The sequence below is a fragment of the Aethalodelphis obliquidens genome, unplaced genomic scaffold (assembly GCF_003676395.1).
Source record: "Aethalodelphis obliquidens isolate GAN/ISIS:26980383/991018 unplaced genomic scaffold, ASM367639v1 scaffold5, whole genome shotgun sequence".
NCBI lineage: Eukaryota > Metazoa > Chordata > Mammalia > Artiodactyla > Delphinidae > Aethalodelphis > Aethalodelphis obliquidens.
The window spans coordinates 23,271,495-23,342,818 of record NW_020837949.1 but is presented as its reverse complement, the minus strand read 5'-3'; the positions used below and the strand labels follow the sequence as shown (position 1 = coordinate 23,342,818).

Sequence of the window (71,324 nt, the reverse complement as noted above, 5' to 3'; positions counted from 1 at the left end):
CCCTGAAACACCCACATGAGAAATCCAGTCCTGTTGTATCTCTTCGTGGAGGCACAGTGAGGACAGCAGGCTGGTGGAGCTTGGCGGTACTCACCTCCGAGATGCCCCACCAGCTCCCCCAGCTCTGATTCTACTGCCCCGAGCTACCATCTGTCATGTTTTGGATCCCCAAATGGACTTTTGTACAGAGGAAAGAAAGCACTCCTCACTGTGATTTAATAAATGGAAATCAATCAATAAGTATTTTAATGTCAATTTCATGTGAGTTTTACTAATATTGAGTTATAATAACTAACTTTATATTTTAAGTTAATGTTCCAAAATTTTATTAATGATATAAGTGAGCTATATATAAATTTAAGTGATAAACCTTAAAGAAAATCAGAGCCTTATCAACTAAAAGTATGCCTATACTATTAAACTTCTAGATCTATAAGTTGAATAACTGGGGTAGGAGGGAGGTAGAGTCCTAAAGGCAAGTAGTTTAGTCTCCAAAATGCTTCACCCAATGCTTATTCGTAGTGACATTTAATAAATAGTTGTTGAATAAATGTGTGTAAAAAGGAGGAAATAATCATAAAATTAAAAGCAAATAGATGGGGAAATATTTTCATAAATACAATAAGAAAGGGCTCAATATATGAAGAAGGGCTCAAATATATCAAGAACTTGGAAAACTGATACAAAAAATATGAAATCTTTAATAGAAAAATGAAAACACCAAATAAATGAAGAATGAACGAATGGTTGGCTTGGAGCTACCGGAGAGATGCCTCTCCTGGAAGTCAGCACCTTAATTTTGCAAGAGAGCATTGGGGACCATATGACGACAAGCGGACTTCAGGAATGTGAGAAGAGGGAAGTAATCAGAAAATGCATGGAGTTTAGCAGGGGAGCTGGGTTAGACCTCTTTCAGACAAGCCAGAGAGAGCAGGAGAGGGGTTGCTCTGCGGACTGACTGGGTGATCAGATGTCCCAAGTTGGAGAAAGCAGCCAGAAAAATCAGAGATATTTGGAAGCAGGAATGTGGCTTTACTGGGAAGAGGTTGGAGGGTGAGCTCACCCTCTGGGGACGAAATTCAACTCTAGCAGGTGGACAGCAGTCTTTGGGAGAGTGCTTGGGGAGGGGCAGGGCCAGCTCTGTCCTGCCCTGACAGGTCACAGGAGCCCAGCCTTGGGAGCAGGGTGAGTCGGAACCTGGGCTCTGATGATAGTAGCAACATGTCTGGCATGTGAAAATGTCTTTTCCTTGTGAGAAACCGGGTGAAGCGATGTGACTCAGGGGCTTACCAAGTGCAGGACTGGTTACTGGGCTTGCTTCCAGGCCCTAGTCTTGTCCCCAGATCCTGGAATGACTTTGACTTCATGCCCTTCCCATTAGGGGTCTCATAACTGAGAACTCATCCCCAGGAGATAAGGGTGACTTTCACAGTGCACACCCTTTGTGGGAAAGGGGCTGTTCAGGTGTGCTGGCCTCTGGAGCTTGGGGGACTTCCCTCCTTTCCTGGCTTGGAAGAAGTAAGGGAGCTTCAGGCAGCCCATGTCCACTATTTATCAGGTGATTCACTAATCCAACTAAAGAACCTCAACTTCCTGCAGTGATGAGCCCAGCACATAGTTTCAGGTACACAGATCACCAATAGTCACATGTCCCTTGACTAAGTGACCTGCACAAGGAGGCTGTGAAAGCTACATGCCCAGGCACTCCGGGCATCAGGAGTCACACCGACAATGAGAACATCCACAGGCTTCGAGCCACTGACAGTGCAAAGGTTCCTAGTGTGCACATGCTTGCCCTGAAGCACACACACCCATCTTGGCGTGCACACTCAGAGCCCCCTGAGCTCTACATCCCGCTACACACCAAGCTCATTCTTTTGTGTAGCCCCCACTTTGAGGAAGTGCCAAAGCTGCTTGGTTCTTTTGCTGTGAAAGGAGATTCTCCACAACCCTCTGCTCTTCTTTCTTCTTGACTTCTCCCTGTTTAGCAGAGAGAGAAGAGGCAGGGGACAGCTATGAATTCATTCCAGAAGGCTGAGAATGGGAGGCTGCCAGGACCTCATAAAAGCACTGAGTTATAGAATCTAATCAGCTGGAAGGAACATTACAGAGCTCGGTCCATTTGTTTTACTGGTGAGGACCCTGAGGCTGAAAGGAGAAAGAGACTGGCCCATTGCTCTGGGCTGGGAAGGGCTGAGCCTGAGTTTGGTGACGTGCGTGCGTGGGATGGGCAGAGAGGGTACAGATTCAGTCTAGCTAAAGGTCTTGGTGAGCTCAGGGGGCTTACTGATCTTCAGTGCTTGCACGTGATAGGAGATTGATCAACAGATAACCACTGAGCATCTGGTTTGCACAAGGCGTAGACTAAGGAGATAATACATCTTTAAGTCTTAAAATAACTCTTCCTCTCAAAGTGATTACAATCTAACAGTGGAGAGAAGTGAATAAGCAAAATGTTTGTGATAATTTTTAGGAACAGTACAAGAGGTTCTCTAGACAGAACATGCTTATCAATTGAGAGGCATAAACAGTGAATGCTATGACATCAGGAAGCAATACTTGAATATGCAAAAGAACCACTGGTGGTGGTCTGGGGAGGTTTCCAGGGCCAAAGAAGAGAGCTGGGAGCCTAAGATACTGAGTAGTTTTAGTTGCCTTTCCGGATCTGTCAGGCCAGTGGGTTGATGGGGGCAGGCTCAGGAGGGACCGGGCCATCCTGGTTGAGGGGAATGGAGGGGCAGATTCTGGCTGGACAGTGTTTCCCCACGGCAGCTTCTGCCCTTCTTGGCTGGGATAAGAGGCGGCAGGGCAGCCTGCATCTTCACTAGCCGACTTGGAACAGAGCCAAGGAGTTAGTCAGCTGGCAGCAGAAATGGCTGGGCATCTGTGTCTGGGGGAAAGGTGCTAGCCAGCCAGGAAGAGGAAGAATGTGCCCATGTGTGCACATATATGTCAATACAGGGCATGTGTGTGTAGCCACACCCAGAAGAGGGGGAAGTGTTATTGTAACTATGAATGAAAACAGCACAGAAATCAGGAGAACCCCATTGCCTCCCAAGTTCTCTATCCCAACGGCCAGCTCCCTGATAAGATGGCAGGACACCTGCCACCCCCTGTGGCTCCCGCTGCCACTTGCCAGGTGGCATGAAGCTCACTCCATGCCTGGCTTGGTCACAGCTGGCCTGGGCTCCCCTGCTCTCAGAGAGCCCACCTTGATCGCAAGACAAGAGGACAGGAGGGGGAAAGACTTCGTCTTAACGCTTAATAATTTTATGATTCCATGAAGGAAGGAGAGAGCAGAGTGTCAACACACAGATTTATCCCAAACTCTTGGATGGACATAATTTGGTAGATAGCACAGAAAGAGAAAACACTTTTAAATACATGTTTTGAGTGAGTTTCCCCTTTGATGCTTACTACCTACAGAAGAGAAGACTAGACCGTCCACAAGCTTTTACTGAGATGAGGAAACAGGGTTTCTTCACCCCAAATCCTTCCTAAGCTTTTTCATTAACATTTTTTCAAAACATTCATTGATTTTTTTCTTATTATTATACAATATATGCTTATAGTAGAAAATTGGAAACTATAGGAAACTATGAAATGAATCCATAATCTACCATCCACCCACTTTAAGAACTTCCACAGGCCCTCAACATGCCTATCATATGATGCCCCCATCACATTAAAATACACCCACATCCCACATTGATGGTTATCGAGATGAGTTGAAATTGTCTAGTTGAGATAATGTCATATTTTGGAGACTTTTGATTAAATGTTTTTTCATTTTAATTTTGCCTTTTCTTAATTTTTTTTTTTTTTTTTTTCGGTACGTGGGCCTCTCACCACTGTGGCCTCTCCCATTGTGGAGCACAGGCTCCGGACGCGTAGGCCCAGTGGCCATGGCTCACGGGCCCAGCCGCTCCGCGGCACGTGGGATCTTCCCGGACTGGGGCATGAACCCGCGTCCCCTGCATCGGCAGGCAGACTCCCAACCACTGCGCCACCAGGGAAGCCCCTCTGGAGAGTTTTTATCATAAATGGGTGTTGAATTTTGTCAAAGGCTTTTTCTGCATCTATTGAGATGATCATATGGTTTTTATTCTTCATTTTGTTAATATGGTGTATCACATTGATTGATTTGCGTATATTGAAGAATTCTTGCATCCCTGGGATAAATCCCACTTGATCATGGTGTATGATCCTTTTAATGTGCTGTTGGATTCTGTTTGCTAGCATTTTGTTGAGGATTTTTGCATCTATGTTCATCAGTGATATTGGTCTGTAATTTTCTTTTTTTGTAGTATCTTTGTCTGGTTTTGGTATCAGGGTGATGGTGGCCTCGTAGAATGAGTTTGGGAGCGTTCTCTCCTCTGCAATTTTTTGGAAGAGTTTAAGAAGGATGGGTGTTAGCTCTTCTCTAAATGTTTGATAGAATTCACCTGTGAAGCCATCTGGTCCTGCACTTTTGTTTGTTGGAAGATTTTTAATCACAGTTTCAATTTCATTACTTGTGATTGGTCTGTTCATATTTTCTATTTCTTCCTGGTTCAGTCTTGGAAGGTTATACCTTTCTAAGAATTTGTCCATTTCTTCCAAGTTGTCCATTTTATTGGCATAGAGTTGCTTGTAGTAGTCTTTTATGATGCTTTGTATTTCTGCAGTGTCCATTGTACCTTCTCCGTTTTCATTTCTAATTTTGTTGATTTGAGTCCTCTCCCTCTTTTCAGTTATTTATTTATTTATTTATTGGCTACATTGGATCTTCGTTGCTGTGTGCGGGCTTTCTCTCGTTGTGGCGAGCGTGGGCTACTCCTTGTTGCGGTGTGCAGGCTTCTCATTACGGTGGCTTCTCTTTGCTGTGGAGCACAGGCTCTAGGCACACAGGCTGCAGTAGTTGTGGCTCGCGGGCTCTAGAGCACAGGCTCAGTAGTTGTGGTGCACAGGCTTAGCTGCTCTGTGGCATGTGGGATCTTCCTGGACCAGGGATCAAACCCATGTCCCCTGCATCGGCAGGCGGATTCTTAACCACTGCGCCACCAGGGAAGTCCCTAAAGTCTATTTTACCTGATATGAATATTGCTACTCCAGTTTTCCTTTGATTTTCATTTGCATGGAATATCTTTTTCCATCCCCTCACTTTCAGTGTGTATGTGTCCCTAGGTATGAAGTGGGTCTCTTGTAGACAGCATATATATTGGTCTTGTTTTTGTATTCATTCAGCAAGCCTGTGTCTTTTGGTTGGAGCATTTAATCCATTCACATTTAAGGTAATTATTGATATGTATGTTCCTATTACCATTTTCTTAATTGTTTTGGGTTTGTATTTTTAGGTCCTTTTCTTCTCTTGTGTTTCCCACTTAGAGAAGTTCCTTTAGCATTTGTTGTAGAGCTGGTTTGGTGGTGCTGAATTCTCTTAGCTTTCACTTATCTGTAAAGCTTTTGATTTCTCCATCAAATCTGAATGAGGGGCTTCCCTGTTGGCGCAGTGGTTGAGTCTGCCTGCCGATGCAGGGGACACGGGTTCATGCCCCAGTCCGGGAAGATCCCACATGCCACAGAGCAGCTGGGCCTGTAAGCCATGGCTGCTGGGCCTGCGCATCTGGAGCCTGTGCTCCGCAACGGGAGAGGCCACAACAGTGAGAGGCCCGCGTACCGCAAAAAAAAAATCTGAATGAGATCCTTGCCAGGTAGAGTAATCTTGGTTGTAGGTTCTTTCCTTTCATCACCTTAAATATATCGTGCCACTCCCTTCTGGCTTGAAGAGTTTCTGCTGAGAAATCAGCTGTTAAGCTTATGGGAGTTCCCTTGTATGTTATTTGTCGTTTTTCCCTTGTTGCTTTTAATAATTTTTCTTTGTCTTTAATTTTTGTCAACTTGATTACTATGTATCTCGGCATGTTTCTCCTCGGTTTTATCCTGCCTGGGACTCTTGGCGCTTCCTGGACTTGAGTGGCTATTTCCTTTCCCATGTTAGGGAAGTTTTTGACTATAATCTCTTCAAATATTTTCTCAGGTCCTTTCCCTCTCTTCTGCTTCTGGGACCCCTATAATGCGAAAGTTTTTGCGTTTAGTGTTGTTCTAGAGGTCTCTTAGGCTGTCTTCATTTCTTTCATTCTTTTTTCTTTATTCTGCTCCGCAGCAGTGAATTCCACCATTCTGTGTTCCAGGTCACTTATCCATTCTTCTGCCTCAGTTATTCTGCTGTTGATTCTTTCTAGTGTATTTTTCATTTCAGTTATTGTATTGTTCATCTCTGTTTGTTTGTTCTTTAATTCCTCTAGTTCTTTTTTAAACATTTCTTGCATCTTCTCGATCTTTGCCTCCATTCTTTTTCTGAGGTCCTGGATCATCTTCACTATCATTATTCTGAATTCTTTTTCTGGAAGGTTGCCTATCTCCACTTCATTTAGTTGTTTTTCTGGGGTTTTATCATGTTCCTTCATCTGGTAAATAGTTCTCTGCCTTTTCATTTTGTCTATCTTTCTGTGAATGTGGTTTTCGTTCCACAGGCTGCAGGACTGTAGTTCTTCTTGCTTCTGCTGTCTGCCCTCTGGTAGATGAGGCTACCTAAGAGCTTGTGCAAGCTTCCTTGCACAAGGAAGGGAGGGACTGGTGGTGGGTAGAGCTGGGTGTTGCTCTGGTGGGCAGAGTTCAGTAAAACTTTAATCTGCTTGTCTGCTGATGGGTGGGGCTGAGTTCCCTCCCTGTTGGTTGTTTGGCTTGAGGCGATCTGACACTGGAGGCTACAGACTCTTTGGTGGGGCTAATAGCAGACTCCAGGAGGGCTCACGCCAAGGAGTACTTCTGTGAAGTTCTGCTCCCAGTGTCCTTGCCCCACAGTGAGCCACAGCCACCCCCCAGCCTCTGCAGGAGGCCCTCCAACACTAGCTGGTAGGTCTGGTTCAGTCTCCAATGGGGTCACTGCTCCTTCCCCCTGGGTCCTGATGCACACACCACTTTGTGTGTGCCCTCCAAGAATGGAGTCTCTGTTTCCCCTAGCCCTGTCAAAGTCTTGCAATCAAATCCCACTAGCCTTCAAAGTCTGATTCTCTGGGAATTCCTCCTCCCGTTGCCGGACCCCCAGGTTGGGAAGCCTGATGTGGGGCTCAGAACCTTCACTCCAGTGTGTGGACTTCTGTGGTATAATTGTTCTCCAGTTTGTGAGTCACCCATCCAGTGGTTATGGCATTTGATTTTATTGTGATTGCACCCCTCCTACTGTCTCATCGTGGCTTCTCCTTTGTCTTTGGATGTGGGGTATCTTTTTTGGTGAGTTCCAGTGTCTTCCTGTCAATGATTGTTCAGCAGTTAGTTGTGATTCTGGTGCTCTCACAAGAGGGAGTGAGCTCATGTCCTTCTACTCCACCATCTTGAACCAATTTTCACATCTGAAATATTTTTGAGAGTTGTTGTAAAGTCTATAGGCCGCAGGCACTGTGCCTGTTGTGACTAATGGATACAAGGCCCTGCTTAGTGAAAAATACTGTTAGTGTTAATATTTAAGAGTATATCCTATCAGTCTCTCAATATATATAAATTTTTCACTGTTAACTTATATGGCCCATATAGTTTTACTTATTTGTTTGTTTGTTTATTTATTTATTTTTTGGGCAGCGTTGGGTCTTCATTGTTCTGTGCAGGCTTTCTCTAGTTGGGGCAAGCAGGGGCTACTCTACCTTGCAGTGTGCAGGCTTCTCACTGCAGTGGCTTCTCTTGTTGCGAAGCATGGGCTCTAGGTGCGCAGGCTTAAGTAGTTGTGGCACGTGGGCTCAGTAGTTGTGGCGCACAGGCTTAGCTGCTCCGCGGTATGTGGGATCTTGCCACACCAGGGATTGAACCAGCATCCCTGCATTGCCAGGCAGATTCTCAACCACTGCACCACCAGGGAAGTCCTATAGTTTTATTCATTTATTTATTTAATAAATTCTATTTATTATTTATTTATTTATTTTTGGCTGCATTGGGTCTTCATTGCTGTGCGTGGGCTTTCTCCAGTTGTGGCAAGTGGGGGCTACTCTTCGTTGTAGTGCGCAGGCTTCTCACTGTGGTGGCTTCTCTTGTTGCGGAGCATGGGCTCTAGGCATGCGGGCTTCAGTAGTTGTGGCTCACGGGCTCAGTAGTTGCGGCTCATGGGCTTCAGAGTGCAGGCTCAGTAGTTGTGCGCTTGGGCTTAGTTGCTCCGTGGCATGTGGGATCTTCCCAGACCAGGGCTTGAACTCGCATCCCCTGCATTGACAGGTGGATTCTTAACCACTGCACCACCAGGGAAGTCCTGTAGTTTTAAATACAATTTTTCCTACTGTGAATGGTTCATCCAGCATTTCCCAAATGGAGATTGGGGACAGAGGTCTATTGTGCCTTCAGGACTCTCTCTTTCTCTCTCTCTCTCTAACACACACACATACAGACACACTATGCAGGCTGCAGCCTCTGAGTGCAGGTTCTAGAACCACAAACCTGTGAGGCAGAAAGACGTAGAGATAGCTCATTTCCCTTAGTCCTGAATTTCACAGAAGAGGAAACCGAGGCCTGGTGAAGTGACTTGCCCCAGGTCAGTGGGTAGTTAGTGCCAGAAGCAGACTCAGAATTGAGATCCCTGGCCTAGATAGGGGTGAAGAAGCCACTGTTTGCCTCGGGTGCCCTCTGCCCATGCTTTAGGGCTGGCTCTCCCCTCCATGGGCACCCTGCTCTGGTGCTCTGCACTGCCATAGCCCTCCCATGTCCTCCCACTTCCCACAGCTCCCGGGGCTCTTGCCCTGATTTCCCCATCCAAACTCACTCGGCTATTTTCCCCTCATTGCGTATGTGTCATTGTCACAATGCTGCATAAGCAATTAATTTACAAAATGTTAGAAAGTTAAAATTTTTCTTCTAATGGTGTAAATAACAGTCGCATATGGGAGAAAATTTGAGGAAAAAAAGAAATAAGAAGCCCATAACCATATCACCCAGAAATGATCATTGTTAAAATGTTGTTGCACAATAAATACAAATAAATAGAACCAATCATTGAGCAGCCGTTCTTTTTTTTAAAATGTCAAATATCTGATATACAAAAATTATTATTCATTCATTCATTCAATATTTATTGAACACCTACTATATGCCAGACACTGCTCTGGGTTTAGGTATATATTAACTGACAAAATAGTCCAAGTCCTTGACCTCAAGGAGCTACCTTCTAGTGAGGGAAAATAGACAATTAACTAGGAAATATAAAATAGGTTTGGTGGTGTTGAGTACTATGAAGAATAAATGAAGCAGAGTCAGGGAGATGGAGAGGGTGAGGAGTGTTGTTTTGTGTAGGATGATTAAGAAGCCCTCTCTGAGAAATGACATTTGACGGAGTCCAGAAGGGAGGGAGAGAGTGAGTCCATGCATTCAACAGATATACATCAAATGATGTTTTAGACACTGAGTATACAGCAGAAAATAAGACAGACTTTCCACCCTGGGCCATGGTCCTTCTCTTTACTTCAAGACACCTGCTCTATTCTACCCAATGGCTTGAAGACTGTATTGTTCAGGAAGAGAAGGTTGAAGAAAAGCCACGCTTAACATTTTAATACAGACTTCAAAGGTCTAAAATTAATCAGTATCTACCTTCCTCTTACAGAAGACATGCTCAACTTTCTCTGCTCACCAGTTCTATCTTAAACCTTTACCATTTTTTTTTGTTAGTTCATCTTGCTGGTTTTATTTTGCCAAAGTAATCATTATCATTAAAAATGGTTTTAGGGGGCTTCCCTGGTGGCACAGTGGTTGAGAGTCCACCTGCCGATGCAGGGGATGCGGGTTCGTGCCCCGGTCCGGGAGGATCCCACAAGCCGCGGAGCGTCTAGGCCCGTGAGCCATGGCCGCTGAGCCTGTGTGTCCAGAGCCTGTGCTCTGCAACGGGAGAGGCCACAACAGTGAGAGGCCCGCGTACCGCAAAAAAAAAAAAAAAAAAGGTTTTAAATAGTCATTATTTGTTTAGATTTATTCATATGTTTTCTAAATGACTATTCACATTTTCTTGCATCTATTTCCTTCTAATGTTCAGTTTTCTTCTTACATACATGCTTCAAAAGTTTCCCTAATAAGGGTCTATAGCAAATTCCCTGGTGGTCCAGTGGTTAGGACTCTGCGTTTCCCTGTGAAGGCACGAACTAAGATTCCACAAGATGTGCGGCGTGCCCAAAATAAATAAATAAATAAAAAAAATTTACAGGCTCTATAATGGTTAATTCTGTTTTTGTTTGTCATCTGAAGATATCTTTTTTTTTTTTTTTTTGAGGTGTGGGCCTCTCACTGTTGTGTCCTCTCCCGTTGCGGAGCACAGGCTCCGGACGCGCAGGCTTAGCGGCCATGGCTCACGGGCCCAGCCACTCCGCGGCATGTGGGATCTTCCCGGACCGGGGCGGGAACCCGCGTCCCCTGCATCGACAGGCGGACTCTCAATCACTGCGCCACCAGGGAAGCCCTGAAGATATCTTTTTAAATATTTTATACAATTTAAAAGTTACTTTCTGAGAATAGATACATGCATATGTATGGCTGAGTCCCTTTGCCTGTGCACCTGAAACTATCACAACATTGTTAATAGGCTATACTCCAATATAAAATAAAAAGCTAAAAAAAAAGGTACTTTCCATTTACAGTTATTGCAAAATATTGACTATATTCCCCGTATTGTACAATACGTCCTTGAGCCTGTCTAACACCCAGCAGTTTGTACCTCCCACTCCCCCACCCCTATACTGCACACACACCCCCACCACTGGTAACCACTAGTTTGTTCTCTGTATCTGAGTCTGTGAAGATGTCTTTAATTTGTCCTTCTTTTTAAAGAATAACACCTATTATTCAGATATAATTCACATGCCAAAATTCACCATTTTAAAGTGTGCAATTCAGTGGTTTACAGAGTTGTGCAACCATCACCACTGTCTAATTTTAGAACATTTTCATCATCCCCAAAAAGCTGTCACTCCCCATTCCCCTCTCCCTCCAGTCCCTGGCAACCACTAACCTACTTTCTGTTTCTATGGACTTGCCTATTCTGGACATTTCCTGTATATGGAATCATGCAATACGTGCCCTTTTGTGTCTGACTTCTTCACGTAGCATAACATTTTCAAGGTTCCTCCATATTGTAGCATGTATTAATACTTCATTTTTTATGGCTAAGTAATATTCCATTGTACTCCATTTTATTTACCCATTCATCAGTTGATGTACATTTGGGTTACTTCCATTTTTTAACTATTATGAATAATGCTGCTATGGACACTTGTGTACAGGTTTTTGTGTAAACCCATGTCTTCAGTTCTCTTGGGTATATACTTAGCAGTGGAATTGATGGCTCATACGGTAACTCCATGTTTAACTTTTTGAGGATCCGTCAAATTGTTTTCAGCAGCCGCTGCACCATTTTACATTCCCAAGAGCAACGTATAAGCGTCCCATTTTCTCCACATCCTCATCAACACTTGTAATTTTATTTTCTGCCATCCTAGTGGGTAGGAGGTGGTATCTCATTTTGTACATCCTACCTTGTGAGTTTGTTTTAACACAAACTGTAGCATATACACTTGCTTTATCCATTGAATTTTGTGGAAATCATTTTCATATGTGCAAAACTACTTATTCTTTTTTGCTGGCTTCATGGTAACCCATTGTATGAATATGCAATTCTGCTACTGGTCATAGACTTAACCAGTCCCCTACTGATAAGCTCGCTGTTCTATTTTTTTCCCCCAATCTTTTGTTATTACAGAAAGTTCTGCAATGGCTGCCTCATATTCTATTCTTCACATGCAGGAGTTGCCTGTAATGATCATTCCTAGAAGTGGAATTCTAGATTAAAGGGCATGTGCATTCTTTTATTTTTGTAGGTATTGCAAAATTGATTTCCATAGAGAGTGTACCAATTTATACTCATCAGCAATGTGGACACATGTTCTTTAAATGGACCCAGGAGCATAAGATCAAATTTCTGAAGCTAATGTATTCTTAGTATGTACTCCTGTGTTAGCCAACTATTGAATCACTTCTTTTGAGGGGCTTGGGGATAAGGATACACCTCACATGGAGCTTTCCTTGGTTAGCAGTTTCCAAGGAGGAGGTAGACCCTGAAGCGGGTTTGCCTTGGAGCTCTATCCACCCTTCTTTGGTGGAACAGTGGGGACTCCCTGAAGATGCTGGGCAAGATAATCATTTGTTCATTTATTCCTTTTATCAACAAATATTTATTGAAAGTCTCCAACATGGTGCTAGGTGCTAGGATGGAATGAAAACAAAATCAGACCAGATACTCCTTGCAGTGACTCAGGTTCTGGAAGGGTAGCAGACATTAACACAACTAAGAGTAAGGTAACAAACAGTGAGTGAAATGTATATCATGCTACTTGAGCCTGTAGCAAGGGTCTGAGGGTCAGCAAAGTGTTCCCAGAGGAAACATGTTTGAATTGAGATATGAAGGATGAATAAGAGACTAGCTAGAGGGAAGTCTCTTTTTCTTTTGGTGGAAAAAGCATGGTTAACACATAAAGAAAGGAGGTAATAATACCTACCTCATAGGGTTGTTATAAAAATTAACTTAAATAATTTATGTGCTGTATTTAGCAAAATGCTTAGCATGTCTGTTACTAGGAGAATGTTTATTTTGTTTCCACTGTTCCATTCAGTCACGAGGAATAGTAAAATTCCAGATCCCCAAGCAAAGCACTGCCACCCTAACTATGTTCTTACTTCATTTTTCTCAACCAGCCAGTTCTCTCTCTTCCTCCATTTTTGGGCTCCCAAGCACTGCAGTACATCTATAACAGTCCACCTTAGAAGCTAATGAGATTAATAACTACCACTTATCTTGTCCTAATCTACACTAAGTACTTTACATCCATTATTTAAGCTAATCTTCATAACAATCTTAGTAGGTAAGAACTATTACTACTCCCATTTTATAAATGAAGAAACCGAGGCAAGAAGAGCCCAAGGACAATACTTAGCAAATTGCAGAGCAGGGTTCAAACTCAAGTCTGACTAATTTCTAACCACTACCCTACCATGACTTGGGTTGCTAGTTATCTTTCTTAGGTCTTGTTTACCCAACAGGTGACAAGCGTATTTTAGGATAAGAACCCGCCTTTATACATTTTAGTAAAGCAAGAGCTAATATTTATTAATCATCTACTATGTGACACATACTTTACATGCATTATTTCAAATCCTCACAACAACTCTGTTTTATATATTATTTCCCCCATTTTACAGATTAGGAGACTAAGGCTCAAAGGGATTAATTAACTTGGCCAAGGTGGTGGAGACAGGACAAGAATCTTGATATAGGTACCTACCCAGAGATGATGGTCAGTAGCATTTGTAGTTCATAGATGAGAAAGCACTGGGCTATATTCATCCAAACTCTGGTTGTTTCCATCTGGCGTGATGTTTAGACCATGGCAGTGAATATGGGGTAGGGAATTGCTGGAGAGGTGCCCATCTCTTCCTTTGAGTTATGTGAAAATAAAATTTTAGAGCTCCCAATAAGTAGAGCCCAAAGGGTTACTGTGGAATTCCTGTTTTCACTCACTGAACATAGTCTACTGTGAGCAAAGTCCCTCACTGGGAGTTTTGCAGTAGAGGATACAGATAATTTTAACACATACACAATGTTTTCTATGTGCCAGGCACCATTCTCAGTGCTTTATGTCGATTAATTCATTTAATTTCCAGGTGAGGACGGTTATTATCCCATATAACAACTGAAGAAACTAAAGTACCTAAAGGTTAAAGGTTTCGCCCAAGGCCTCTAACTAGCAAGGGTGGGGGACACCGGGTAATGTGATTTCAGAGCTGGAGCCTCTCCTAAATAACAGTGCAAGAGGAGAGCCACTGAGTCCAGCGAAAAAAGGAGACGAAACTCTAGTACAATGAAGAGCCAAAAATTCCTTTGGGCTGAGTAGAAAAGTTAATTTCAAAGTGCCTGCCTGCCTGCACGTCTCCATCTGCAACGTTCTCCCTTCCTGGCAGCCTTTCCAGCCCCTCCTCCTCTGACAGCGGACTGAGCCAGGAAAGTAGGTTAAAGGTCGCAGCTGGGATTTGGCTCTTCCTGACTCGTTTAGTCCCTTTTCCGCAGAGCACGCGGAGCCCGCAGAGACGAGGGAGCTCCTGGATTGTCACTCGTCCAGTCCAGGCACGCGGAACCGACAGTCCTAGCACTCAGTGGACCTGCTAGAGTCACCAGCCCCCGAGCTTTGGCCCTCTCCCCTCCTCCTCCCCAGGAGGAAGGCAATGAAACCACCGACAGCCTTCCGCGTGGACGTTCCTCCCCAGGGGCCTCCCCACTCCCAGCGTGTCCCCAGCACTCTATTTCCCGAGATCCGCCATTGGGTGCTCTCACGACAGAACATCGACATTTCTTGGGCTGGGAGGGTGGTGCTTAATATGACTTCCCAGCACCCAAATGGGCATAAAGTTGGACTGTGACCTCCTAGCTCTTTGGTTCAATCGCAAAGCATCCTCAAACTTCATTTAGTGGCAACATTTTAGACGAGGAAACTGAGACTCTGCGTGCAAAGGGACTCACTCAGCCACATGCAATTAAGCGCAGACACCAGGGCCAGGTGAGTGTTTCACATTTTCTTAATGTGACAAACTCATAGAAAACGGAATTTATGTTGTAAAAAGTTCTCACCATTCCAGAGATATCAATGGCAAATTAAACCTCAGGACTTGGAGGCTGAGGGGGTGGCGTCTGGAATCCTGGTACCTCTAGGAAATGAAACAAAGTCAGCTTTTCAGTCCCTGGAATGGAGAAAACTGGGAGCAGAGTGTAGGGTGGGGGTCTGAGGCCCTCTGACAATCTGTGCTTTGTTGAAATCTCTGGTGAAGAACCCATCCCCCCGCCGCCCGGACTTCATCCCATGCAATATGCGGGCCCTTGGATTGGGGCGTCTCAGGTGTATTTTCCACCGACTTGGTATGAGGGAAAAATGAGCTTTCTGATTCCTTCAAAAGTTTCCTGCAGCACGAAAAGGCAGTCGAAGTTAACCCACACGCCTTGTCCCATTGCCCACCTCAATGACTCAGAGCCGCAGGACGTGCGTTTCTCGAAACAGCCCAGACCACAAGCGCAAAGAACCGCCCCGGACCCCAGACCGCCCTCGCCTAGGGGCGGGGCGACGGTCTTGCGTGAGTCAGGGCTCCAGTGCGCGTGCGCGAGCTTTGGGCCGCACCGCGGCTATAAGTGCGTGGTGTGCATCCTGTTCCGCGCTTTGCTGCGGGCTGAGCTTTTGTCTTCGGAGAGGCTTTTGGGTTGTCATCTCGCGCTGCTGGTTGGCCGACTTTCCTTCCGACTCCGCACTACCAGATATTACAGCGAGCGGGCCACTCACGGCCCTTCCTCCTGGAGGTGAGCGGCCCTGTGGGCTTCCCGGCTGCCCGCCCCCATCCCCTAGGCTGCTTGCGCCGCGCGCCTCCTGGCAATCCCCGCCTGGGACTACGCTGCCGGGAGCGTCCCCCATCGCTTCGCCGCCACCCAGGGCCCCACTCAGCCGCCCAGCCCTGCTTTCTCGCTAGCGTTGGGTTAGGCCCCCATGCCGTGCTCTCCCAGAGCACCCTTAGCATCTCCTTACTGTCACAGCCCTTGGCGGGTTGTTGTAGTAACTGCCTGTTTTCTTGCCTGTCGCCCCTGGACTGTAAGGCGCCTGAGGGCCGGGTTCGTGTCTGCAGGGCCTCCTCCGGTAGCCTTAGTACCTTCCAAGGTGCCTCACACGTTGTGGATATTCAAGGTGTACTTGTTAAGTAGGTGAACTTGATAGATCTGACTCCCTTAGAATTATTTTGACTTTCAAAAAGTTTATGGTTGGGCTTCCCTGGTGGCGCAGTGGTTGAGAGTCTGCCTGCTGATGCAGGGGACACGGGTTCGTGCCCCGGTCCTTGAGGATCCCACGTAATGCCGAGCGGCTGGGCCCGTGAGCCATGGCCGCTGAGTCTGCGCGTCCGGAGCCTGTGCTCCGCAACGGGAGAAGCCACAACAGTGAGAGGCCCGCTACCGCAAAAAAAAAAAAAAAGTTTATGGTTAACTCGAACCTGACTGAGGTGTGAGGGAGACTTCAAGGCAGGTTGCTTTTGCTTTCTCAAGGGCGTCTTCTTATATTCCCACCTCCGCCCACCCTCACCAAAACCTTGCTTCAGGAAGGTTTCTGGTCCGTGGACTGTGGAACAGGGGTTGTGCATACCCGACAGGAAAAGTAAAAGTTTTTTACTTTAAGGGAAGTAAAAGTCTTAAGGAATGCTCTTGAATTAGTCCAAGAGGCTAGACTAGTTCCCCAGCCATGGAGTTTACGGTGTAAATATACTTGGAGATTCTGCTTTGGTCCTTGTCCCCCTGGCTGGCTGGGCCTCCTGCTTAGCTCCAGGGTCAAGGTCAGAGGCACGCATATCCCAAAAGGCTGGAGATTAACGTCGCTCTCTTTCCTCAGGATCCAGAGGCCTTCCAGAAGCAGAAGGCAGCTCTACTGCTCTACAGAGGAGTGGGATCCTTTGAGCCATGAAGCATATGTTGAACCTCTATCTCCTAGGTGTGGTGCTGACCCTGCTCTCCATCTTCGTTAGACTGATGGAGTCCCTGGGGGTCTTACTGGAGAGCCCATCTCCTGGGAGCTCCTGGACCGCCAGAGGTCAACTAGCCAACACAGAGTCCCCAGCAGCCTTCCAGACCATCCATCCAGAGGGGTGTGATAAGACCTCCCTCCACCAGCTGTAACCTTGGAACACTGGCCTAAATAGGTCCAGCTGTACCAGTTCCTGGGTGGGCAAGCTCAGCATCAGTGTTATCAGGGAACTAACTCTTACTAGGCCCTTGAAGAGCCTCTCCACCTGCATACTCGTTGCTCTGGATAAAGCCTATTTAATACACAGATGTGAGTGGGTCGCCTGTGGCTGTGGAATGGAGTGATCTCACTCTTCTCCCCAGTCCGCCATATGCTTTGCTGTCCTTGGCAGCATGGCTCTGTCTTCTCTTCGATGGGGACTTGTGCTGCAACTTCAGCTGTTGGGAGATCGTGTTATTTTCAACCCTACTTTCTAAGCATCTGCTAAGAGTTCCTTTGGGCTTGGGTGTCTTATGGTCAGTTTATTTGGTGTTCAGTTTCTCTTCCATGAGAGCTCCTCTCTGTGTGGATAACAGTTGAAGAGGTGTGTGGGTTGGCTATAGGAAGGGGGAAGGGGGAGTATTCTATGTCCCGTTCTCACTGTTTTACATTTTTAAGTCATTCCTCCAACATAGCGTATATGTATGTGTGTACTGGTCTGAAGAGGGCAGTGGGATGACAGCGCCTGCTCAGGACGTGGGCATTTTGGCCACCGCGTGGCTTAAATAAATTTTTCTAATGAAATAAAGTTGAATGTATATTTCTACAATGTGTCTTGTTGACTTCTGCCCTTGAAATTAGTGGTAGGGCAGGGTCTTAATTCGCAGATCTGAGGTTTCACATCTTAAAACTTTGGAGCAGGAAAGTACATAAAACGCTTTGTTTAAAATATAAAGTTGGGATTTCCCTGGTGGTCCAGTGGTTAAGGCTGTGTACTCCCAGTGCAGGGATCGTGGGTTCGATCCCTGGTCGGGGAACTAAGGTCCCACATGCCGCATGGTGTGGCCAAAAAAACCAAAAAACCAAACCAAACCAAAAAAATACAGGGTAAATAAACCTCTGAACTTGGAGGCCAGCGTGCTTGGGTCTGCCCTGTATTAACCAGTTTTCTGAGCCTAGGCCAAGGCCATTATAGTTCTCTTGACTCTGTCCATATCTAAAGAAAAAGAAAAATGATCATTTCTTCCAGCCCCTCACCTTCAGTCTCTGGAGAAAAGAAGACTACCAGTCCAGCAGGCCATGGCTTTTTTGTCTACGTTCTTATCCACCAGACTGACTACTCAGTTCCGATTGTTCTCCAGGTCAGCTGGTAAAATGTGTGGACCTCACAGATGATTGTTGCTGCTCTCCCAGACCTAGCAACTTGGCCTTTCCATAAAAATAGAGGTCTTTTTTTTTTTCCTTCAATTCACCCCTCCTCCATCCCCACCCCATGTTGAAGCACATTCCCTCCTCTGCCTGTGGTAATTTACACACTCGTGTTGGTGTACACATCATTTTGTTTACGGTGAGTTTGATTTACTTTTGCCAAAGGGTAAGAATGGTGCATGGTGTCCTCTGCTAAGTCAGTTTTACTTCCTGAGTGTTCTTAAGCTTAAGTGCCACTACCCTAGAAACCAGTGGTTTGGGCATCATTTATTGCACTATGGTAGTCATTAGAGCTGTTTACAAATATTTCCAGCTTCCCACATTCTGGGCACATGATAAGATTGTACTCCCTGGTCTTTTGTGGTTGGCTGGGCTTATGTGCCTTGTGTTGTAACAGAGTACTCTCAAAAATATAGTTGGCTTTTTATCTCTGATTTCAGGCAGTGTCATGTGACAGTAGCTGCCCTTTTCTAGACATATTTCTTAAATTTGATGTCTTTTCTCATTCTCGTGCCTCCCCAATTACTTTGGGGCATTTTGATCTTTTCAGTTGGAGAGCTGCACCTGAAGTCTCTTCCCCAAGCAGTTTAGCTTAATTGAAATGGTTTACTGGGTGCCACAGCCTTAATGAGGTCTTGGCTCTAAAACAATTTAAACTGCTCAGAGGTTTTAAAAATGATATGATGGCCATACCGTTGTTTTGATCTTTCTTATGAGTAGGGTAAGCAACTGTCCCTGTGCCTGGCAGGGTTGCAGTACTTTCAGTGTTAAAACTCGGACAGTTGTGGGCAAACCCAGACGGTTGGTCACCCTCCCTACAAAGCTGAGTTTGAATTGTCACTAGAGTTTGAATTGTCATAGGAGTGACTTTTGTCACTCCAAACATTTCTCCATTTTATCTATTCCCACTTAGGGTTGAGAAGCAGTTGCTTCTGTGAACCAGTATGATTTCCATAGTCTCTCTGGATCCCTATGGCTACTTGTAAGCTGGCCAGTTCTCTTCTGAACTCATCCTGCAGTGCTTTGTCAATGCAACCGATTGTATACAATTCCTGCTGCTAAAATTCTGTTATCTGATGCTTTCTCCTAGTTTATTAGGTAGATTATTAAAGTATGACTTCTAAGTTACTGCAGGCAACAGTTTTACCAAATACTTTGCTACTATATGACATGGGTTGCCATCCTTCCAGCCTCCAATAAGATTTCTCTGCTGCCCTCCACATGTTATTGTCATACATATTAGGGTTTTTGTTTTTGTTTTTTTTGTAGTGTGCAACACCCCCCTCTAGATTCCAATCTCCGCATCAGTCAGGACAAATTAGGTTATGCTGCAACAACAACCCTGAAATCTTCGCAGCTTCAAACAGAACAATTGCCTAAGGATGCCCTACCTGGGGGCTAGTCAAGAAATATTCCCTTCCCTCAGGGTAAGGGGCTTTCATCACATCTGCAGAGTGGAACATCACAATCGCTAGGCTGCTGTGTCTCCCACTTGTCCCCTCTCTCCTTACTGCATTTATCCTGTCCCTGTTCCACCAATGTACATTAGATGTGTAGCACATGGCTTGTCTTTTTAGTTTATAGTTCTCTAGCTCACGCCACATCTGAAACTGGTATAGGAACTACTGTGCATCACTCAGATTCTTTAATTTGAACTTGACGTTGTGACTATAGGGAACTCTTGGGTTGTTTCCTTTGGTGGGGGGGAACATATAGTGAATATATTCCACCTGCCGAGGAATAGTGAGCTGGGAGATAATACTGACTAGCAGGGTCATTAGTAGTCCTCATTAATGTTCCCCCAATATTTCTGCCCTTGTCTTCCAAGCACATGATAGAATCGTACTTCCTGACATCCTTGTGGTTGGATGGGGCCATGTAATTAGTTCCAGCCAATGAGCTGTGAGTAGAAGTGACTTGTGTCATTTCTAGGTTGGAGCGTTTAAGCACAGGTTCAAAAACCTCCAAAGCCCTCTTTTTCCTTCTGCCACAGTGACCAGCAATGCTCCAAATGGAACTGTTCATTAGTGTAGGTCCTGGAGTGAGGATGCCACGGAGTAGAGCTCTCAACTGGTTCCTGATGACCATGTAGTGTACATGAGAAAAAAACCTTTGTTGTCTTAAGCTACTGTGACGTAGGGTTTTTTGCTAACTTTGCCTATCCTGACTGATACATTGCTTACAGCCCCTACTGGGTGCCAGGCATTGACTAAGATCTCATCACTACCTACCTCAGATAACATACACAAGATGAAAGGGGGGATGCATATAAACAAATAATATTTCATGGTTTTATTATAGAATAATGTGTATAGGACAGTGGCTATGTAAAGTTATTTACGGCAGGAGATGGATGTTAAGGAAAAGCTTCTTAGAGGATCTGAATTTTATTTTATTTAATTTTTAATCTTTTTATTTTGGCCAAACCATGTGGCTTGCAGGATTTTAGTTCCCTGACCAGGGACTGAATCTGGCCCACGGCAGTGAAAGCGCCGAGTCCCAGCCACTGGACTGCCAGGGAATTCCCAGAGGATCTGAATTTTTAAAAATGAATAGGCTATCAAGTTAGGAAAAAGATTCCCAGTAGAGCAAACAGTGTGAGGAAGGGCATGGAGATGAAACTAAGCACAACATATTTAGAAAACTGCATGTATTTAAATATTTTAAAATATATATTAATTATTAGCTTGAAACCTTAACTCTAGTGCTATCTCGTGGAATGGAAGGAAAGGAAGGAAATACTTCAAGTGTATGCTGTGTGATGCTTTCTGGGTTTGAAGGGCTGCACTGCTAAAGCTTAAGGTAGGTATCAGAAGATTAAGGACTGGAAGATATGATCTAGTTTAGCACTGTCCAGTAAAGATATAACGCAAGCCACATATATTATTTAAAATTGTCTAGTGGTCGTCACATTGAAAAGAAAAATAGGAAAAGGTATTTTAAACAAATTTTAGTTAACCCAATATATTAAAAATATTTCAATATGTAATCAACATAAAAAGTTATTAATGAGATGTCTTACATTCTTTTATTTTTGTACTAAGTGTGTATTTGTACTGGTGAGTATTTTATACTTACAACACTTCTGCATTTCAATTAGCCACATTTCAAGTGCTCAGTAATCACATGTGGCTAGTGGCTAGTGTATTGGACGGCGTCTTTTCATTTTACTACAGAGGAAACAGAAGGAAACTAAATGACTTAGACAATATCACTGAATTAATTGGTGGTCCATATTTCCAGTATGCAGCTCTTTTGTCTATAGCACGATTTTTTTTTCTTTTTCAAGGATTCCTCAAAATTCAGTACAGCAAAATAGGTCAACAGTGAGCTTTTTCACCCCTGAGGTAATTCTTATGTGGGCACGTGTGAGATTTTGTTTCTAAGCAAACTTCCTGTAACAAAATTAAAATTATAAAATGGCTATAACTTACGATGTTTATTTTACATGCTGCTTTGCTCATAGAATATCAGTAATGCCAACAAACTTGATTTGCTTTAGATGGCAAACATATGCCAACTTAACTCATAATTCATCACTTGAGTGCTGTCTTTATTACTGTTTCTTTATTTTTTTATTACCCTTTTCTCCTAGACCTTGTCCGTACACATCATGCATATCTATACTGTAAAAGTATGAGGTCAATTTGGACTCCTTTTCCCCTTTTGCTTAATATGAAATGCAGAATTAAATAATTGATAAAAGCAGGTAGTTTTATGTAATCTGAGGAATTCCAAATTGGAGAACATTATATTCATAAGACTTATTAGAATTAGAATATTTATGTAAGAAGGGGTAGGAAAAGTTAAATGCACTATATTGGCATAAATATGTAGAAACATTGTCTAAAAGGATAAACGAGAGATGACAGCAATGGCTTCATTTTGGGAGAAAGATGGGAACTGAGCCAATGACAGGGGTGGGAAGGAGACTTTTTGTCTCCCTTTTGATACTTTTTGATGTTTGTATGTGTGAATGTGTTACTTGTTCAAAATTTTATTTTTAAAAATGCCTATAATCAATCTTTTCCTTTTATAATGTCTATTTTAAAAAGCCTTCTGGACTTTTTAAATAAATTTATTTATTCCTTTTATTTTTGGCTGCGTTGGGTCTTCGTTGCTGCACGTGGGCTTTCTCTAGTTGCAGTGAGCGGGGGCTACTCTTCGTTGTGGTGCACGTGCTTCTCACTGCAGTGACTTCTCTTGTTGCGGAGCACAGGCTCTAGGCGCGTGGGCTTCAGTAGTTGTGGCACGCGGGCTCAGTAGTTGTGGCTTGTGGGCTCTGGAACGCAGGCTCAGTAGTCGTGGCACACGGGCTTAGTTGCTCTGCGGCATGTGGGATCTTCCCGGATGAAGGATCGAACCCCTGACCCCTGCATTGGCAGGCAGATTCTTAAGCACTGCGCCACCAGGGAAGTCCCGGCCTTCTGGAATTTCGATTGGGATTTTATTGAATCTACAGATCAATTTGGGGTGAATTGTCATCTTAATATTGAATCTTCCGGTTCATGAACATGATATATCTCTCCTTCTGTGGTGTTGATAAGGAATTTTGTGTCTATGTTCACAAGTAATGCTGGTCTGAGGTCTGTTGCTTTCTTTTCTTGCATTGTCTTTATCTGGTTTTGGTAATGCTGGATTCATAAAACAAGTTGAGAACTATTTCCTACTCTGTTTCCTGAGTTTGTATTACATTGACATTATTCCTTAAATGTTTGATAGGCTCCTCCAGTGAAGCTCTGTGGGCCTAGAGTTTTATTTGTGGTGCGATAACAAATTCAGTATCGTTGATGGATGCATATATTTGATTTTTCCTAAATCAGTTTTTTAAAAGTCAGTCAAAGGGGCTTCCCTGGTGGCGCAGTGGTTAAGAATCCACCCTGCCAATGCAGGAGACACGGGTTCGAGCCCTGGTCCGGGAAGATCCCACATGCCACGGAGCAACTAAGCCCGTGCTCCACAACTACTGAGCCTGCGCTCCAGAGCCCATGAATCACAGCTACTGAGCCCACGCACCACATCTACTGAAGCCCACGCACTCTGGAGCCCATGCTCCGCAACAAGAGAAGCCACCACAATGAGAAGCCTGTGCACTGCAATGAAGAGTAGCCCCTGCTAGCCGCAACTAGAGAAAGCCTGCGTGCAGCAACAAAGACCCAACACAGCCAAAAAATAATAAATAAAAATAAATTTTAAAAATATAATAAATAAATAAAAGTCAAAGTTTTTTCTAAGTCAGTTTTAGTAATTTCTATGTGATGCCATTTGTATAGCATATCTAAGTTGCCAAATTTTTTTTTTTTTTTTGCGGTACACGGGCCTTTCACTGTTGTGGCCTCTCCCGTTGCGGAGCGCAGGCTCAGCAGCCATGGCTCACGGGCCCAGCCGCTCCGCTGCATGTGGGATCTTCCCGGACCGGGTCACGAACCCGTGTCCCCTGCATCGGCAGGCGGCCTCTCAACCACTGCGCCACCAGGGAAGCCCTATATTATTAAATTTTTAACAATGGCTGTGTTTAACAACTGGCTCGTTAAAATTCCTGAAGATTTAACAGTTGGTTCTCATGGTCTTTTTTGTGATGCTCCAGCATACACTGTATCACACTTCCTCATTTGCTCACAGTTTCCAAATAAATAAACCTCTTTGGTTTGTTAATAGCCTGGTGTTAAAAAAAAAGAAAAAAAACAAAAAAGAAAATTATCCCATGAGATGGGGGAGGGAAGATTGGGCTGAACTGTGGGCCCCATCCTGAGCTCTCCTGGCCCAGTGAGGGCCTGACATCAGGCGAACAGGTCACATTTACAGAGAAAATGTTTGTGAGAGGCTTCGCCCTGAGTGGGGAGGATTGAAGGCTGTGGGTTTCCCGATAGCCTCCCTTGCTGCTGTGCAGCTCGCAGTCTGGCCATAATCTTGGGAGAATTGTTTTCCTTGTGTGTGGGGAGATTGACTGAAAATTGGAGCAGGCTGGACTTCCCTGGTGGCGCAGTGGTTGAGAGTCTGCCTGCCGATGCAGGGGATATGGGTTCGTGCCCTGGTCTGGGAAGACCCCACGTGCCGTGGAGCAGCTAGGCCCGTGAGCCATGGCCGCTGAGCCTGCGCGTCCGGAGCCTGTGCTTCGCAACGGGAGAGGCCACAACAGTGAGAGGCCCGTGTACCGCAAAAAAAAACAAAAACAAAATGGAGCAGGCTACATTATTGCTAGTTTGTAGTGAGTAGGAAAGGGGAGAAAAACACCCTGCTCACTCCCCAGTCCTTCCTTGCCTCTTCTTTTTTTTCCCCTTTCCTGTTGTTACCCGTCACATTCCCTGATGTCATTCCTGCCATTGTGAGCCGACAGGCCCTTGCCAGCCTGGGGGACAGCCAGTAAGTCAGGAGGGGAGGTGGAGATGTGGAGGTGGGGGAGTGGTGGTCACACCAACACCGTGGAGCTGGGCTGGGTCTGAGTGGAGCCCCAGGGATGTTCGCCAGCCCATCCTTCCCAAGAACCAATGAGTAAAATTAGGAGCCTCCCACCTGAGGTCATGGAACCAGGCCCTGGAGTGGAACTTGGGGTGGAAGACGGCCTCCTCTGTCAACTGATTCATTCTCCAGAATTCAACTTGTTCTCTGACTCGGTGGTGTTTGAAAGCAACTTTATCCAGGTACCCTTGTGCAGCTCAGGGCCAGCTCTCCTTCCCTTTCCAAACCTGTTCCCGGGGATTGGTCCAAAGATGCCAAGGCCTTTGAAAGCCCTGGGGAGGAGGAAGAAGCCAGGAAAGCCAGAGAAACGAGAGGGTCTGGGTCCCAAGTTCACCTCAGTTTGTGCCCACAGCATCACGGGACTCCCTGCAGGTCAAATGCTTTCGGGAAATAGAGTTACACCTGCAGAAGGAGACAGCAGAACCCACTCTCCAGGCAGGTTCATAGGCACCCTCCCGGGGCCGCTAGTCCGCGCTGGCTGATTAGAGGGGATGAAAGCAGCTGTAGGAATCCGTGCTCTGAAACCCAACCTTCTTTCTGGGATATTATTATACAAATACGCTTGCATGAGACCAAGGTCCCTGGATAAATTAGCCTTGCCCAGATTCCACCATCCCCCAGAAGAGTAGTAATATGACCTATGGAAGTGAGTGTTTGTGGCCTGGGAAGCATGGAGACACCAGGAGTGCAGGGCGGTCATTTCAATCCGTGTGACATCTCACCAAGGTGCTACCCGCTTCCCTCCAGTGGTCTGGCTGGTGACCACCTGTGCTCCGTTGCAGGTATGGCATAACCAGTCAGCAAGCTGTGTGAGAGGCAGGAGATGCAAAGAGAGATCAGATAGTGTCCCTGGAAAGAAGCTTGTGAATTGGTAGGTTTAAAGGACATAGTATAAAATGGTAGCTGTTAAGAAAGCTCGGCGTCAGAGGGTTTGGACTAGCCGAACCCCAGAGCATGCGCAGAGCACTCCTTCAACCTGGGCAGTTGTGGAAGGCTTCCCAGAAGGCGGGGTCGTAAGCCGTTCTTTCAGGTCTTGCTGAGACTTCGGTAGAAGAGCAGGGGGAGGACCTTCCAGGCGAGAGGGACTTCAAGTTCCTGGGTGAAGGCAGGAGGCTGGAATGCACGGGAGGGTCTGCAGTCAGGAATCCATGCGGTGGAGTTGAATTCACAGAGCAGCGAGCTACTCTCTGACGAGGTCCCCCAAAGGTTCATGGCTCCAGGTGCCCTCTGGTCCCTGCACCGCCCCAGGGAGCTGCAGAGCTGGGCGATCAGCTGGCAGCATGGGGGGCGTGGGGGGGGGGTGTGCTCATGCCTAACACACACTCAGAGGAGAGTTAGCAGTATCGTGGGAAATCCAGACTCAAGATATCAAATTCTAGTCATGTCCTTGGGTGTGAGATTATGGCAGCAGGTTTATTCTCCTAATATGTTCTCTTTGGCCTAGTATTAAAACTATTTAGATTCTCTGGATGGACGCTAGGTGACTCAGGCAGCAAGAGACTCAGACTGTGCCAGGGAGGGGGAAAGACTGCCTGTGAAGCTGGCCCTCGGCAGAGCTAAAAGCGGCCTTGAACTTATGCTGTTCCCTCCCTTCCCTCCCCTCAGCATCACCGTCACTAACGTCACCGCCAAGAAACCTCACCCGCAAACATTTACTTATTACTCTCAGTGTGTGTGGCCCTCTGTGTTTTGTAGCGCATATGAATTTCATTCCACAACATGGGCTCCAAGAAATGTTCCTCTTTTTTTTTTTCAAAAATCAAAATTCACTTTTCTTGGGGCACCATCTACTCAGGCTTGTGGGAACTAACATTTCAGTCATTCCTGGGGCTTTCGCCTGGTCCCCAGTTCCACCACGGGCTGTGAATGGCCCCGATGGTCTTACAAAGCCTAGGATATCGGGAGAAGGCCCTCTGGTCTTGGGAACGTAGGGGTCATTCCTCAGGTGTTCCTTACCCTGGTCCCTGTGGTTCCTTAGAGGCCACAGACCTGGTGCTTCTCTGCCAGCCCTGGAGAGTGAGGTAGGGGTGTCTTAGCTGAGACACTGTGCCCCACTGCCAGGCATCCATCTCCCTGTCCTGCCACAGCCCCGAGTGCTGCAAGAGAACAGGTCCTTATTACACTCAAGACCCAGCAACAAGCCCGGCACTCCCTCGTCTTGGGAGAAGCTCCCCAAACCTCCCTCAAGATGGGCTGCCTGGGTCTTCTCCGTTCAACAGCTCTTTCCTCACTCTCCTCCCCTTCTGGAACTTTCTTCTCACAATGTCCCTTCCAGACCATTAGAAACCTGTGCTGGAGCTTCCCTGGTGGCGCAGTGGATAGGAGTCTGCCTGCCAATGCAGGGAACACGGGTCCGATCCCTGCTCCGGAAAGATCCTCCATGCCGCGGAGCAACTGGGTCCATGCTCCACAACTGCCGAGCCTGTGCTCTGGGGCCCATACGCCACAACTCCTGAAGCCCGCGCGCCTAGAGCCCGTGCTCCGCAACAAGAGAAGCCATCGCAGTGAGAAGCCCGCACACCACAACGAAGAGTAGGCCCCACTCGCCTCGCCGCAACTAGACAAAGCCCGCATGCAGCAACGGGGACACAACACAGCCAATAAATGAATGAATGAAGAAAGAGAGAGAGAAAGGAAGGAAGGAAGGAAGGAAGGAAGGAACCTGTGCTGGCTTCTTACTAGTGCATCCTTTTAAAATTAGTAATGCAAAGGACTCTAAGAAGGGCAGCACAGCGTTCCTGTCGCCCATGAACTTAAGTCTCTCTGGGGAGACCCACAGGAAGGATAGATTCAGGTCATGACCCAGTCCAGTGTGCCACACACCTGCAAGAAGCACAGGTGCTCTAAGCCTGTCGCCAAGTTGAAGAGCCGTTTTCTAGCATCTGTAACCTTCCACCCCTGTCTTCTGCTTCTCTCTGACCCATGTGCCTGGGGCTGATTTCTAGGTCACTAAAGCCGGGAACTGGATGGATGTCTGTGACGGGTCTACCACTGTGATCCTCGGGGTGACCTCCTCGGTGCCCTCCTTGCCACTCCCCAACGTCCTCCTGATGGCCAATGTCACCTGGCCCCAGGGTCAGTTTTCCACCTGTAGCACACCTGATAGTGCCCCAGTCATCACCCTCAGCAGGTAAAGAAGGGCTTGAGGGAGGGGCCGGAAGGGGCAGGATGAATGACTGCGTTGTTTTGCAGCTGGACTTTACTTATTTATTTTTTTATTTTGTGGCCTTTGTGTTTGTTTGTTTTTTTTAGCAACATAATTTTCTTTTTTTAATTGGAGTAAAATTGCTTTACAATGTTGTGTTAGTTTTTGCTGGACTTTAGCTGAGAAGAAAGAACAGTGTTCTTTAGCTGATGAACTATATAGACTTCATTCATTCATTTGACAAGTATTTACTTAGTATCTATGTGTACCAAGCACTGTGTTTGGTGCTGTGGTAGAGCACCAATCCCTGTCTCGGCCTAGTTTTTGAGAATCTTAGCTTCCTTTTGCTTATTTTTTTTTTGTCAATATTGACTTAGAGGTTTTCAAAAAGAAAGGTGAGTGATATGATAGTCAAATAGGATTATGAGGTGTTGAGATTGAAAAAAAAATACTGGATGTATAGGAGACCTCTGTCCATTTTCTTAATCTTTCAGCACAGTTAATCAGGATCTAGGGAGGAGGAGACCTGAAAATAGAGCCAGAAAACCTTAGTTCCATTTCCTACTTAAGAAGATCTAAACTTGGGTAAATCACTTAGCTTCTCTGAGCCACAGTTTCAAATTCTGTAAAATGGAATTACTACTACTTATCTTTCCTTCATCAAAGGGTTGTTGTGAGGACTAAACGAGATATTATACATCGACTCTCAGCCATTGTTATTGGTGTGGGCAGATTCTTTAATAACTAAGGCCCTGGAAATCAGAGAAGAGTCGGTCTTAGTGATCATTCCCACTCTCAGACCCTGAGCTTTCTCCCTTGGGTGTCCCCCAAGCGGAGGTCAGCACCTAGTGAGGTTGACCCAAGCTCTAGGAAGGCACCAGCTTGGTTGATTAAAATCACTGATGCCTCTGCCATGGGAATTTCCTGATTGTGTCCAGGATTCTCCCACTGAAGTATGTGGAGCTACGAATCTGCGACCGGCTCCAACGCATCCTGAGGGTTAGGACAGTGACTGAAAAGATCTTCTACCTGAGGCTCCACGAAAAACACCCAGAGGCTGTGTTTCAATTCTGGATCCGCTTGGTGAAAATTCTGCGGAGAGGTCTGTCTATCACCACAAAAGACCCGAGAATCCAATTCTCTCACTGCCTGGTGCCCAAGTTGCCCTGCAGCTCCACCGAAACAGTAAGTTTCACCAAGATCCCGCCAAGAGATCTGTAGGGTCAGCTGGGAATCGGAAACATATCACCTCCCGAGAGTTGGTGGGTATTACAGTCTAGTGTTGTGTGGGGATGAGCAGACTTCTTTTTCAAGGGTCAATGATACACACACACCAAATTGAGGTCTACAGACATAAAAAGTAAATTAATTTTGTTTTCCAAAAAAAGAGCTATAAAGTACTTCATTCACTTAAAAATTGTTTGCTGTTTTTTGCTGGTTTTTTTTTTTTTCAGTGTTATAAAGGAATAATGCTCACTGAAGAAAATCAGAAAATTACAGAAAAATCACCCCTACTTCTCTCCAGCCCCAAGCAATCACTTGGAACATTTTGGCATATTTCCTTCTATTCTTTCATCTTAATTTTTAATTTATATATTTGAGGACATTAAATATATATACATTTCTGAATGTTGCTTTTTTTTCCAATTTAGATTATATCATAAGCATTTTCCCATTTCTTTCAGAAGCCCTTTATATACATCATTTTGGTAATTTCATGCTATTCAGTTGTATGAATGGGTTAAAATTTACTTCACCATTCCCCTAATATCATTCATTCAGAGTTGTTTAACATTCAGAGTTGTTTCTGACTTTTCGTTATTGTAACTGATGCTACAACAAGCATTTATGTATCGTCCACATTTCTGATTGTTTTCTCAGAATTGATTTTTAGAAGCAGAATTCAAAGGGTACAGACATTTTTAAGGCTCTTGATACATACTGCCAGATTATTTCCAGAAAGTTCCTACCAAGTTATACTCTCTCCAATAATAGGAGTGACTGTGTCACTGTATCCTTATCACAATTGAGAAGTATAAATTTTAATTTTCTAGTATGATAGGCTGAAAAAAAGTGGATTCTCTGATTTTTCAGTGAATCTGGACACTGACCTTTTTTTTTTGCATCGGCTCTTGTGTTCTTTGGCCATTTTTCTCTTGGCAACTTTGCATTTTTCTAAATTGATTCGTAAACCAGAGCTTTTTATATATCAGGATTTTTAAGCCTTTAATCTCAAGTTTTTGCAAATATTTCCCCTAAGGATTTGCTTTTCCCTTTTAGTTTATTTAAGGATTTCTTTTCTTTTCTTTTGACCCATAGAAGGCTTTCCCAGTACCTGCTTAGGGTAGAAGGTCAGGAAGGAAAAGTTTGATAGATTGGTTAACCTTAAACCTTCAGATTTTAGGATGGAAACACTTTCCCCGTCTCATGTAAGTGGCATACTTTAGGCACTCTATCACTGACTTTGAAAGTCAGCTCTGCTGCTCTGGTTCACAAGGTTCAGAGCCTGTGCTCTGGGCAGATAGCCACAGCAGCCCATCAGGGAGAGGAGGCGATCCTGCTAGGGCCCCATTTTTGGTCTCATGATTCGAGGGCTTGATGTTGAAGGAGCAGGTTCCCAGGACTAGGCTGGCAGACACAAGTGAGTTCCTTCAAGGTTATGGCCCGAGGAAGCCAAGGGCTGTCAGGGAGCAGACCTGGCCATCTGACTGCACATTTCTCCATGCAGTCTGGAAGCGGCCTCCTGTCATCCTGCCAGTCCAGTGAAAGCTCCATGAAAGCTCCTGGCAGCCGAGCAGACCAGTGACTGTTTCTCGAATCTCTCAGGAAGGTCCCAGCTCACAGCAGACAGGTGGGTCCTCCGCGCAAGCAGCGCTGGCATCCCTTCCCGCAGCACAGAGCCATGGTGCGGGGAGGGGCGGGGGGCGGGGGGCGGGGGCGGGGCGGCGGTCAGTGACACCCTCTGCCCACCCATCTCAGTTCCTTCTCTTCACTTTAGACCTTTGCATGTGACGTGTCCCCTTAATTTTATTATAAGCCTGTCCTTGGGAACAGGATCAGTGGCTGATTGATCTTAATAGTCCCTAGGTAAACCCTAGTGTTTTCATATGGAATGTGTTCAGTAAAAGGAGTGAGGGATGAATAAATTAATAAAGCATGCTCATGGAGTTATATATTGACTATCTCCAGTCCCAACTCGCAAGGGTCCCTTGGGTAAGACAATCCCAAGGCCTCCTTGCCTCACTTGTCTATTCTGTAAAATGGACAGAATAGACGTTAACCCACATGGGAGACCACTGCTGGCTCCGAAGTTTTACTAATCTACTAAGTCATTGCGTTAGATTCTTTCTGTAACAAGAGATAGAAAACCAAAGCAAGATTGTTCAGTCGATACATTGAAGAAGTACAACTTGTAGGGTATCATCAAAATGCAAAATTTTTTCCTTTCCTTTATAATTTTTTCAGCAGGAGAAGTTGTCTTCTTGCCCCTAGATAAAAGCTGGTCTCTGAGCAGGTCCCATAGCATATATGGGCTCCCTCTTAGAATATAAAAGAGTTCTTTGGTCCCTTTAAACTGCAAAAGCAGCATCAGTTCTGAAATTAAAACATCCAGTGCCTGAAAATTATCAAAACTCTAAAGTGATCACATCACCCCCCTTCAGTCAGCTTGGCCTCATATTAAGATGGCCCTTCATGTGGGGACTGGACCTTCGCTCCTCTCCTTCTGTTTCCTGATTTTAAAGCTGGCTTTTTCTCTTAGGAGCTTTCTCGGGTTCCTTGAAGTCCTCACCCCAGTGCAAGGCCCCCCGCTCAGGCCCTGGCTCTGCAGGCATCCATGCACTCAGGCACTAGCTGTCAGAGTCCCCTCACCTTTCAGGGAGTCCTTGCAGGTAGTGTCTACAGTGGCTCGAGGCGGGCTCTTTCTCTCCGGTACAGTTGACATCTTGTCCTCAGGAAATGTCCTCTCAGACTTTGACCAGCTACTGGAGGGAGGACTGTGCCTCCTAGACACAGAAGCAACTCCTCTTCACTCTGTCATCAAAGAAACCTGCTCTCCCGGTTCTGCCACCCTCCATTGCTTCCTGGGTGGGAGTTGTGCCCCGCCACCTACTGGGTCTCCCAGACCCCAGGGGCCATTGCTCAAGGTCTCTGGGTGTTCCCAGGAAGCCTCTGTGGTTCAGCTGGAGGGGAACGAAGGAGAAGCTCTATACAAAGGACTCTCCACACCTCCTCTCTCTCAATGCTTTCATAGCCTTGCTCTGGGGCAGGGTCCCAGCTGTGGTCATGCTGGGTCAGTTCTCCCAGGTCATGGTGTGCCTTTATATGTACTTTCCAGTCTTTTTTTTTTTCAACTTCAAGATAGTATTCTTGAATTCTAATGTAAAATTTTCCTCTTTGGGTACTCTTACTATCTGTATGTTGGATCATCTTTGCGTATCTAATTACCTGCCACTTTCTCTTTTTTATTCTTGAAACTCTCCTGCTTCTTCCCTTCTGTTTCTCTTAAGGCATTATCTGCTTCGTTTGTTTTTGGGTTCTTTCTGGCTTTAGGCTTCATTTAGGAAGTAATTTTTATTTCTTTAGAAATGTCTAATTCTTTCCTCAGTTTTATCACCACATTTGTAAATCTTTTATTTATATTTTGTATTTTTATTTTTTAGGCTGCACCACGCAGCTTGTGGGATCTTAGTTCCCCAACCAGGGATTGAAGCCGGCTCTCGACAGTGAGAGCACAGAGTCCTGAACACTGGCCCACCAGGGAATTCCTATAAATCTTTTAAATTCTGACTTAGTTGTTCTTTCATATGTTCTGTCCTTGTCTTAACTTCTTTTAGCTCATTTTGAAATGCTAGGTTGCACTTTTCATTTGTTTTGCAGGCACATCTTTTTAGTGTGCATTCATTGTCTGTAAGGATTTATGATGCTTCATAGCCTCTTTTCTTTTTTTTTTTTTTTAATTTTTGGCCGCCTTGGGCAGCATGCAGGATCTTAGTTCCCAACCAGGGATCGAACCCGCACCCTGCTGCATTGGCAGGCAGAGTCTTAACCACTGGACCGCTGGGGAAGTCCCAACCTTTCTTCCTTATATAATTTTGTGTTGCCTTGGATTATGATCTCTGATGTGAACGTTTTTCCTGAACCTTTGCGGGTGAGGGGCTGGTCAAGGCAGCTTTCTGGTTTGGGCTCCCGAGCTCCCTCTTGTGTCATTTTTGTGAAGTGTTTATGGCCTTGTATTTTTTACGATTCCAGGGCTGTGTTCCTCTCTCCTATCTTTCCCTGAACTTTCTCTTTTCTTTGCTTTTATTGTTCCTGTCCTACTCAATTTGGATTCCATTTCCAGTGGTTTTTCCTTGTTTGAGGACGCGTCCTGCAAGGGAGAGTGTTCTGGTGGTTTTGAGAGTTCTTAAGGCACATACTTCACCAGCCTCTTCAGACTGTACCATGGACCCCTTGCACTTACTTCCAGTTTCCTTCTTCTCAAATTGGCTGGCTGCACTTTCCACTGAGAAGCTGCGGGAGATATAGGAGCTCTCCTGTCTACAGGCACATCAGATGCCCTGTTGCTTCTCTCTGCTTCCTCTCACACAGATACTGACACCCTGTGGGCCCTGGAGCTGTCTGTAGCTGTAATATTTTATCTGAGCTTTTCTCAAACAGGCCTTTTTCTGTGGGACTCATGTTGGCCTAATTGGAGGGGCAAGGGTTAACCCCACTGTAAGTTTGATTCCATATCAGAGATATTACTGGCTCAGGAGAAAAAAAAAAGTTTTTTTAACGTAAGTTTTATTTATTTATTTATTTTTGCCTGTATTGGGTCTTCGTTGCTGTGCACGGGTTTCTCTAGTTGTGGAGAGCAGGGGTTACTCTTCACTGCAGTGCGCGGGCTTCTCATTGCAGTGGCTTCTCTTGTTGCCGAGCACGGGCTCTAGGCATGCGGCCTTCAGTAGTTGTGGCACACGGGCTCGGTAGTTGTGGCTCGTGGGCTCTAGAGCGCAGGCTCAGTAGTTGTGGCACACGGGCTTAGTTGCTCCGCGGCATCTTCCCAGACCAGCACTCGAACCTGTGCCCCCTGCATCGTCAGGCGGACTCTCAACCACTGCGCCACCAGGGAAGCCCCAAAAGTTTTTATATTAGTTTCTCAGCTTGGAAGTTCTTGTACCATATATCGTTTCAGACCTCAAACCAGTATTGGGACAGTCCCAAAGATAAGAATTTCCAGCAGAGACTTTTGTTTTGACCCAGAATCCAAGTTGATATAGATGAGCTTGTGGCACTGGATGGATTTCTTTCTGGTGTCCCAGATTTCTTTCTGGTGCCGAGAAGGTGGCTTTGAAAGTCCTGGACTTATGTAAATACCTCAGTTAATACCCTACCTAGCTCGGGCCCAAGACTTTACCTCCTGTGTCACGTGGCCATGGGTCACCAAGACTGGCCAGTCCCTCAGGCAGCCCCACTTTAGCTCATACTTCACTGATCTTTAATTTTGGTCCCTGGGATTTTTACTTTACTTTTTGTGAGTTTAACAATGCATTTAAAATTGTGTAGATCATATTTTATCCAGCATTTCTAGGTGTTTTGTGGCAAAGACATTTTTAGATATTAGGCCCTATTGCCAGTCTCTGCCTAAATAACCCTAAAATTAATTTCATTGGAAAAAACAAAACCTCACTGTACTTATTTCTGACTAGTAAGTGTGAGTGATTTTTATTTTCTTTTGGGTGCTTTTTTATAGGTTTTTTTTTCATTTAAAATAAGCATGTATTTCACTTAAAATCAAAATTTAAAAAAATTTTAGCCCAGTGTGTGTTTTTCTAGACACACAAGTGGTTGTGATTATTTTTTCAGTTGTTATTGTTTTGGAGAACTGTTTGAGGTTTTCTTTGCACTTATGCTGATAGCTGGCAGACTGTAGTGGGCATCAGGCAGGTCCCAGTGGGTTCAGGTCTTGCCTTTGACTCATAACATGTTACATTCTCAACACATGAAAGCAAGGCTTAAGATTTGGAGGGGTATCTGTTCCACTTCAGCAGAGATGCCTTCTCTCCAGCCTCCCTCCCGCTTGGCTTTCTCTGCTCAAGTTGCTTGTAGGTACCTCATGCCATAAATACGTGTTGTCACTGCCCATCATTTCCATATTTAGATCTAGGTTCAAGGCACTCATGCTGGAAAAGACGTAATTTTAAAAGTTTCAAAATTAGATTCTTAACAATGCTTTCTTTTTCTTCTATTGCTTTCAATGACCCCGATATCCTGGGCTACTCCAGAAACACTGATACCACCACTGAAATAGACAATTTCAACTGCTCTGACAAGACACCCTCTCCAGTGGCATCCCCTGTCAATTCGAATATACCCATGAGAGCCACCTTGAACCACAGTCTCTGGGAGCAAGAGAATCCAGTGGAGCACTTCCTGCAGGCTCCTGTAGCCGGTTCCCTAGGAGAGAACTTCCTGGGACCCTAACACCTAACCAAGACAGGGTCATCTTCCCAGGCTTCATTCAGTCCACTTGCTACAACCTTCTATAATGCTCTTTTCCTATTGTGGCCCAGAAGACCATGGGAAAGGTAAGATGGTGTTTATAACAAGGTGCTTCGGTACTTCCACCAATAAACCTCCAAGTGAGTCCCTAATTGTTATAGGTTGTGCTCTGGGGGGTGGAGGTGGGGAGGGGCTGGAGAAGGACTAATTAGGAGCAATAGCTCGCTCCTTGGGAAATAAATGGAAAAAACATTCTATTAGCTCAGTTGAAACTCCCAAACAGCCGAGCAAAGCCAAGAAAGCCAGTCCGGAGGAAAGGACCTGGGGAGCAATCCAACTTCCTCTTACAAAGGGATAGGGGGAAACAGAGACAGGGCTGCTACAAGCCCAAAGTGAAAGAATCCTGAGAATGATGGCGATCAACTAGGAGATGTTTTTGTGTTGCCCCACTTACCTCAAACAAGAACGTGAGTCTTCCTGCCCCATTCCCTGTGTTAAGGTAAAGCTATGAAAGGTCATCCTGGCCATGCAAACTTTGGTTGCTAATGAAGATGGGGCTTCTGTCAAGGAAGATGGTGACCCCCCATCACTGGAAGTCCTAATTGATTGACTCTTCCTACCCAGGACCTAATGAAACCCAAGTGGAAGACACAGTGTCTGTGTATATCAGGGATAGAACAGGACCCTTGACCAACCTCTGGACAAATGGGGAATACTGACTTGAGGAATACTACCACAGCATTCAGTAGGCATTTATCCAGCTCCTGCTAGGTGCCAGACACTGCACCAGTTGCTGGGTATATTAGAGAGAACAAGACAGATGGATATGATACTTGCCTGTAGGGAGCATATGGGAGAGATACTGAGCCCTGTTTTGGAGACACAGGAAAGCCATTTAGGTTGACATGATGTTTGAGCCACCTGGTCTGCAAGTCAAGGCTGGAGGACCTGCTTCCCTATAGTTCACACGTGGGTAATACAGTGATGGAAGGAGAAGGAACACGACTGCCCGCCCCTCGTGCACGCTCAGTTGGGCTGAGTGGTAAATCCTAGCTAGACTGGGTCAGAAAAGACTGAGCTGAGAGGATGCCTAGTGTTTGTTGATTTCTTCCTGCCTCCAATAAAAATTAAAACAACAAATTTCCTTTCAGCATGTTACAATCAAACAAGCTGAGCATTGTTGGTGCTGGTGAGGGACATCTAGAAGCAGAACTTAGAAAAGACTAATGTGAAGGGTGACCACCCTTCCCAATTTATGCCTGTTGTTCTAGTATCATTATTAATGTGTACGCATTCCACCCTCAAAAGTATCCCTAATATGATATGTTTACAAACATTCAGGTGATCTCCATCCTCATTTCTATTGCCTTGGTTTAAGCCTCCATCAACTCTCACCTAGATTATTGTGGTAACCCCAACTGATCTCCCAGATCTGTCATCATTGTAACAATAATAGCTAATTTCATTAGAAACTTACTATATGCCAAACACTATGCTAAGACTTTACAAAGAACACTTAAGCGACACACTCATTAGGATGTAGATAATCTATGATCACATTTTACAGATGATGAACCCGAGCCACAGAAAGGTTCAAGAACTTGCTTAAGGTCATATAGGGAGCGAGTAGCAGAACCGGGACCTGAACCCAGTCCGTCTAACTCTGAAGTTCATACTCTTATGAATTCGATTTTCTCCCAATCCATTTCCTATCTATACTTCTAAAAAGCCATCTTTCTGAAACATAAATCCATCACTTCACTCTTGATAAAAGCAAGGGTATCCCTTGCTTTTTGTATCCCTTTGATAAACAATGGCCAGGCCTCTCTCTCCAGCCTCTCCACTGGCCACTGCTGCCCTTGAACCTCATGCTTCCACCATGCCAGATTTCTTGTGATTTCTGTAATACACCATGTGTTTAGATAGTGCAAGGATGTGGCACATCCTTCACTCTATTCAAATACCTGTCCTTGCATTTTCTACCTGTTGCTCTCATGATACTTGTCCTTACTGAGGGAGTTGTTCTATGCTACCATTGTGCCCTGCGTGTATCCAGTTTACAGCATTTCTCACACTACTGTAGTTGCTTGCCTGTCTGTTTCCTTGGTGGGACTATGAGAAGAGATACCATTTTATATTAAAGTTTCCTGATTGCCAGTAAGAGAAGCTGACTCTAATTTAAACCAAAAGGAATTTATTGGAAAAATATGAGTTGGCTCACGGCCTCAAAGGGACAGCTGAAAAGTCAGTCTTGGAATGCACTGACACCAGAACACCTCTGGGGATTCAGGTAAGGATGGCTAATTGAACATTTCATCAAATGCTGCAGCAGGCTGGGTGGTTTCCCCAAAGGAAATTGGGGGCTGTTAGAAAAGAACAATTAGGGGAATGGATGTCTCATGGCTGATAATAACAAATGTCTACCACAGTCTGACTTTGTGTTCAGAGAGGCACTCTGCCATGGCCTCAAGCATCTCTGTATATCCTTGCTGAGGAAGCCAGATTTCAAGGCCTAGCTGTCCTCTGACCTTGAGCCATTTGTGTAGCTAGTCACATAGGCAGTTACATAGATCAAGGTGACTAACACATGACTACCTTACGATGACTTGCTCTTGGGGAAGGACACTGGTTTGGTTACTGTTGAGTTACTGTTTGCTGAGCCCTTAGACCTGGGTTCCTCAGCTGCAGTGTAATCCACTGCAGGCATAACCCTCACCTGGGCCCGTCATGTTGCCCTGTGGGGATTGGGGGCCTGGCACTGCCATGCTGATGCTCCTGCTGTTTGCTGTGCTGTTATAACAAACTGTCTTGCTTTGATCCATTGACTCCTTTTTTTTTTTTTTGGCTGCATTAGGTCTTTGTTGCTGTGCGCGGGCTTTCTCTAGTTGTGGCGAGCGGGGGCTACTCTTCGTTGCGGTGCACAGGCTTCTCATTGCGGTGGTTTCTCTTGTTGTGGAGCACGGGCTCTAGGTGAGCAGGCTTCAGTAGTTGCAGCACGCAGGCTCAGTAATTGTGGCACACGGGCCCTAGAGCCACAGGCTTCAGAGTTGTGGCACGTGGGCTCAGTAATTGTGGCATACAGGCTTGGTTGCTGTGCAGCATGGGGGATCTTCCCGGACCAGGGATCGAACCCTTGTCCCCTGCATTAGAAGGTGGATTCTTAACCACTGCGCCACCAGGGAGTCCCGATCTATTGACTCTTGCTGTCTACTTTGGGCAACTTTGAGCTTTTGGTAAGTCCATCTGATTGCTTCCTTAGTCGTTTTCTTTGGAGTCATTTTTTTGTTTCTCCTTGCCATCCTCTGTGAGACCTGGGTTCTTCTCTGATACTGTCCAAACCCCTCGTATACACTCTTATTCTATAATTATTTTCAGTATTAAAAATAATCTTCAACTAACATAATGCCTGTGTTTGGGGTGGGGTGGGGGAATCTCTCTTTATAGGGAAAACCCAAAGCCTCCTCAATTACTGCATCCATTTCCAAATTTGGGTTCACTGGGCAATGTCTATTCTTCCCCTGGTTTGTTTCTATCTTGCCTTTATATTCCAAAAATTCTATATCAAATGGTAAATTGAAATGCTCCAAATACACCCTATGTATAATAATGAGAGAAGGAATAACATAAATTATATATTTCACCACAAAGAAAGAAATACAGGTGGAAGTTCTTGTTTCTGCATCTTGGTAACCAGGCAGTAGCTAGTATTTATGACCTTCCATTTCAGGTATATCTCGCTTTAACGAGCACCTCAGCCGATCGGGATTCTTCTCTTAGCAGGGAGACCACAAAAACTTAATTCCTGAAAAACCTAAGCCCTCGCTGGTCTTGCTGTGTAGGGTCACGTGCTCTTCTGTTAACTGAGCAGGTCTGTAAAGAGGCATTTCAAGGAACATCTGGCTTCCACTCCTACTCCTTGCTGCCCGTATCGTGTAGAAGCAACACTTTTTGCCTTTGATAGTGAGTCAGTGCTCTCAAACAACTCCAGAACCCCCTTTTATACATAATCGCCATGTTCCCCTAACGGCAAGAGGAGCCCAAAATAGTAGCATCAGGCTCAGTTTTCAATCAGTGGAATGATTTTTGTGCCTCTGGTGCAATCATTTCCATCCTTAGGTATAAAAATCTCCAAACTTTGGACCTGAAACTTACGAACATTTTCCATACAGCTCTTTCTTTGGAAACTTCCGCAGGATGCACTCCATTAAAATTCCTCAGAAGGAGGAAAACATGGACCCAGGTAAGGGTTGGGTTCAATGTGGGAGAGAAGTGAAGGAAATCCAAGATGTCGATGAAGGGAGAGCCTGGAATGACAGCAGAGCAGTTGGTTGTTATTGGAACTAAATGTGCCTAAATGTGTCTCCACACAGGTCACACTGGTGGAATACCTGATGTGCTTGAATGTAATGAGAGGAGGTTTACACATATGGCAGAGTTTAGGGGTATATTAAGAATAGTATATAAAACCAAGCAACCAAAACGATGCTATAATTATTAACTCCAAGAAGAAAAATTGTACTGAAAAGAAGTATAATTCAAGTATATGCTTTGTCTGTGACTATTCATAATACTATGTACATTTAGATAGAATATAGATTTAATCAAAGATAGCAAGAGCTGTATTTGGAGGATGAGTGAAAGGCAATTGTGTGGAGGTTGGGGGGAAGGTGTGGGAGAGGAGGGAGGTGATAAAGAGGACATCTTCATCTTTTATAGTTGGAAGTCAGTAGCTAATACCCAAAACTCAAAAATCAAGAAGTAACAATGTAAGTGTGTTTTTGAGAGATCCGAGGATAACTATTCAAAGAAATACCTAAAAGAGTTTATTTATTTCTGAGAAATGAATGAGGCAATGGAGGGTATGTGGACAAGTGACTGCTTTTTTTTTTTTTTTTTTGGCTGTGTGACATGTGGGACCTTAGTTCCCCCACCAGGGTTCGAAACCACACCCCTGCAGTGGAAGCATGGAGTCTTAACCACCGGACTGCCAAGGAAGTCCTGTGACTGCTGTTTTTGATAACAGGCCTTGATTTGACTTTGTATACCATGTTCATGTAAAATGCTGATGAAAATAATTTAAAAATGAAGATCAAATAGAAATTATGCAGGAGAAACTTGCATCTTGCTATGCAGTTGATGAACAGAAGTATTGGCTGTACAGCTGAGGTCCCTCTGTCACCCTCCTCAGTTAATCAGTTAGGTTCTCAGTTCCTTGAACCCCAGAGGTGAGGATTATTATCCTGAATTTGCTGCTTATAATTTACAATTTAAAAAAAATTTATATATATATATATCTCCTTCTAGAAGCCTCCCTGCCCTTTTGTAATACCTCTAATCCTCCCTCCCCTTGAGTGTAGGCTGGATTTAGTGACTTGCTTCTAATGAATAGCAAGTCACTTTCAAGGTTGGATTATAAGTCTGTATGTCCATTTTGCTGGCATTCTCTCTCTGGCTGTTCACATGTGCTTGCTCCAATAGGGAAGACCACCTGGCCAGGAAACAAGGGTGGCCTCCAGCTAGCAGCCAGCGAGGAATTGAGGCCCTCAATTGAGGCCCTCAGGCCAACAGATGGTAAAAAACTGGATCCTGTCAACATCACGGGGTGAGCTTGGGAGTGGATCTTGCTCTCCTTGAACTGTAGGGTGATGGTGATCCTGGCCAATACTTTGATTACAGTCTCATGAGAGGCCCTGGGCCAACACCTCCATTGCAGCCTCATAAGAGATCCGGAAGCAGAGACCCCAACGAAGCCATGCCTGGATTCCTGTCCCATAGAAGCTGTGAGATAATAAATGTGTGTTTTGGGGATAAACATGAAGTTTTGGGAGTAACCTATTATGCAGCAATAGATAACAGATAGGTATGTATATCTCTATATATCATTAGGTATCTCTATATCTGTCTATATATTATATCTGTATATCTATCTACCTACCTACCTACTTACCTACCACCTACCTATCTCTGAGTGGTTTGTAGGTGGTTTTACCCACGTGCATGTTTCAGGTAGGGATAAAATGTTTAGACAGATGATGTTATATTCTGTATGTTCCTCTGAAACAATTTTCTTACTCAACATTGAATCTGAGGCATTCCATTTTGACTGACAGACTACACAGTAGCCTTTTGGGTCCCCTCACTGGTGTTAACTCAGAGTCCCCATGGTCCCTGAATGTTCGCGCATTTCCCTTTTACGAGGGCACATTATCCTTGTCAGTGGCCTAAAGTCTTTTTGGGGATGCTCAGGAGAAAGATTCCTAGTAGGTGCTCTATGGTGTTTATAACAGGGTCCTTGGTTAAGGGTTCCGGCCTTCCCTTCATTTGAGGAGCTCTGGGTCTGAGTATTGACTGAGGCTTGAATAGTGGTAAGCAGCCGTGATTCTGTAACCCTATTCCTCAGAGCTAGCTATCATCATTCTTCTGATGATGCAAATGACCTTAGTCACTGCCTATCAATTTTATTCCTAGAGACCTTAAGTCAGCCCTGATGTTTTTAGTTGTCAACAACCAAGTCTCACTAGTTCAGGCATAAAATGAACATTGCACAGGCTATCCAATAGCTGACACACTCTCCACAAAGGTAAGAGAGAAATGGCTTGAAGGCTTATGCAGCCAGGACGAAGAATGATGGCCCAACCACAGCAGGACTGTTCGAACAAAGACCCCACTCCCCACTATTGCACATACACTACAGCTCCCACCAGTGACCCTGGGCCAGGAGTCTTCTCAAATCAGACACTTCTACTGCCACCTGGCTCAGAAAACGAGACTCTGTGCAGTGCTGGCTTCCTTATAGTCTCACTCCCAAGCAAGTGAGTCTGCTTGGGAGAACCCAGGTTGCAGGATGTACCTGAGCTGAAACAGAGTCTGGCTAAGTAAGGTCTGGCTTCCTCCCAGGCGAAGTAAAACTCACAAAGTGTAAATCCCCAAATAGAAGTACCAGCAGCCAGAAGCCATGAAAAATGTCCCCAAAGCACCCTTAATTAATTAACTACAGACCCAGATCTCAAAAGGTCAAACCATTCTCAGCTCTGATTACCAAGCCTGACTATGCTTCTGCTCCTTGAGCGCTCCCCAGAATCCTCTTTTCCCCACTGAGCTCTCCACTGGAGCCCATTTACTGGCTTGCAGAGAGCCTATTAAACATTCTAATGCTTTCTCAAAACCTTGGAGATGTACAAGTATTCAGGGTCTTCTCAAAGGACAGAGTTGGATGAGGACAGGTACATGATAGATGAGTCAGTATTCTTGCCTCCCAGAGCCTTTGAGTTCCTCTTTCTACATCGTATCAAGGAATTTCTGGCCTCTCACTGTTCTTTTTTTTTTTTTTATGGGGGATTTTTACACTGAAAGGACATTTGCCATCACTTGTATATTTTACACATTTTTTTAATTTTTGAATTTTATTTTATTTTCTTATACAGCAGGTTCTCACTAGTTATCTCTGATTGTTCTTTAATGTGAACTGGGTTGAATGCAAGCTCACTTTAACCAACACAGGAAACTATGAGAAACATACAGAGCTGTGAGAAATAGCACAATCATTACATAATCTCTGGGAAGAGCACCCATATCAATAAAATCAGTCCTATCTAAAATCATGTTCTCCCTCTTTGATGGAGTGCCTTAAACTTTATTCTAATAGATATTCCCAGACTTTACAGATACAAATTGTCAAATTTCTACAATATGTTTTCCTGGGTAAATACTTTCTCTTCCCTACATTTATTTCTACACTTATCTACCCATCACCCACTGGACATCATGGAATCGAATTCTGGTTATCAGCCTCCTAACACTGAGGGGAATTTTTAGCGTCCTCCTGCAAGAAGGGACAGGCTTCCTCTCACAAGGGATAGGCAGTGGGAAATTTCCAGAAGGATTTGAGGATTTGGGTCTTCCAAATCTTGTCAGCTATTCCTGTTCCAGTCGTTAGAGATTCACTCTGTTTCATTGTGCCTCTCTTTTACATAAAAGACTGGATTGAAGCTGTGACTTCGGCAGTCTTCAAAATTCAACCCGAAGAACCAGATTCTGAGTTCTTTGAAACTTTTTTCTCTTTCTTTGAGTTATTCAGTGTCATCAGAAGCACCCATTGTACCCCAGTGTCCTGGAAGTCTTCATACCCTTTATATTGTCCTAAGGCAGCAGCCACCTCGTTCTCCAGATGCCCTCAGCCAACAAATGGTCCTCATTATCAACAACTTATAATTTAATTAGCTGTGGGCCATTGACAGGTAACTTCCCCTCCCACAATATTGCTGGAATCTTGCTGCATTCTATTCCATCTTGTTAGGGTAATCAACTCCCTGGGGGCCTATAACCTGCAATCCACTCTCTAGTACCAATTTCCGTATCAGAGTCCTTTAGCTGCAAGCAATAGGAACTACTCTATCTTCGGCAGAAAAAGCTTGGGTTTTGTACCCCCCACCCCATGCCATTGGAGGCTGACTCACAGAATCAGAGACAGTTGGAGAAACAGGCTTAGAAAATGCAGACCCAGAGCAGCACCAAGGATGTAGGACTTGGATTTAATGTACACTTTGTTTGGGACACTGTCACTGGCTTTAATGGCTCCGCCATGTTTTCTGTCCTTGTGGTTTTCCATTTAACATTCAATGACCCAGGAACCTAGCTTTGGCCTTGTACCTACCTGTGCCAGTTACCTTCCCTTTTCTCTCCAAACCCACTCTCTCCCTTCTCCACCCTCCCCATGCCCCAGAACGCCTATGGTTCCTGCCTGTTGTACAAGTTGATCAGTATAGCCTACATCAAAGGGCCCATTGCCTGTGGTCTCGAGGTGGGTTTGGCCAGTGGGAAGTCCAGGTAGGAGATCAGAGGGAGAGGGGAGGATGGGGTCAAGACAATTATTCCCTCCCTTGTAGTAGCATAAGGCTGGCTGTGTGTCCCTCAACAGAAGGAAACTGCTCCTCTCATGGCAGCCTCTTCCAGTCAACTATCTCTTTCTGGTTCCAGTTACTATTCCCTCCCCTCACCCTTCAGGTCCATTATGGACTTAGCTAACTGGATGCTCCCTCCTGAATTTTATATCTTGAGCAAGGATGTCACTTATCCCCACAAACGAAGGTGTGGCAGTGGGGGCAGCATCCTGACCAGGTACTGCTGGCTATGTGACAGGGGCGGGGCATCCATCCAGCTTATTGCTCCTCTTTTGATTCCTGACAAGAACCCAAAATCCCCCGAGTCTGGTTCCCTTAACTTTCAGCTGTTGTCAAGACCTCCCAATAGTCTTCCAAAGAATTCTCTTTGGCTTAGGTTGGCCTGTCATTTCCTGTGTCTACAACCATGAAGTCTAATTGATGTGCCGCTATCCCCAGAAAAGTGGATGCTATGTAAACATGGCAACCACAGGTGTCTTATTCATTTGTGTTTCCTCCAGTGCCTGGTTCCTGCCTGGTACCCAGTTAAAGGTTGTTAAGTAAATCCATTTCTGCCACAGGCAGCTCTGGCTGCCCCATGTTGTTCCTCCCCGCAAACGAGGGAAGAAACTACAGCCTTTGCTGAATGAACTTAGTGAAATTGACTTCCCAGAGACTATTTCTTAGATGAAAATAAAACACAACATAAGGGATTGGCAAAGCTTTTAATGGCCAATAAACACATGATTTAAAAGGGAAAAGGGATAAAACATTGTTATCCAGAGTCATTTAGAGCCTACCAGGACACGACATTTGCAAAAAACAATCCCCCAAACAATGTAAGAATGCATCTTAAAGTTTCTGAAATGGAATTCAGAGAAAAGAGGAAATGTCCTCAAGGAATAATACCAAGATGGACCCACTTAAAATGTGTGATGGAAGTGAGATGAAATCTTCACAAATGCCCTCGTAAGTCTCAAGAGAAATAATCAACAGTGGGTCTATTAAGACTCTAGTGGTATTGATGAGACAGCAGGTAGGGGAAGCAGAGAACCTGGGGACAGTGAATATGTAGAAATGAGAGGTCCTGACCTGCATCCTGGGGCCACCAAGGGATCCACTAATGAACTCTCAGAACCACAGGCCATTGATTTAGAAAACAAAACAAAACATGTCTCATCTTCAGCAAGAATCCTGTCGGTCAGTTTAGCCAGAATCCTTCTTACCCCTGATGCTTCCTCTTAGTAATTTTCCGTCCACTTCTCCTCACCCTGCTCCTTGGCTATAAATTGCCACCTATCCATCTTGCATTCAGAGTTGAGCCCGATCTCTCTCCCCAGCTGCAAAATTCCATTGCGGTGGTCCCTCCACCTGTTGTGTTAGTCCCCCCACCCCTCTTGTCCCAAATAAAGTCTTCCTTATCTTGCTTAAAAAAAAAAAAAAAGCCCACAAGGGGTCAATCTTGAGAAATCCAAGACTATGGCTTCAAAAGAAAAACAACCACTGAGAATGGTGAAGCTTCATAAAATGAGCATTTTAAATGAAAATCTAGGGGCTTCCCTGGTGGCGCAGTGGTTAAGAAATCCGCCTGCCAGTGCAGGGGACATGGGTTCAATCCCTGCTCTGGGAAGATCCCACATGCCGCGGAGCACCTACGCCACAACTACTGAGCCTGTGCTCTAGAGCCGGTGAGCCACAACTACTGAGCCCGCGTGCCACAACTACTGGAGCTTGCGTGCCTAGAGCCCATGCTCTGCAACAGGAGAAGCCACTGTAATGAGAAGCCCTCGCACCACAATGAAGAGTAGCCCCTGCTCGCCACTAGAGAAAGTCCGCGCGAAGCAACGAAGACCCAATGCAGCCAAAAGTAAATAAATAAATAAACTTATATATTTAAAAAGTTACCAATGGCAATTTAAAAAAATAATAAATGAAAATCTAGAATTATTAAATCTAGAATTATTATCTAGCTCACTTTCAGGAGCTATAACTTGAATGGAAACAACCAGAAATACAACAATCTAGAAATACAACAATCTAGAAATACAACAATCTAGAAATACACCGAGAGAGGATTGTTCAGGTTTTTGAATCTGTCTCTGATTCCTGCCTGACTTAGGATAAATCAACTCATTTCCCCATTGGAGAGATACGTTTTTTTATTATGCCCCCAAGCAAAACCCTGTTTTTGAATGTTAATAGTTGCAACAATAATCGGGAACACACCATGTGTCCATGACAAACAAAGAAGTAGTCATAATTTATTCTAAGTTGGTCTTATAGCCCCCTAAAGTCTCCACGCTGCCTTGCACAAAGAACGAAAGGAATTTCTGTCATATCTATCCCTCCCCTCACCACCATTCAAGGGCCATGCCTAGTTGCAAGAAGAATGTGGCAACTAGTGGTATCGGATCATCACACACGCGCACTCGGGACATTCCATTTGTAAACGCTTTGAATTTTTCAAATTGTCTCCACTTCTACAATCTAATGTAATTTTCCCAATTGTGTGAGATAGCTGTCATTTTGAACTATACCTTACAGGTGAGAAAAGTAAAGCCCAGAACAGCTTGGCAGGAACTTTGGGCAGCTTGTGAGTCTCAAAGTCCAGAGGGCAGTAGGGCCAATGGCCTCTGGGCCTCTTCTCATAAGTGTCAGTCCCTCTTGCGCCCATTTCTGTCAGCCGTCATCACTGAGACCTTTGGTTGCAGGCTCAGCCCAGCCTAGTTGCTAAACCAGGGGCCCAGCCCAACCCCAAGACCCGGATTCTTAACGATGTAGCAGAGCGAATGACTGGCGCCAGGTGGCGCCACACTACAGGCGGGACCCCAGTGGATTGGATCTGCACCTCCCAGCCCCCTGGCTGAGTAGGCTAACCCCAGGTACTTTATTAACTTCAGAATAACGCCACAGCGCCTGATTGACTATTTGGGACCTCACTTGTCAAACTATAGTGGGCTTTTACTGTTTTTCAGAAGCCAGTTCAATACACCTTCAAGGGTATTTTTTTTTTGTAACTACCGCATTCTGAGTACAGGTCTCTGATTAGCTTTCATTCTGACTTCTAAGAGTCATACACAAGCATTTACATATTAGAATATATATTTTTATTATAGTTTTTCCTTTTATATGACAGTTGAGCTAGCACATCGATTTTGAAAACCTATATGTGTATATATTTATATTTATATATGGTACAATCACTGTATTTTATTTCAGAACAGCGGAAGAGGTGTTACGAAATATTTGCCATGAAAAGGGGACTTGGGTCGGACAAGGTTGAGGACCATCATATGGGAGTATTGACCTTCTCCTGGATATTTCCTGGTTGACTTGATGATACTTGAACAGACAACTTTAAGCCTTCTTTGCTGTCTCCACTTTCTCCTGCTCTCACCTCACCCTGGGGCTGCTCCTTTGCTCTGCTGGTCCCACACCTCCGTAGCTCTCAGGGAAGCAAGTCCCTGACAGCATCACTCGTGCCCTGGTGCAATCCCATGAGTGCCATCGCTCCCTCCTAGGCTCTCTCCCGCCCTTTCCCAGCCCCTCAGCTACATCCTGCCTGTTCTGCCCTCACTCCAACTTACTTCTCATCTCCAATCTCTTTTGGACTGTCTGTCCAGGTGAGATCTTGGGCTGTGCTATCTCTCCTGATGGCCCTTTAAATGTCCTTTTCTCTAGTTGGAGATGCATGCTGTTCTCATGGAATAATCTTTGTCAATTCAGCCTGGAGATCTGAAAAACGGTGAGCCCAGCTGAGCTTTTCTGCCTCTGCAGAGGCAGTGCTCTGATCAATAAGGGCTTCTACTCTTGAAGATTTTTCTTACTGTTGTTTTCCCTGAGCTGATTACTCATGACTCTGGCTGCCTGTCTCCTTTTGGGGGTGGTGGGTAATTTGTGAGAACACACACAATTATATTAACTTGCTTTCTTTATTATCAGGCCATACCTGGGTTTTCTGTTTTCCCTATCCTTTGGCCACCACGTAACCTCTTTCCTGGTTAGAGTGTCACTAGTTAAAATTTTGCTGTTAAAAAAAATATATGTGTTTACTGTGGATGTCAGAGGGAGTAATTCTGTGACATGCTTCTTTGCAGAGTCTGCTGATAATCCACCAATATCCTTCATCCTTAAATAATAAATAATAGAACTCTACAGTTCTACATGGGCTCATGGCCACCCAGCGAAAAGCTACATTTCCCAGCTTCCCTTGTATCTGGGTGTGGCCATGTGACAGAATTCCAACCAATGGGATGTGAGCAAAAGTGATTATGCCATTTCCAGGCCATGCCCTTAAAAGGAAAGAGTGTACACTCCCCTTCCCCTTTCCCCTTCTCACTGGCCAGGATGCAAACATAATGGCAGGAGCCGGAGCAACCACCTTGGAACCCACCTGTTGAGAATAGCAGAGATACTCTTACCAGCTATGGACTGCTTACCTTTGGACCACTAAGTAAGAGAGAATCAAAATTCTGTTTTGTTTAACTCACTGTATTTTGGGGGCTTTTGACTACCTAGATTATACTCTAAGTAATACAGCTTCATGTTACTACCTTTACCCAGGAGCCTGTACTTCCTTATTACTTGTACTTATTTGTGTTTTCTTATTTCAAATTTTATGTTTTATGTCTTCCTTTTTAAAAAAAATTTTATTTATTTATTTATTTATTATCTTCAGCTGCATTGGGTCTTTGCTGCACATGGGGTTTCTCTAGTTGTGGCGAGTGGGGGCTACTCTTTGTTGCGGTGCACCGGCTTCTCATTGTGGTGGCTTCTCTTGTTGTGCAGCACGGGCTCCAGGTGCATGGGCTTCATTAGTTGCGGCATGTGGGCTCAGTAGTTGTGGCGCACAGGCTTAGTTGCTCTGCTGCATGTGGGATCTTCCTGGACCAGGGCTCAAACCCATGTCCCCTGCATTGGCAGGCGGATTCTTGACCACTGCGCCACCAGGGAAGTCCCAGTTTTTTTTAAAAATAGTGACACGTATTTAAATGGAACATATTTACCATGAAGATAATAAAGCTTAAGCTTCAGGGTTCCTTAATTACAGGGGCTATTCCAAGGCCCTAGGAGGACCTCCAGCAATTTTGTATCATATTTTTGTAGGATTTTAAAATTTCATTTTTTATGCTCCAGCATTTTTTTTAATTGTGGTAAAAGACACACAATGTAAAATTTACTATTTTAACCATTTTTAGGTTTACAGTTCAGTGGCAGTACATACATTCACATTGTTGTGCAAACACCACCACTACGAATCTCTGAGGCCTGGTCATCTTTCCAAACTGAAACTCTGTACCCATTAAACAATAACGCCTGACTCACCCCTCCTTCCAGTCTTTTTTATTTTTAAGAGTCTCCAAAATTGTATAAGCTTTAAACCCCACAAAACCTGGGCCCAGCCTCAACTGACAACCAGATATCCTGATCATTCTTTTTTTTTTTTAAGATTTTTTTGATGTGGACATTTTCAAAGTCTTTATTGAATTTGTTACAATATTGCTTCTGTTTTATGTTTTGGTTTTTTGGCCCTGAGGCATGTGGGATCTTAGCTCCCTGACCAGGGATTGAACCCGCACCCCCTACATTGGAAGGTGAAGTCTTAACCACGGGACCACCAGGGAAGTCCTTCCTGGTCATTCTTGACAAAGCTTTTGAAATGATACCCAGCCCTGCCCAAGTGACTTTAGCCTCAAACCAAAGGACAGTCAACATAGTCGAGGAGACTCTAACCAAAGTGCTCATCAGTAAATGCGCAAAAGTCAACAATTGTGACAGCATCAACATCAATGTATACACAGAAAAACAAAACCAATAAATTACTCATATTACTGGAATATATATTTATACAACTTTTTCCAGAAATTATGTTTGTCATTCTTAAGGTCCAACTTGATTGTAAATTAACCCTATATTCTTCATTGCTTAGAATTATTGGTAAATAGTACCATAATTTCCTGTAAAATTTGCCCAGAAGAGTAGATAGTCATTTTATATAGTTCTATCAGCTTGTTTTAAGTCTGGCTCAAAGTCACAGAAAACCTTTATTTCTTTCATACTTAAAAGAAGTCTGGAGGTACAGAGTTCAGGACTATATGATAATTTTATGATTCGCAATGAATTGGAGCCCTTTTATCTTGCTATGCTACCATCCTTGGCATACCACTTCATGGCCCAAAAGAGCTGCTCCAGCTCCAGCCATCAAGTCTGTATTCCAGTCAGAAGGGAAAAACAAGGAGTGGAAAAGAGCATATCCCCTTCCCATAATGATTCCTCATAGAAATTTCACCCAACACTTGATTTTACCTTTTTTTTTTTTTTTTTTTTTTTTTGTCCTATGGCTTACCTAGCTATAAGGGAGGCCAGGAAATGACATATTTATTCCAGAAACTTGTGTCCAACTAAAAACCAACCATTCTATTACTAAAGGAATGGAGAGAATGGATATTGGGACAGACAACTAAGTATCTGTCAAATGTTTTTTTAAAGATTCAGTGTGCTAGTTTTTGAGGTTTGATGGGGGCAGGTAGGAAGGAATAGGAACTTAAGGCACCATTTTATCATTGTTTAGCATTTTGTTTAGAGCTGAAAACTTGCTTCCTCACAATTAGCTATTTAGACTGGGTGCTAAAAAGCCACCCTCTACACACCACAAAAATGGGCTCAACAGGCTTGTAAAGAGAAAAAGTCATCTTCCACATTGAAGGGAATTTTTGAATGTCTCAATGGCCAAATATATCCAAACCATGTATCTAAGCCAATAAGATTTACTGTTGCAGGTAAGCTTTAACTGTGAAAAGCATCATATCCGCGTATGACTGCCATCACTTTTGTACTGTATGTTGTTTCCAGGGAAATGCAAACCACAGGATGCAGTCTCTGACCCCATCCTTAGAGAATGTTACCATAGAGGACATTTCTCCCACGTGGTAAACAAAAGAAAACAAGGAACGTGAGTGCAGAAGTTGCTTTAGCCATGAGGGAGCCGATAGAGCAGGGGCGTAATGGAAACGACTCAGAGAGGGAGCTGAATGAATCAGATAAGGGAAGCCTCGTGACCTTTCAGCCTTCTCCCTGACTTGTTAATGAAACACAAAAATAAACCTCCATGCTTGTACTTTGCATATGTTGGTTGTCAGATTGCTTTTCTAAATTGACTGTATTTAACCTTGATGGTGAATGTTCCTTGATGATTAATAGATTCTGGAATTTTGTCCAAACTAGAATGTGATTTCTCCCTGAAATAGACTTGAATAGCAGTCAGGCTGCTTGGTTCTTTGCCTCTGATCTAGCCACCCCAAGATCTGGGCTCTTTCTTCCTCTGGCTCAAGGATGAGGAAGTAGGGCTTGTTGATCCAGCAGAGCTACTTGTTGGGATTCTGTTCCTCTCAGCTGGTACCCTCACCAAGCCAGCCTCTGGGTAAGAAACTACTTGTTTCTACGGTTCTTCAGTGTGACTTCCTCAGGGAAATAAGGCCCGCAGAAGTAGCCAGCCAGCTGTAGGAGAACGCAGAGCAGGCACCTACAGCCCCTCAACTCCTTCCAGAAACAGCAAAGGCTACTGCAGATAAACCAGGGTATGTGGGGCCCACATGGTACAAAGCTCAGGAAGGCTGGGTTTTAAATTGACAACAGCCTTTAAAACTCTTTGGGGAAAAATAAATAAATAAATAAATAAGAAAACTCTTTGGGGGTAGTCGCATTCAGAGTAAGGGAGGGTTGAAAGGCAGGGAGGGTATTTTCCTTTTAGAAGCAGAAGGAGATTCCTAACAGCCTTCCTTCTTTGCTTTGTGCCTGGTTCAGTACTTTCTTAGCAAGTTCTGGGGGAGCTCTTGTCCTGAGAAGGGCTGGGGCCTGTCAGGGCACTAAACAAGCTGTGAAAGCACCCTGGAGGAAAAGGGAGGCTCCTCTGCATTTCCCTTTCCTGCAGGCCTGCCCTGGTTTTTCATGATGTCATCCATTCATCATTGTGATCTGATTGGTGGTCCCAGGCCTTGGCCAGCTGCCCAAGGCCAGAAGGGAAGAGAGAGATCCCAGGACAAATGCGCAACAGGCCCCTGAGCATGTGCGGAAATGCTGTCATCAGTTCCACATAGAAAGACTTGGAACAAATCGAAGAAGGCAGCCAAAGTCACAAGATCCTATCCAACCTTCCCTTCCCTGAATGCCTGGGAAGAATTCAGGGGCCTCTTTCCTGTGGATAGGGAACCAAATCCTGGAGTGGGCCTGGTTGTGGAGGAGGCACTGCTCTGCCAGATGGTTCATTCTCCAGAATTCAACCTGTTTCCTGAATCAGTGGTGTTTGAAAGCAACTTTGTCCAGGTACTCTTGGGCCGCTCAGAATGGCACTCCTTGATTCCTCTAAATCTGTTCCCACAATGTGACGGAGAGTCTGTCCCTGGAACTGGAGTGGAGTGACAACTGAGGCAAAGAGAGGAACCTGAGGCAAGGCTACCCCATCTGACCCTGACTTTGCAGAGCTCCGGATAGGTTTTCTCCTGCAGTCACTCTGGGGAGAGAGGTCAAGTGTTGTCTGCTCTGAGTGGAGGATTTGGTAGCTTCCTCCCTCAATTTACTTCCTCCTCCAGGCTGTCAGCTCAAAGCAGATGAACAAAGAGGCAGTAAAATGAGCTGCCCTTTGAGGGTTCAGAACAGAAATGTTGGCGGGTGAAAGAATAGGAGCTGGACGCCCAGAGAGATCTGGGCTCAGAGTCCGGTCCACTGCTTTCTTATCAGGAGGTGTCATCAGGAAGGTGACCTGCACACCCTGAATCCCAGTTTCCTCTATTGTAATAAGGGTGGGACTGACCTGGCTGTTCCGTGAAACACAGGAGGCAAAGACTTTAGTGCAACGGCACTCAGTGCATTTTTGTTTCCTTGTCTGGGCTCCCCTCAGGCCAGATGGAACCCAGAATAAACAGAACTTGGAAGTTACAGGGACCTGACAGTGCAGAAAAGGTGCAGGAGATAATAGGGCCCCTCAAGAAAGTGCCAAAGGACAGGTTCTTCAAAGAAAATCCAGGAAACAGTCTGGGGAGGATTCACAGAAGTGTGACACACGTCAAGGAACTCTTGTGGGCAATTGCTAATAGTAGGTAAAGTAAATACTGGTACAGTTGTTTAACCAATATAGGTTAAAACTGTGGTTCCCAACAAGCGATGATTTTTCCCCTGCCACCAGGGGGCATTTGGCAATGTCCGAAGACATTTGGGGTTATCGCAATTTGTATGGGGGGAGGGTGGAGATTGCTCCTGGCATCTATTGGGCAGAGGCCATGGACGCTGCTAAATATCTTGCCATGCACAGGACAGCTCCTCCCCCAAGCAAAGAATTATCCAGCCCAAAATGTGAATGGTGCCTCTCGCCTGAAGCATACTGCTGCTTCTGCCAGTGGTCAGACTGTGCCCTGGGGGTGCTGCTTTGCAGGTCAAAAAGAGCAGGAACTGGATAGGCATCTACAAAGCCTCCAACACCATGGCCCTTGGGGTGACCTCCTCTGTGCCCTGCCTGCCTCTTCCCAATATCCTCTTCATGGCCAACGTCAAATGGCACCATGGGCAGAGCCAGACATGGAACCAACCAACTACAGCCCCCAAGATCATCCTGAAGAGGTCAGCATCCTGAAGGGGGGCAAAGGGAGGCCATAAAGTGGACAGGAGTGAGGGCCAGTCTACACGCCCTCTTTCCTTCTCGCTGCATTCACTGCACTGAATTCTTAGGAAGTCTCTCCACTTGGGGCCAAGGGGCAAGGAAGCCAGGCAGTCTGGCAGATGAAGCACTGGCTGGGAGATGCAGGTTCTAGTCCTTATGCAACTAACTAGACTCAAATAATTTTTGAGTCACAGGTTACTTGCTGCATTGCAGTCTTCCTACTGGTAAAGTGAGTGGAGCGAAGTCTCACTTGGAGCTGTAACATTATGCTTGTCGGGGATGAAACGGCCCTTTTAGATGTTTGAGCCTCTTCTGTAGGATATCTCAGGAATCTCTAGATATTCCCAGAAGCCCAAGTAAACCCTTCATTGCTCCATGTTGCTTCAGTGATAGACCTCTCCATTATGTTCTAGGTACACCTATGGCAAGTACAGCCCAGACCCAGCTGACTAATACTAGATCCAAAGCCAGCTCCTTGAATCTTAGCTCCTTTGGGAGGAGTAATGGAGGCATTGAGGTCAATGAATGGACAAGCTGGACAGTGGGACCCAGCTCCTGTTGTGTTCTCAAGAAGGAAATTTAAAAGCCCTATGATCCCAGCTACCTTACTCCCGGGCTGTCCCTCTCAAGCAGGATCCAGGGAACACCAGCATGAGAATCATGGCAGGATGGGTAGAGGTTAGAATGCAGATTCCAGGGGCTCACCCCAGACCTACTGAATCTGAATCTTTGGGGTTATCTTGAGGCGTCTGCATTTTAAACAAGCTCCCCAGGTGAATCTGATCTCCCCAAAGTTTGAGCACCACTGTGCTAAGCATTCTCTCTCCTACCCACCAAAGCCTCAGTTCTGAAGGAGACACTCCTCATTTTCATGAAGACAGGGTTGGATCAGAAGCAATGTGTGTCTTCCCTCACGCCTTCAGGATTCTCCCTTTGAAGTTTGTGGAGCTCCAGGTCTGTGACCGCTTTCAACGTGTCCTGCGGTCGAGGACAGTCACGGAGAAGATCTACTACCTAAGGCTCCACCCTGACCATCCTCAGACTGTCTTCCACTTCTGGATCCGACTGGTTCAAATTCTGCAGAAGGGTCTGTCCATCACCACCAAAGACCCTAGGATTCTCGTCACTCACTGCCTGGTACCCAAGAACAGCTGCAGTCCCTCAGGAGACTCACAGGTAAGTGGGCACCATTGGCTCCTCCAGCCAAGGTCAGAGCTGAGCTGTAGAGCTTCAGTGAGCTGATACGGGGGCACCCTGGGAAGCCTTGCCTTAGGCCTTTTCTAACCAGCTTTACTGATTAAAATTCACCTGAGTGTACAGTTCAAATTCTTCAGTAAATGTAGAGTTGTGCAACCATCACCACAATCCAGTTTTAGAACATTTCCATCACCCTAAAAAATTCCCTCATGCCCATTTGCAGTCATTCCCTGTTCCTACTTTCTGCCCTAGGCAGCCATTGATCTGTCTTCAATCTCTACTCATATTTCTGAAACATTTCATATAAATGGAATCCTATAATATATAGGCTTTCATGTCTGGCTTCTTTCACTTAGCATAAGGTTTTTCAAGTTCATCCATATCATAGCATGGGGCCAACTCTAGGGTAGAGTCACAAATTATCAATAACTTATTCCTTTCAATTGCTGAATAGTATTCCATTGTATAGACATTCCATGTTTTATCTATTCACCAGTTGATGGACACTTGGATTGTTTCCAGTCTGGGGCTATTATGAATAATGCTACTGTGGACATTTGCGTACAAGTTTTTGTATAGATGTATGTTAGGGTATGTTTTCATTTGTCATGGGTAGATTCCAAGGAATTGGAATTGCTGGGTCATATGGTAAGTTTATGTTTAAACCGGCAAACTGTTTCCAAGGTGACAGTACCATTTTACATTCCCTCCAGTAATGCATGAGGGTTTTAGTTTCTCCGCATCTTCACCAGCAATGGTATTGTTGGGAATTCCCTGGCGGTTCAGTGGTTAGGACTCTGTTCACTGCTGAGGGCCTGGGTTCAATCCCTGGTCAGGGAACTAAAATTCCACAAGCCACATGGCCAAAAAAAACAAAAACAAAACAATGGTATTATCTTTTTGTTTGTTTGTTTGTTTTTTTGCGGTATGCGGGCCTCTCTGTTGTGGCCTCTCCCTTGGCGGAGCACAGGCTCCAGACGCAGGCTCAGCGGCCATGGCTCACGGGCCCAGCCGCTCCGCAGCATGTGGGATTTTCCAGGACCGGGGCACGAACCCGTGTCCCCTGCAACGGCAGGTGGACTCTCAACTACTGCGCCATCAGGGAAGCCCAGTATTATCTTTTTAATTAAAGTCATTTTAGTGGATATGTTATGTTTTTAATTAGGGTTTCCTGTCGAGCAACTTTACATGGGCCTATTAGTCATTTATATATCTTCTTGGTGAAATTTCTATTCAAATCTTTCTTGAAACTTAAAAATATATATATCTATTTAATTTATTTATTTGGTTGTGCCAGGTCTTAGTTGAGGCAGGCCGGCTTCTTAGTTGCAGCTCACCTGCTCCTTAGTTGTGGCATGCAAACTCTTAGTTGTGGCATGCAAACTCTTAGTTGTAGCATGCATGTGGGATCTAGTTCCCTGACCAGGGATCAAAGCCAGGTCCCCTGCAGTGGAAGTGCAGAGTCTTAACCACTGGACCACCAGGGAAGTCCCTTGCCTATTTTTAAATAGATTTTTTTCTTCTTATTGAGTTGTAAGAGTTCTTTGCATATTCTGGATACAAGTCCTTTATCAGATGTATGATTTGTAAATATTTTCTCCCAGTCCGTGAGTTGTCTTTTCATTTTCTTAATGATGTCTTTTGAGGAGCAAAAGTTTAAAATTTTTATTTTATTTATTTATTTTATTTATTTTTATTTTTGGCTGCGTTGGGTCTTTGTTGCTGCACACAGGCTTTCTCTAGTTGCGGCGAACAGGGACCACTCTTCATTGCAGTGCACGGGCTTCTCACTGCGGTGGCTTCTCTTGTTGCAGAGCACGGGCTCTAGGCGCGCAGGCTTTAGTAGTTGCAGCACGCGGGCTTAGTTGCTCCGCAGCCTGTGGGATCCTCCCGGACCAGGGCTTGAACCCGTGTCCCCTGCATTGGCAGGTGGATTCTTAACCGCTGCACCACCAGGGAAGCCCAGAAGTTTAAAATTTTGATGAAATGCAGTTTATCAATTTTTTCTTTTATGGATCAGGCTTTTGGTGTTGTATCTAAAAACTCTTTGCTCAACCCAAAGTCACTAAGATGTTATCCTATATTTTCTTCTAGAAGTGTAGAAGACTTAGTTCTTACATTTAGGTCTCTGATCCATTTTGAATTAATATTTGTGTATGATGTGAGATAGGGGTACTTTTTTAAGTACTTTTTTTTTTTTTTAGCCTGTGGATATACAACTGTCCTAGTACCATTTGTTGAAAAGCCTATCCTTTCCACATTGAATTGTCTTGGCATCTTTGCCAAAAATCAATTGACCATAAATGTAAGGCTCTATTTCTGGCTTCTCAGTTCTGTTCCATTGATTCGTTTGCCTATTCTTGTGCCAATCCCACAATGTCTTGATTAATGTAGCTTTATAGTAAGTTTTGAAATTGGGTGTTGTAAATCTTCCAATTTTGCTCTTTTTCAAATTGTTTTGGCTATTCCAGATCCTTTGCATTTCCATGTAAATTTTAGGATCAACTTGTCGATTTCTACAAAAAAAAAAAACGCCTGCTGGAATTTTGATAAGGACGTGGAATTTATATATCAATTTAGGGGAAATTGCCATCTTGACAATATTGAGTCTTTTAATACATGTATATCGAATGTCTTTCCATTTATGTCAATCTAATTTAATTTCCCTTAGCAATGTTGTGTAGCTTTCAGTTTACAAGTTCTACACTTCTTTTGTTCAATATATTCCTAAGTATTTGATTGTTGTTGATGTTATTGTGAATGGAATTGTTTTCTTAATTTAATTTTTGCATCAGTCATTGAAAGTGTACAGGAATACAATTGGTTTTTGTGTATTAATCTTGTTTATCAGTTGTAGTAGTTTTTGTGGATTCCCTGGGATTTTCTACATATGTGCATACATTCATGTCATCTGCGAATAAAGACAGCTTAACTTCATTTCCAGTTTGGATCCATTTATTTGTTTATTGCCTTATTGCATTAGTTAGAACCTTCAGTACAATGTTTAATTGAAGTAGCAAAAGTAGACATCCTTGCCTTGTTCCTGGCATTAGGGGAAAAACATCGAGTCTTTTATTAAGCATGATGTTAACCATGGGATTTTTGTAGATGCCCTTTATAAGGTTCAGGAAATTCCCTTCTATTCCTTGTTTATTGAGAATTTTTATCATGAGTGGGTATTAAATTTTGTCAGATGCTTTTTCTCCATCTGCTGAGATGATCACATATTTTGTCCTTTATTCTATTAATATAGTATATTACATTAATTCACTTTTAGATGTTAAACCAGCCTTGTGTTCCTGCAATAAATTCCATTTGGTTACAGTGTGTATGATCCTTTTTATATATTACTGGATGTGGTTCACTAGCATTTTGTTAAGGAGTTTTGCATCTATGTTCATTAGAGATATTGATCTGTAGTTTTCTTGTGATAGCCTGGCTTTGGTATCAGGGTAATACTCACCTTACTGAGTAATTTGGGAAGTGTTCCCTCCTCCTCTGTTTCTGAGTTTGTGACGATTGGTGTTACTACTTCTTTAAATATTTGATAGAATTCAGGGAAGCTACCTGGGCCTTTTTGCCCCAGGCCTTATAGTATAATGAACAGAAGCCTGACTTGAGTTACAACACAAAATCCATGAAGGCCGAGATTTTTATCTGTTTTCATCACTTCGATTCACCAGTGCCTGGCACGTAGTTGATATTCAATAAATATTGAATGGCTATGAGCAGTGTGCACAACTGGGGCATCTCTGGGGTATCACAGGCAACAGGAAAAAAGGCAGTTTTACTCTGGCATAAAAAGTAGCTCAACGTAGGATATTTCTTAGAGAAATGAATTTGAAAAACATTAAATTCCTACAATAAACATTTAATCCCCTTCCATTTAAATATAAAACCAAGTAGCATAAGCTTTATTAAAGTTTATATTAATAGGCTATTCAATAACATATTAAGGTATGTTAATAAGAATAGCTTATCTACTGAATTATGTTTAAAGTTTTCAGGGACAATGTTATTCTTGGGACACCAAAGGATATTTATAACAGTACGGGGGTATAAACAAACAGATATGGCCTCAGAATTGCCTCTCTGTGCAGTTGGCGTGGCTCTGTCTGATAGGACAGCTGAGTTCTAACCTTTAGGGTCTGGACCATGATATTAGGAAAATGCAGAGACGCTGAGAACTTAACCACCTGGTTTTGCTTTTTTCCTCCATCTAGTTAGTGCAGAAGAAACTCCAAGCCTCCCAGCCCAGCGAGAGCCTCACGCAGCTGATGGCCAAGGGGGAGAGTGAGGCCCTCTCTCAGATTTTTGCCGACTTGCACCAGCACAACCAGTTCAGGTACATGACTCAAATCCAGCCAGCATGACGTTCCCAGATGGTCTGTGCTGGGAGATCCAGAAACCAAGTTATCTTGGTTAATGGGCACAGGGAGGTGCATGAAGTATTGCCCCTCAGTATCCAGTCTGTATTCTTGACTCAGGGCAACCTTTTCCTGGTCTCTGCCTAATTCTCCTTCTCCACAAGCATCGTGGGCTTGACCCCAGAGGAGGAATTTTATAAAAAATGGAAAGTAGCTTCTTCAATATTAAGAATAAATTAGTAACACAGGTGGAAAAGTAAAACCTAATTTCTAAACTAGTTTCTAGTCCTACAGAAAAGTAATCAAAACGTTGTTTAAAATGTCATCATCTGTCCCTGGGTTCCGTTACCTACTTACCTGGCCGCTGCTTGAACTTTATGGAGCTTCTATAGTCACTTTTTTTTTTTTTAATGTTTTCTGGAAAGCTCCCTCCTGCAGGCCTGTCTTCTCCATGCCTGAGGAAATGTCCTTACATGTACAGATGACTAAGGGTTGCGTCTTAAGACTGGTTGGTGTGAGAGAGACAGAGGTCGAGAGCACTTAGACCACAGGGCACCACGGCCAGAGAGCAAAGATAAAATGGGAACCGGGATCCTAGTGAACTTGATTTGTGGTGTCAAAGAAAAGGAAGAACAGAAAAAAATTAGTAAATGTCACCAGAAGAGAAAAACGAGGTGTCAGAGAGAAGGAGATTTTTGTCGTAACAGGGACCAGCAACTCAGAGACAGAATTTAAAAAAAGAAAGTTTTCTTTGTGAATGCCAGTAATAAACTGAAAACCAGGAGAGCTCAGAGGATGCAATCTCTCATAATGGGTAAGAGCTCACACAACCCTGGGCCCAAGTCACCACTCTGACTATGAGCCCTTGGGGGCATATTGCTTAACTCTGCTGGGCCTCGGTTTTTACACCTATAAAGTAGAAATTGCGGTACTGCCAACCTCAAGCAGATCGTGTCAGGATTCAATGAGCTCACGTGCATCAAGTGCTCGGCCCATCCTCAGCAAATTTACAGGAGGATGTAATAAACGCTCAATTAATATTAACTTGCAGGGGATTCCCTGGCGGTCCTGTGGTTAGGACTCTGTGCTCTCACTGCCGAGGGCCCGGGTTCAGTCCCTGGTCGGGGAACTGAGATCCCGCAAGCTGCGAGGCACGGCCAAAAAGAAAAAAATTAGCTTGTATTTTTAATTCTAACTTGAGCTGGAAGTAGAAAAACTATTAACACAAGAAAAAGACTTGTTAGTTGCCCGCTGTTAAAGAATTTATACTGGGGTTGTCACTCTGTATATCATACAGAGATCTGTAATGAAGGAAGATGTAAGATGGTAAGATGTCACATTGCTGAGCTGGAGAGCCCTGGACTCTAATGGAGGAAGATATTTGATATCTAATAGCGAGATATTTTGACTGTCTTAGAATGTTAACTTACAGATTTTCTTTATTACTCTGGGAAGGACGGCTTCTGTTTATACCTCACTGGTCACAATTCAGTCACATGGCCACACCCAGCTGCAAAGGAGGCTGGGAAATGCAGCCTCCATTCCACATAGCCATGGGCCCAACACAAAATTAGATGTTCTGCCCCGGAGGGAGAAGGGAAAAGGGCATGCTCGGGACCTACTAGCAATCTCTGGCACAGACAGCTTTTAATATCTCCAGGAGGTCAGAGGAGTCAAAGACCTGAAGGAGAAACATGCACAAGCCAGTTAAAGGGTGGAGAAAGCTGTGCAGGGTAAGGCAACAAATGAGGCTTCGCCCTGAGGAAGAAGCTTGGTGAGTGCAGAGAAAGGGAAGGAAGGCCAGTAGGGAAGTGGGGATGGTGGTAGGACGACATACGTAGAAGTGGGCAGGGACCAAGCCAGGCAGGGGCTGGGAAGCCATGCGAATGGATTTAGGCTTTAAGTGTAATGGGAGCCTTAGCAGCATTTTAAACAGGGAAGTGGCGTGATCCCATGTACATTTTAAAAAGGTCATGCTGGCTGTTGCAGTGACAGTGATTTGAAGAGAGGGAGGCTAGGTGTGGAGGGACCAGCCAGGGAGCTATGGCAACTGAGTCTGGGCTGTCATGTACAAGACGGATCAGAGGGATGTGAGAAACAGGGAACATTGAATTTTTGCTTCCTTGTCTCAATAATTGCTTTGTACAGACATTTAGTTTCTTCTCTTTAATTTTTCAGCATGAAGCCCCGAGTGATGATTTTTCTCCTCATTTAGGCAGGTTCTAGTCTGGTTGCGGTTATAGCAGTTTTTGCACGTTGGCAGCAACATGCAATGTACAGCAAATAAAATAAATGGCCAAGACGCAGGACCAAACAGATGGAGTCACACCCACTCCACCTCAGCAAAATCAGCAGCCTGGGTTCTGCTGCCCAAACTCCACCCCATCCCGCCTCCCCCTTCCCTATTTTTTCTTCTGCTACTTTAATATGCGTCACACCCACCCAATATAGTCACAGCTGGCCTTTTTCACATTTATATCTGCCTCTAAAGCTTTTGTTGCATCAGGAAAAATATAACTGGAAACAAGATTTAAAATGAGAGTTTCATGCTCTATTCTTTTCCTTTTGATTTCCATTTTCTTGATCCTGAAATGGCTGGAGTTCCAGGAGCAGCAGAAAAACAGAGAAAAAAAAGGACAGTCCAGGTAACGGAGGGCACGGGGCACCCTTGTCTCGGGAATTTTCTGCTCTGCAGATATAGGAGTAAGATTGCCTCTAGTACCCCACCCCAACTTTCCTGGTGCTGTCAGGGTTGCCGTCATCCTCCTGTACCTTAGGTTGAGTTCCTCCGGGATCTTTGGCCACCATAGTCACTTTGGCATCAAATCCTATTAATTCCTTTCTTTCAAATGTTTCTTATATTCTTTACTTCATTTCTACTCCCACAGATCCCACCCTAGTCCACTTTATCATCTCTTGCCTGGACCACGGCAGCGATCTTCTGCTAGTTCGTTCATTCATTTATTCATTCAAAAGCATGCACTGAGCACTTGGTAAGTGCCTAACACTGTTGAAGGCTTTGGAATCACAGTGAAGAAAGACACAGCACCCCCTTCAAGGGGTTTATAATTTTTGGAGTCAGATGGGTAAGTCCCCAAATTACATAACCTCTCCTTCCAGGCAACATTCAAAGCTCAAGCCTGGGGTGCCACAGGAGCACAAAGACAGGCCTCCCTCCCTCCTCCCAGGAAGCTGTCCCAGAAGGCCTGGGGTCTGAGCTGAGTCAGAGAGGATAAGTACGAGTGGGCTGGCCAAGGCGGATGAGGCGGGGTTTCTAGGAAGAGACGCAGAGTCTGTGTGAGACAGCATGACCCATTCTGGAAACAGCAGCCCTGTTCCCGATTTATTTCTGGGTTCTAGTTTACCCCAGATCCACTCATTTTGGCATGGATGATCCTGCATGAACTTTCCCCTCGTACCCATCTCACCTGGTCACTGTCCCCTCCTCAAATGGGAGCCCTCTGACTCCTCCTGTTCTCCAGCCAAATCTTCTGCTCTGGTCAAACCTCAGCTACCCTTCCCCATGCCTTATTCATCCCCCTCTCCTCCCTTCCTCCTGATGCCACCCTAAATCCTACCTAACCTTTCAGGTCCACTCACGACACCTTCCTGCCCAGACAAATCTCTCCTTGGTCATAACCTCTCTTATACAACATACTATCCCTGATTGTTTCATAGGCTTAAGTCTTGTTTCTTCAACCAATACTAAATTTTTCTGGTGCCTCTGAATTTCTACAGTGGCAAGCACAGGGCTGGGAACACAATAGGAGCTCAATAAATATTTGTGCACCACACCACTAAGAAATTATTCCTCCAAATTGGCTCAGGAGGCACTCAGAATATTATGTTATATTTAGAGATTTAGAGGAATGTGTAGATCCCAGAGGAGCTGTGCCAACTTTTATCCAAACCAGGGGTTGCAGCTCAAACATCTGCAGGGGGTATAGAGGAGTAAATAGTCTAAGTGTCATAGATATAAGAAATGGCTGGGTTTTCTCTCAACTCTATCATTGGTAAAACAACAGCTGGGCTGACACTTGGTTTCAGCATTGAGGAGACAATAGGGAATGGTGGGGACAGTGGCACGAAAAAGTGAACGTTTCAATTAAAGCTTCAACTAATTGTTGCCACGCTGCAACACAAGCCTGGGGTTGCCAGATACTCTGATTTTTCAAGAAAAAACAAAAATCTGAATTTTTATATCACATACCCCCCCTCCCCACTTCATAAAATACTAAAGTACAGTACAGGCCAACACTTAGTGGGCAAACAAAAGGTATCCACAGACCAAAGTGAGCCCGGAGGCTGCCAGTTCACAACCCCTGTTCTATATGGTAAATAGAGCTGATTGCTGGCCCATGTTTTCTCCAAGTCTAGAAGTGCTTTCTCATATTATGTGACTGCTAATACAATGGTGATTCATTAATTAATGTTTTTCCACATACATTCAAACACAGACACACACACACACACACATACACACACATATACTCAAAACATACCGCATGAGATTAGAGTTGAAGAAGACAGAAATAGAGAATATTTCAAACTTATTTCTAGGATTTGAGAGAACAGCTAGAATTTCAGACTCATAGGCCATCTGTGTCGTGGGAACTGTTGTTCCCAAGATGCCCCTAGGCTGATTTCAATTAATCATCTTGGGGTGTCCTCAGGACCCTGCTCTTTCCTCGGAGCTGAAGGAACCTCTCTTTTCTCTTTGGGCAAGGTAGTGTACCCTTTCAGTTTGGAAGGACAGTCACACCCCAGCCTCTTAGAACTTCTGGATGACGAGAGAGAGAGAGAGAGAGAGAGAGAGAGAGAGAGAGAGAGCGAGAGAGCGCGGGCGCTACATTTGGAAAAGCCAGCGTCCCCAAGCTTACCTGTGTAGTTGAATCTTTCAACTCCCGATCAGTGGGCGGTGTGACCTATCACAGTGCTTCCCAAACTTTCATGTGCAAATGATCCCCTGAGGATCTTGTTAATATGCAGATTCTGATTCAGTGGGTCTGGGTGGACCTGAGACTGCATTTTTCACATGCTCTAGGTGATGCCGAGGCTGCTAGGTTGCAAGCCACCCTTTGAGTAGCTGAAGCCAAGTGGACCAGAAACAGGCTCTGGCTTCAGGCCATCTGGGTTCAAGGCCATTGCCAGTTCAGCTGGCTGAATCTCCTAGGGAATTCACTTGGTCAACCTCTCCAAGCCACGTTGCTTGCCTCCTTTTACTGGTACTGCCTTGTTCACATGACGTAGTGGTAAAAACACGGGCTCTGTTGCCTGGTTATCTGGCCTTGAATTCTGGCCTTGCCGCGTCATTTTGTGACCACAGGTAAGTGACTTAAACTTGCTGGGCCTCAGAATCCTCATGCAGCAAATGGGGACTGTGGCAGCACTGACCTCTCGGGGGTGGTTGTGAGTATTAAAAGAGCATTGACGCCTGTAACTGTTTGGAACAGTGCCTGGCCCGTAATAAGCACCTCGCAAATGTTGGCTGGCCTCTGTGAGAGTGCTCTGTGAATTAAAGTACACAAATGCATTCCCTTTTTGACCTGGAAAAAAACCGTCCCAGCGAAGGCTCCATCCCTTGCACCCGTGACCTCAGTTGGAGGGAGTCGTTCACGTATGGAGAGTGGGAAAGAGAGAACCCCACTGGGCTGCAGCCCCCCTCACTCCTCAGCACTCTGGCAGCCTCCGCCGGCCCCAGCTGGTACCACTCATAGGTACGGTGATGGGATTAATCCAGCTGCCTTCCTGGGACAGGCCTGGAATTCTACCTCAGGTCTGGGTTCAGGTCCTAGGGTCCTGGGGATAATTCCAGGAGGCTGTGGGGTGGGAGTGGGGGGCCTCTTTCTTTCTCTTTTTTTAAATTATTATTTTATTTTTTAATAAATAAATTTATTTATTTATATTTGGCTGTGTTGGGTCTTTGTTGCTGCGCGCGGGCTTTCTCTAGTTGCGGTGAGCGGGAGCTACGCTTCGTGGTGGTGCGCGGGCTTCTCATTGCGGTGGCTTCTCTCGTTGTGGACCACGGGCTCTAGGCGCTCAGGCTTCAGTAGTTGTGGCTCGCGGACTCTAGAGCGTAGCCTCAGTAGTTGTGGCGCACGGGCTTAGTTGCTCCGCAGCATGTGGGATCTTCCCGGACCAGGGCTCGAACCCGTGTCCCCTGCATTGGCAGGCGGATTCTTAACCACTGTGCCACCAGGGAAGCCCTCAGCCCTCTTTCTTCCTGCCCTGTTCTTCTTTACCTCCAACTGGCCTGAGTGAAACCCTAAGTGTGGCACCTCCAGGGCCACCAGAGGCCCCTGGGAGTTCCTGCAAGTGGCTCTGAAGGGACAGAGACTAGCAGGACGCTGTCGTCACTAGAGCTGCCTTCTCCCTGCAGTGTGGGAAGCATGAGGGTCTGCCTCTGCAGCGGGGAGGGGGGAGCTCCTTTTCCTTCCCTGAGCTCCTTGGGGGCCCCAACCTTCCACTGAGGAGAGTGGGAAGGAGCTAGGGGCCCTAGCTGGGGCCCAGCCCTTATCTTCCCAAACTCCAACCCTCATTCATCCATCCATGTATTCATTTAACAGTTATTCATTAAGTACTTCCTTTGTGCCTCTGTCTGACCAGAGAGACACCCTTAAAGAAGGTAGAAGTGGTTATATGTTTTCCAGAGTAAAGTATTATCAATAAACCACTAACTCTTACAAGTTACCTGTTATTAATAGTTGACAATTTTAAAAATTAACAGAAGTATCTAGGTGCCCACAGAAGAGCTTTTGAGGTGTTATATCTTATTGAAAGTTTTTTGCTCCTACTCCTACAGGAAGTTCTATTTGAGCCACACTTTCACACTGGAGAGAATCTATGCAGCCCGCGCCAACGCCACTCTGCAGCATTCAGCTTTCTGAGGGACTCTATCTGGATGGAAGGGAGGAGAAAGCTGTAACTAAGGAAAAACTAGAATAATCTCACGCTGACAACATAGCCTTTCCCTGGAGAACCACTTGGGAGCATGGCTCCTGGATGAGAAGCATTATTCCAGCATCATTCCCGTCCATAACTTCATGTCCTCACCACTGCACATCACCACACCTCACCTCCGTTCCAGCACAAGAAGGCGTGCTCTCAGAAGGACCAGGACCAAGAGATGGAGAGAAGGAAGGAAAGAGAACCAGGACCAGAGGAGAGGTGGAAGAGAACAAAACGGGGGTGAAGAGGAATGTGGAGGGTGGAAATCAGAGAAGAAGGAAGATGCAGAAAAGTGGTGACAGAAAGAAACAGAAGAGAGGACAAGAGGAGTACACCTCTGAGAGAGGCCTCACCGAGCTTCTATTATCTAATTTAAAACTTGAAAGTAAGGCCATATACCAAAAGCGATATGTGTTTTCTTCTCCGCTCAGATTCCTCTGGATAAGGATGAGGAGACAGAAATGAATTCCAGCCAAAGGCTTCTCCTTAAATGTCCCTTTTTGCCAGTTTCTCTTGTTAGTCCCTCTTTTCTGATTCAAGCTTTAGACCTTCCTTAGTGCATTCCCTAACTTGAACTTGCTAGCCTGGCCCTGCTGTTCCAAATGGCGGTTTGGGTTTGAGGCTGCAGAAAGGTTCCTGCAGGAGGTTGTTAAGACAAGGTCTGTGAAATAGGCGGAGTTTCTCTTTTGTGTTCAAACTTTCAAAGTTTACTATTGTCTCAGCCCTACAAACACTGGCTCACTTTCTTTTGCATATGACACCCCCTTGAAATGTTGACATATCTTGTTAGCGCTTATTAGAGATTCCAAGGAGAAGAGACACAGGCTCAAAGCACAGGTAAATCAGAGGTTCCAGGCTCGAAGTATAGGTAAAATCAGGGGTTCACAAATTATAGATCAAGAGAGTCACTAAGGAGGGTCTGTCAGACGGCCCATGGACTGACCTCTATTTAAAATGCACAATATTTCACATTCAATAAAAACCAGACTATGAGTATTTCAGAAAAGCTACCCAACCTTCTAATTGGAAAGCTTTTTTGGATGTCTTGCTTTGATTTAGGATACCCTAGGAGGGTCTTTTTCTTCACTGAAGTGGTTTTTTTTTTGAGGGGGGGGCAGTGACAAAATAACTTTTTTTTTAAACTTTTTATTTTATATTGGAGTACAGTTGATTAACAATGTTGTGATAGTTTCAGGTGATTCAGTTATACATATACATATATCTATTATTTTTCAAATTCTTTTCCCATTTAGGCTGTTACATAATATTGAGCAGAGTTCCCTGTGTTATACAGTAGGTCCTTGTTGGTTATCCATTTTAAATACAGCAGTCTGTACCTATCAATCCCACACTCCCTAACTATCCCTTCCCCCCATTCACTGAAGTGGTTTTCAGACTGAAATGGTTGGAGGGCTAAAAAGTAAGTTCCTGGACCACCATCACTCTTGCCAAGGATGAGTTATGTCCTAATTCTTGGTGCTTTCAATATCCACATAGATGATCCTTCCCATACCCTGGTCGCTGTTACTGTCCTTCACCCTCCTCAGCCACTGACCCCCCTGATTTTACCCTAGAGTTTGTCATTAATAACTGCACCCCACCCCATTATTCCTACTCTCCAACTATGCCATCTCCTATATTTCCCTGAGTTCAATAATCCTTCAACCCCACCAATCCTGCAATCTCTTGCTCCTTCTGGGTTTTCACTATCCCTCACTCTCCTCACATCCTCAGTCCCTTCCCCTCCAGCCTAGATTCCAGAATCCATCCTGAATATTATCACTCCCTCTCAAGTACCCTCAGCACCTTTGTGTCTCTTCCACTTTATTCTACTCACCGACCAAGTCCAACTCTCCACCAACTGCACCATGCCACTAAACTTGCCTGGAGAAAAACCACATGACATACTAACCATTTTCACCTTAAAGTCATCATCTCAGGCCTCAAGAGGGTCCTTGATGTTGCCTGGAGATCATACCATGTTCCCCTCATATGTTCTCTCTGTTGAATGGCTATTTCACATCTTCTCCCTCTTTAAACCCCCCACTGCCTCCTGATGACCCAGCTTCCCATTTCACTGAGAACACAGAAGCAACTGAAAGAGAACTCCAAGTTCCCACCACGATGCCTACCACTTATCTGGAATCGGACCAGTAGATCGAGTTTCTCTCCTTATTAATATAGAAGAACTGTCTCACTCTAAGCAAAGTCCAACTTTTCCCCTTTTGTACTGGATCCTGTCCCATCTCCCCTTCTCAAGGACATTGCTCCAGCAACTCTCCCCTCTCCCTACATCATCAGTTTGATTCTCTCTCCTAGGTCCTTCCCATCAGTAACAAATGTGCTGGTATTTCTCCGAAACATAACTGTTATTTCTTCCATTTGAAAACATAACAAAATAAAACAAAACCTCTCTTGGCCCCTCTGCCCACTCTGCTCCCCTTTATAGTAAACTCCCTGAAAGGGTTTCCAACATCTTGCTTCGCATTCTCTCTCTAACCCCTCCACTACCCCACCAAACCTGATCTTCACATTGCTAAAGCCAATGGTCAATCTCTCCTCAGCTCACTCTTAGTGCATAACATACGTGATTTCTCCTGGAAATACTTCCTTCACTTGGCGTCTAGAGCACTATGCTCTCCTCCTCCTTCACTGGCTTTTCTCTTCAGTTTCCTTTGCTACTTCATTCTCATCAACATCCCACCACCACCACCACCATCTCCAAACACTAGAAATTTCCAGGACTCAGTCTTGGATCTCTTCTAATCAAAACACATGGTTTTATACCACACATAAACCAGTTACTCCTAAATTTATATCTCTAGTCCAGACACTGTGAGCTCCAACTGCCTACTTGACATCTCCGTTTGAATATCTAATAGGCATCTCAATATGTCCAAAACTAATCTCTCAATAGTATCCCTCAAGACTTGCTCCCCACAAGATCTTTTCTATCCTAGTAAATGCAGCTCCATTTTTTTACTTGCTCAAAACCTTGCCGTCATCCTTGACTCCTCTCTCTCCACCCCATTTCCAACCCATCAGGAAACCCTTTTAAACTATTGATACTTTCAAGATATATGCACAATCTGACACTCCTCACTGTTTCTACTGTTACAACCTTGGACCAAGCCATCATCACCTGGATTGTTGCAAAAGCCTCCGAAGTGGGTGGCTTGTTTCTAATCTTAACCTCCTCAATCTAATGTGACCCTTTTAAAATCTTAGGTCATGTCACTTCTCTGCTCCAATGAGAAGTGGAAACCTTCCAGTGGCTTCCCATCTGTATTAGTTAAGGTAATGCTACCTCTGTAAGAGATAAACCCCGATATATCAGTGGCATAAAATAACCAACAGAAGTTCATTTCTCACACACAGAAAAGTCCAAAAAGGGTGTTCATGGAGTGGCTCTTTAACAGGACCCTGGGCTCCTTCTATCTTGTGACTTGCTATCTGCACTACACAGTTTCCAGGGTTGCCACAGAAAGAGAAAGAGCTTGGAGAATGGCATGTGGCAGGTTTGCATGGCCAGTACTGGAAGTAGTGGACATCATTTCTGCCTCTCCTCCCTTGGCCAGAGCTCAGTCATGTGGCCATGCTGTAAGGGGGCTGGGAAATGTCTAGCTGTGTCACAGGATGAAGAAGAAACAGTTTGGTAAATAATTAGCCAGTCTCTTCTACATCACTTCACTCATAGTAGCAGCTAAAGTCCTTACAATGGCCTAAAGGCCCTGCATGGTGTCCCTCTCCCCTTTACTGCCATCCCTGCTACTACCTCCCTGACCTCATGTCCTCCACTCTCCTCAGTTACTGTACCCAGCCACCCTGACTTCCTGCTGCTGCTCAAACACTCCAGCAGGCTTCAGCTCAGGGCCTTTGCCCTCGCTGTTCCCTTTCCCCGGGATGTTCTTAACCACCTTCAGATGTTCACTCACATGTCATCCTCTCCATAAGCCGTCCCTGGCCACCCTCTCAAAGACTGCAATGCCACTGCTGACAGTCCTGACACCCGCTTTTCTCCCTTCCTGCCTTATGTTATTCCGTGGTACCTATCACCACTTCTCATTCTATATATTTTGCTTTTTTATCTTGTTTATTGGCTGCATACCAGAATATGAGCACCATGAGAGAGTTTGTTCCATTGCGTTCACTGCTGTATCCCCAGTGCCTAGAACAGTGTCTTGCATACAGGAAACAGTACATCCATTTGTGGAGTGAATGTTCAGCAGCACCACATGAGCAGAGTTGGGATGCTTGCAGAACACCATCAGCCTTTTGAGGCCGACATCACGATACCTGCCATAAACAGTCCTTCAGTGCTTCTCTCAGAGACAGAATCCACAGTTAGATGGGCCTTTGATACAGCTATGGTGACACTTCTTATGTGTGTCAGCCCTCATGGCCTTTTCCTCCTCTGCTTTCCTTCTAACTCTTGGGCTCCCATGAGGCCTAATCTGTTTTGCTCTCCTCAGAAAGCTCATGTGTTCTCATGGCTCCACCAGCTGCTGCCTGGCCAGTGACCCTAAATATCTCCTCCAACCTATTGGTTCTTTCTTTATCGATGTTCTGCCATCACCTTAACTCATCATGTTTTGAATTCAACGCAGTTCCCCTGTCTTCCACTCATCTAGCTCATTCTCCCAGTTTCCTATGATTACAGCTTTAATTTTTTTTTTTTTTTTTTTTTTTCGGTACGCGGGCCTCTCACTGTCGGGGCCTCTCCCGTTGCGGAGCGCAGGCTCCGGACGCGCAGGCTCAGCGGCCATGGCTCACGGGCCTAGCCGCTCTGCGGCATGTGGGATCTTCCTGGACCGGGGCACGAACCCGTGTCCCCCGCGTCGGCAGGCGGACTCTCGACCACTGCGCCACCAGGGAAGCCCTACAGCTTTAAATTTTTGAATGCACCTTCTTCATTTCCTTCTTCCAAGGCGTCACTGAGTCCAGGAAATTGTTGTTCCCACTTTAAAAGTTCCCTTGTATAGAAGTGTTCATTTGCATTTCTCTTGCTTTGCCTAGGCCAAGCCCTCATCCACAGGGAATCAGGGCTGACAGGCCCCATCTCTGGCAGAGTCCCACTAGCTTATCCAGCTTCTTCTAGGACACTTCCAGGATGGTGGCTCTCCCACTAGGCTGCACGTCCTTGAGGGCAGGGACCGTGTCCTATTCTTTGTGGGTTCACCAGCA

The 71,324-nt window shown here is 44.9% G+C and overlaps 3 protein-coding genes across 3 annotated transcripts; all 3 read left to right on the top strand.

Annotated features, from left to right (window-relative positions):
* Positions 1-15,210: 15,210 nt before the first annotated feature.
* HILPDA (hypoxia inducible lipid droplet associated) lies at positions 15,211-17,412 on the top strand. The gene is given in 3 exon segments (XM_027102021.1): positions 15,211-15,400; positions 16,473-16,688; positions 16,691-17,412. Coding segments are annotated over 2 exon segments (189 nt in total). The 5' UTR covers positions 15,211-15,400; positions 16,473-16,540; the 3' UTR covers positions 16,732-17,412.
* Positions 17,413-24,532: 7,120 nt separating this feature from the next.
* On the top strand, positions 24,533-35,263 carry GARIN1A (golgi associated RAB2 interactor 1A). The gene is given in 6 exon segments (XM_027102770.1): positions 24,533-24,652; positions 27,416-27,600; positions 28,554-28,800; positions 30,344-30,394; positions 30,396-30,466; positions 34,881-35,263. Coding segments are annotated over 6 exon segments (873 nt in total). The 3' UTR covers positions 35,080-35,263.
* A 16,739-nt stretch (positions 35,264-52,002) lies between these two features.
* GARIN1B (golgi associated RAB2 interactor 1B) lies at positions 52,003-65,024 on the top strand. Its single transcript, XM_027101300.1, has 6 exons — positions 52,003-52,298; positions 53,404-53,588; positions 54,552-54,804; positions 59,049-59,170; positions 61,794-61,840; positions 64,743-65,024. Exons 1-6 carry the CDS (start codon positions 52,050-52,052, stop codon positions 64,907-64,909), a joined length of 1,023 nt encoding a protein of 340 aa, XP_026957101.1. The 5' UTR covers positions 52,003-52,049; the 3' UTR covers positions 64,910-65,024.
* The last annotated feature ends 6,300 nt before the right edge of the window (positions 65,025-71,324 follow it).

Excerpts from the sequence above, each read along its gene's own strand:
- GARIN1B (XM_027101300.1), top strand. The coding sequence starts at position 52,050 with ATGCTGTCATCAGTTCCACATAGAAAGACTTGGAACAAATCGAAGAAG. Across the intron at positions 52,299-53,403 it reads TTGAAAGCAACTTTGTCCAG|GTCAAAAAGAGCAGGAACTG; the intron begins GTACTCTTGGGC and ends GCTGCTTTGCAG. Across the intron at positions 59,171-61,793 it reads CACCAGCACAACCAGTTCAG|TTCCAGGAGCAGCAGAAAAA; the intron begins GTACATGACTCA and ends AAATGGCTGGAG.